Genomic DNA, 72,089 nt, shown 5'->3' on the forward strand with positions numbered 1-72,089 from the left:
AAAATTGCCTTCCATTTATCCTATGTATCATGGGGATTCGCCCATTTATTATACACATAAATTTAGGGGGGTTCTTAAAATTTTCCCTGACATGTACTTCTACCCAAAATTGCACAGAGCTTGAGGCCACCTCCAAGGCAGTCTGCACTACACAATCCTGGAATCGACTCGACCGACTGTCACCCAGAACAACGCAGAAGTTTCTCAGTAAGCCATCTCAATTTGCGTTGCCCGCAAACAAATCAACCAATCCTCCAGCTGGTCAATCGGAGAGTTGACCGGGCAGTGACCCCGGGCCTCACTCCTCCAAAAAATTGTGCAGAATCTACCAAGCATGCCCGCTTCTGCTTATTGAAGAAAATTGCGCAGGCATGCCAGACAGACACCCGCTTCTTATCACTGCATTGCCCTAAAAAATTGCGCAATTTTTCCAGCGAGTCAACCTATCAGTCGGTTTGCTGCTCATCTTGAAAACTACGCATTTTTCAGGATGAGCAGTCTCTCAGTTGCCCAACATCCCGCTCAGCTCAGAAACTGCGCAAGCATGTCCAGCAGGCCAGCGTTCCATCTCTGCGCAGTTTTTTCCAGCAGCCTTCCGCTGCCAGCTCCCAGGAGAAATTGCGCAGTTTTTGCCAGTAGCCTCCCGCTGCCAGCTCAAAGGATAAATTGCGCAGTTTTCACTGCCAACCTCCCTTTGCTTCCCGCTCTGTCTCCCTGAAAAAATTGTGCAGATTTTCCCTCCAGCCGAGCCAGATCCCGCAAACAGTCATTGCTGACCCGTATTTCCCATCTCAACCTCCCAGTGACCTTTGCGCAGTTTTCATGGATAGTGCCCGGAGCTTGCATATCACCTTGAAATCTGCCTTGCACAGTTTCATAGCCTTGTCCTCTCTCCCGGTCACCTGCATCCGAAAGTGAAAGACAATGCATCATTGTAGACTAGGAGATTTTTGGATTTGATGTCATCTCGTCATGAGTGATTGCAGATACATGTACATGGATGAGACATGGCGCGATGACAAACTGGATGAACAAGGAGCGCATGCAAGGAGACTTGTTCACAAACGAACGAACACATGGAGCATGCCAAAGTACAAGCGAAGGAGAGACATGCACGTGCAACATCAAGCAAACACCAAGACCATCAAGGACTCTACACACCTTGTCATGCGAAGGTGAAGCTATGATACACCAAGAGCACATCCATAACTCAACAACACTGCAACTCAACATGCACACCACCAACAACATGAACATACTAGCTTTGTCGTGTCGAGTCATGTCATGAGTAATCTCAGCCACATCACTATTGTGGGCCATACTATTGTAATTAATGTAATGTAACATGGAAGTCCAAGAGACCCACATGTAAATCTGAAGAGTCATGTAAAGTTGAAGAGTCATGTAAGTCAAACAGTCATGAGGAAAGTCGAACAGTCACAATGGCCAATTTTACCCTTGGTTATAAATACCCCTCATTTGTACATGCAAAGGAATTTTTCACCTTGGCTCGTCCCACATAGCCTTAAGAGTCTGTAGTCTTTTCATTGAGGATAGATCAGTGGATCCAACACCCCGCTATCGGGGTTAGTGATGTATGGTGTACTAATGTGTCTTGGAACTTTCACTTAATTCAGAAGCCTGATAACATGCCAACACGTTTTCACACATGTATTGTATTTGTTTGTAAGACTATTATTTGGACACTTGTAATGCATGTTGCTTTAACTTGTGTTCAAACAGTTGAACTATTTCGTTGTTCAAATAAATATTCTTATGAAAATGTGTTGTATAAGTTGTTAAAGTTGTCTCGCCTATGTGGGCTATCCCGCCGGACATTCGACAAAACCATTCCCATAAACTTGTTATAATGACCGTTGCACTCATGTGGACTACTATGCTAGGTGTTGTACATGTTATCCGTTCACTGTGTGTTTGTGATTGTCGCATCCATGTGGACTACTCTGCCGAAAGTTGCACATGTCTTATTGTGTTTTGTGTCTCTGATAGAGTTGGGACTATTCCCTTTCGACTTGAGACTCACTTCTACCCTCTCCCTCTGCGGTGAAAGAACCTTGACACAAGTAACATTAAGCACTCACCAGGCACGTGAACCTCATTGTTCGAAGAAAAAGAAGACCACTCTCATGTGTTTACAAGCAAAAGCTAAGGCAAACCTTTAAGATAATGGAAACTGGGCCATCATACTAGATGGGACTCCTACACCAAATGTTGTGAGGTCTAGTTGGTATTTCATACCGGGGAGATCCCATGAATGTTGGCGGGTCCAGAACCGTCAACATTTCTGGCGCTAGAAGGAGGGTTGTCAGTTGTTTATGGATGAATGTCCTCTCACCCCCACTCATCAATCATCTGGTCAAGGCAGTAACTCGCACTCCCTCTCACCTACGCACAACTCTGAAGTTGGTTACTCCTCACCTCCTAGACGTGAACACGAAATTTCATATCAGCACCTCTGCTCTGTCCGTCCCATCACCCGTCAGTTCGCAAAATTGATCCCAGGAATACAAGATCTTCCATATGCATCAAGAAAGCCAAAGACCACTCCCACAGGAGTTGTTATAACATCAGTGGAAGAAGTAGTTCTTGCCACACTCAAAGGTCTGGTAGAAGTTATTGAGAACATAGAGGAACCTCCAGTCTTCTGACAGGGAGAACGAGACACCCTCATGATTTTGGGCTCAGATTCCGGTATAGGAGGTGGAGGGGAAGGCAACAGAGGAAAAGACGAACCAACAGACTCAGAGCCAAAACCGTCTGATTCTAAAGAAGAGGAAGAGGATGAAGAAGAAAAAGACATGGCTGATCAAAACTTGGAATGGACGATTTAGGGACCATTTTCTCTCCCGGGTGCTTTGCATAAGATGCCAAAGTGTTTGGAGAGAATGCTCACAAAGTATGACCCTGACAAAGCAGTGAAGGCAAAAGATCACTTGGGCAACTTCTACCTACAACTGCAGACACTCAAGGTACGGTACGATGACGTTGCATGCAAAATGTTCCTGTGTTCCTTGGATGGCCACGCAACAGTATGGTACCACAGCCTTCCTGTCAACTCCATCCATAACAGGGGTATGTTCAAACGCATGTTTCTGGAAAAATTTGTTGATGACAAGACCCCGGCCATGTTGCTCAAAGAATTGGGCAGCCTATAGATGGAGGCGAAAGAAAAGGTAAAAGATTTTAATCATAGGTTTTGCGCATATTGAACAAGTTTGCAGTGGACATGAAATCTCATGACTCCATCACTGTCGATTACTACATGTCCGCACTGCCAACCAGCATTGCACAGTTCATCAAGCGAGCTGCGAAACCAACATTACTAGAAAACTGCAAAGAGGCAATTGTTGTAAGAAGGACCTACGTGTGATTGGAGTCATCAAGGATGATGAACCAGCGAAGGACTCCATAGACATGAGAAGGAAGCCCCAAGCTGTGGCGAGCAAGGTTAAAGACAAGGAAGCAAGTGATATTGAAACACTTACTCATCTTGTCAAGAACTTGACGACAGAATTGTCTGAGCTCAAACAACGAACGGTCGACACATCTGCAAGCAGTCAGCTGCCCAGACAATAGAAAGGAAGCATGTCATCAGGCAGCAATCTCCTCCTGGCTAAAACTACATTGAGCTCCAGTTCAGTGTTCCACTTAGAACCATGTGCGAATAATGAATTTTTCTCTTTCCATGAAGACGATCACCCGGAAGGGTCTTGTTCATAATGGAAACGAGTTGCAAGCTCAGTATGCAACCGCACACTAAATTAAAGAGCAGTACAAAGTGCCACCCGAGAGACATAGACAATGACGAAGATATCGCACCTGATGAGGCACCCAACACTGGGCAGGTAATCAATATGTATCAGTTCTCACAAGCAGCGTAGAAATCAAACACCAAGAAGCATCCCCAAAAGAAAAGTGGTCAATACAATCTCATAAGTCAAGGGGCTCCCCCTACATTTGGGGAAATGCAAGAAAAGCTTGAATTGCTGAGAAAGGTTGATCCACTAGCCGCCCAAAAGCAAAAAACACAAAGCAAGCCCAGGAAGACAGTGACAGACAAGAGTACGTCCATGAGAAGCAAACTGCAAAACACTCCGCCGGACAGTACAAGCACCAGTCTAACTCCAGACATCTCGGTGAGTCTACCCGCTCTTGACTACAACATTGTGGAAGACATGAAGAAAACTCATGCAAACGTCAATTTGTTTGAGTTGGCTAAGATTCAAAGTCAGCGGGACATTCTACTGCGCGCACTGGGGCAAACATCTGCAGACAACGCAGCCTCTACCAGCAAGGGAGTAAGCACATCTCCTGGTTCACTCACAATTGTACTCAACACACTCCAGATGGAAGAAGAAAACTCTGTTTGCTCTCCATTCTTGCTTTCATTCGAAATCTTTAATTGCAAAGTTCACAACTGTTTGGTTGATTTTGGCACATCAACCAACATCATGCCGCTCTCCATTGGTAGGAAGATGAATGCACAATGGAGCAAGACATCTACGCAGATCATCCAACTCGATAGGACATGCGTACCAGCCATTGGTGAACTTCGGGATGTGATCATCTGACTATCTCATGATGGCCAAGTTCACCAGTGCATAAACATTGTTATTGTGGACATACTGGAAGCATATGGCTTACTACTCAGCAAAGACTGGTCTAGCAAGTTGAATGGATACTTTGCTATAGACTGGTCCCACTTGTGGCTTCCGTATCAGGGCAAAAGCAATCAAATATGAGTGTTATCCAAGAGATACATGAGGCATAACATCACTCCCATCAATGGTGAGAACGAAGCGTTGGCCTTCACAGAGCTCATGTTCAGCAACTGCCTCTTGGAAACAACGTTGGGGTGTTATCTCATGCAACCAACTCTAACCCCACCAGACATGCAGTTGGGTCTCTTTCCTTGCCCAACTGGTGGAAATGAAACTTGTACAACACATTGTAACACTAGTAGCAGTAGCAACAATAGCAGTAGTACAAGCGCATCAAACGGTTAGTGTAGAGATGAGTTGTGGACCATGTACTTTGATAGATCAAAGACACAAGATGGCTCTTGAGCTGGGTGTCTCTTGATCGACCCAAAACATAGGAAACATTTGATCTCGAGTCACTTGGAGTTCAAGTGCACAAACAATATTGTTGAATATGAAGCACTCATGTTGGGCTTGCAAAAATCCATTAGCCTCAACATTGTTGCGCTCAAAGTGGTAGGTGATTCGGAAATAGTGGTACGAAAGGTACGTAACACCATACACTATTTATCACCTCATCTCAAAAGTTACCAGCAAGAGGTATGGCGACTGATCTCTAACTTCCAAGCATTTAATATCACTATTGTCCCAAGAACACGTAATGCAACTGCCAATGCTTTAGCAAACACAACTTCTAGGATGTCACCGCTTAGGGATAGATTTACTGTTGAAATTTTATATAAGCCTTCTATCCCTGATAACATAACTAATTTACATGTTTTTGACGATGATCAATAGATACTGCATTTCATGGCCAACAATGATGTCTTCAAAGATGCAACGATTGATGAAGACAAGCATGAGCAGTCTCTGCAAGCTGGGGCTGATGACAAGAAAGGCAACCTCATCCCCAAGGGTGTGGTATCTTTGGAAAATCTCTATGACTTGCAGAACTGCTTTCAGGGGCCAAGGAACAAAAAACCCATAGCTCCACCATGACACATGAACATATAAACTTGGGGACATAACAAGATCTGAAGTTCGTCAATCTCGGTACGTGTTGCACGCAGCAAGAGTGGCAAGCCTTTGTCCGATTGTTCAAACAGTGCAGGGATGTGTTCGCGTGGACATATGATGATTTGAAAACATACAACACGTGAATAATCCAACATGTCATCCCAATTAAAGAAGGGGTCAAGCCATTTCAACAAAAGCTGAGGAAAGTACATCTGTCACTTGAACCCCTCATACAGAAAGAGCTAACCAAGCTGTTGGATGCACAGATCATATACAGAGTTCATCATTCTACTTGGGTTTCCAACCTTATTCTTGTACGTAAGAAGTTCGGGGAAATCCGCTTATGCGTTAATTTCTGAAACTTGAACCATGCCTCGGACAAATACAATTACCTCGTGCCGTCTATGCAGCATATTTTATAGACAGTATCTGGGGCAGAGATGTTTTCCTTACTTGAAGGGTTTTCAGGATATAATCAGGTTGTAGTAGCGGAACCTAATCGACTCAAAACTACCTTTCGTACCAAGTGGGGTACGTTCGCATATAGACGAATGCCATATGGCCTTGTGAATGTAGGCGCAACCTTTTAACGTGCCATGGACATCGCCTTCCACGTACTCGTTGAACAGAGTGTAGTAGTGTACTTTGATGACGTGACTATGTTTTCCAGAAAACAATCAAACCACATATGCCATCTGAAGAAAATATTTGAGCGATGTCAGAAATACAAGATATCCTTGAATCCCAAAAAGAGCATATTTGCAGTGTCTGAGGGGAACCTCCTTGGACACATCATTGCTAGAAGTGGGATCAAGGTGGATCCGAACCGGGTCTTAACCATTACATAGATCCCTCACCCAGCCAACAAGAAAGCAATGCAATCCTTCTTGGGAAAGATAAACTTCCTCCAGAAGTTCATCTCAGACTACACGTAGATAGTGAAACCAATGCAAGATATGATCAAGAAGGATGCAGTCTACAGCTGGGGCAAGAGGGAAAAGAATGCATTCACCCATATCAAGCAGGCTATAGCAGAAGCGCATGCACTTTATAACCCGGATTTCAACAAATATTTCTTGCTATACACCTTCACCTCCGACAACTCGCTTGTTGCAGTACTCACTCAGAAGGATGAGCTAAATGACGAATGTCCCATCTCCTTCATGAGTGAAAGCATGTAGGGACCCGAACTCAACTACCCCGCCATTGAAAACAAGCATATGCAATATACAAGGTGGTGAAACACTTCAAAACCTACTTGCTAAAGAACCATTCCATAGTCTATGTGCCTTAGCCAACAGTCCGCTCATTGCTCATACAACAAGAGCTGGGTGAACGATGTGAAAACTTGATGACAAGCTTGCAAGAGTATGATATTAACATCAAGCCAGTTCACAATGTCAAGTGTCATGGTCTTTGCAGACTCACAGCTGAGGCTACACATGCATAGGAGGAAGAAGAAGAGCTCATTGGTTGGGAGAAAGAAACCAAGATGTATGATGTAGAGCGAGCACCACCCACTGCATGCAAAAAATCTTGGTACGAAGATGTGCGCCAGTACCTTCAGCATGGCACCATACCCTCTCACTTCTCCATGATACATAAGAGGGCACTGCACCTCAAAGCTTTATCCTATCAATTGGTGCACAAAGTGCTTTACAAAAAGCATAGTAACATAATTTTTCTCAGGTGCCTGGAGGCACATGATTCAGAGAAGGTTTTGCATGATCTGCATGACAGACTAGTCGGGGGCCACTTCGCGAGAAATAACACTGTGCACCAAGTTATGTGAGCCGGTTTCTACTAGCCCACACTGTTGAAGGATGCAAGCGCCTACGCCCATAAGTGCCTGGTCTGTCAGCGATGCGCCGACAGAACACGAAGGTCAGCAGCCCCACTGCACCCTGTTGCAGTGACTGAACCGTTCCAACAATGGGACCTGGACATCATTGGGGAAATTTTCCCACATTCATCAAAACAACATCGCTACATTTTGACAACAATTGATTACTTCACGCGATGGACATAAGCAGTTCCGCTCAAGCAAGTGAATGACCAAGAAGTCATCAGATTCCTCCAATAGAACATCATCTCATGCTTTGGCATTCTGGTATCACTTGTGTTTGAAAATTCAACTTACTTTTCATCTTTGAAGCTTTATGATTTTGCATTACAATATGGTATTGTGCTCAAACACTCATCTAACTACTACCTGCAAGGAAATGGTCTCGCAAAATCCAAGAACAAAAATCTTATCCGCATAATCAAGAAGACCATTTACTTTGAGCAACATAACCCGCACTCTACCTTGACGAATGCTCTATGGGCTGACCGCATAACACCCAAACCCTCTCTGAATACTTCACCATACTTCCTGTTTTATGGTAAAGAAGCCATCCTACCCCCAAACATCTAGTTTCCTATGCTTCAGTTGTCTAAAGAATCCCAAGGCAAGCCTTGTCTACTAGTTTAGCATAGGATGGATGCACTTCACAGGCTGCAACAAGAAAGGATGAAAGCAAAAGAAAAATTTATACTCCACCAGAACCGTATCAAGAGATGGTTCGACAAGAAGTCTGCAGGGAATGCTATCTTTGATGTTGGTGACTTAGTCTTGAAATGGGACAAACCCCATGAATACAAAGGCAAGCATATGAATTTATGTTGAAATGTGGCATCAAGAATATTCCAATTTTAATTTGTCCTTGAATTAAAATTGAGAATTAAAATTCGAATTTAGTCTCACCAGCTGCTTGGAAAATAATTAATTAATTCATCTTGAGTTAATTAGTTGGAGAAATTCAAGCTAGAAGTCTTTGTGAAGTCATGCAACAGTTATTCCTTAAGTTAAGGAGATTATCCCTTTATTAAGGAGATAAGGATGAGTTGTATTTGAGTTGTAATTAGTTAGCTTAGTTAACTGAGTTAAGTCCAGTTAAATTAGTTCCAAACTGTTGGAGGAACTAATTGTGAGTTTAGTCAGTTAATGCATGCATGCATGAAACTAGTGTACTCCAGATAACTTAATATTCTCTCATAAATAACTCATGCATGTCAGTTCAGACAAAGACCCAGTTGAGATTAAAGGCAGGGACAATGTACTATCAGTTGCAAGAATTTTCCTATAAGAAAATCTCTTGCATGCAGAAGGAATTCATTCCTTGAGATTTGCGCAATTTTACAGTGTGTTGGATCAGTGTGTGAGAACAGTGTCACGCAAAGTTACAGCAGGAACACCCAAGGAAAATTGTGCAGGGAAATAGGAGGCTTGGAGGGTAGAGGAAATGCATATGAGCTGCCTATTCTATCTATGAGCAGCAGTGAGGGATTGTACTGAGAGCTGGATAGTTGTGAGAGCTAAAGCTTTGTGTAATCCTGAGATATTTCCACTTGTATGATAATACAGATAGCGGGGTTTTTAGCTGAGGCTTTCCCCAGAGTATTCTTCTGTGTTTCATGTGTATTGATTCTTCTTCTCTGTTATATGTTTTCTATTTGATCTTGCTGAAATCGATTAATCTTCCGCAAGTTTGATTGTAGAAGTAGATTAAGTATTTTGCTTTAGTATATTGCATTATCAGGTTAATCTACAATGAGAATTTCTACAATTTCTAGTCCCTGTGGATTGGTCCGTACACTTTCCACGAGAAACTTGGCCCTCATACATACCATCTGTAATCACTTGACGAGAAGATTGATAACCTTCCTGTCAACAACCAAGATCTCAAACATTACTTTCAGTAAGTCGGGGCCAGACCCCGTGCCATGTACATAGTTTGTTTACTGCTTATTGTTTTTTTCGCTTTGCTTAGTATTTTTGTTTCGTTTTGTTTTGTTTGCTTAGTATCATGCTATTTTGGGTTTTGTAAACAAGTATTGCCCTCTACTGAGTTCTGGATTTTGAATGAGTATGTGGTTGAGTTCTAAAGAGTCTTGTGACAATACAACACTTGGATAGTCTGCGTCCTGTGTCCACACTGGGAAACCCCACGCCCATACTCAACCTTCTGCTCTGTGTGTTCGAGCTCATCCAACTAGTAGAAACGGAGAAGGGGAAAATCTAAACGAGCAAACTTATGTTAGAGCTCTTACATGCTTCTCTGAAGGAACAACCTCTTCTGCTCTCAATAAGTTGGGATCCCTCTTCCTCCCCAAAAATAAAGAAGTGCCTATGCACAGTCCTCTTTTAAAATACAAAGGCGAAAGAAGAGAAAGGCTTCTTGCATAGAGAGGTGAAGCATGCAACTCCACTTGGGTACTGACCAGGCTCGCTGGCAGTGGAGTAATGCATGTGTTCCTATGTGACACTGTTAGGGTACTGTCTAGGCCTATTGGAAGTGGAGCAACACCATAGATGAAAACTTATACTCTTAAAATTTTTAACTTGCAAGCTAAACTATCCTTTCCAATTTTGAAACATTGTGATCAAGTGGAAAATTATTGTTGTGTTTGACTGAGTTAGCGAAAGGTGAACCATGTCTATCCATGGGTTACGTGGGGAAGCTGAATTAACCCGCATAAAAATTCAAGACTTTCTGAAAGACCAAGGCCCTGTGTTGTCAATGGACCAAAACAGAGAAGGTGGAGTTCAACTAGTGTGTCGCCAAGTGTTGTAGTGGCTGCAACACCCTCCAAAATTTTGGCCTACATCTAATTTCAGATCCTTCCTTGGATTTTTCCTTGAAGTTTGAAAGCACTTGGGCTCATCCCGTGAGCCCATGTTGAGACATTGCACCCTCCTCGCTTGACTATTCAACGAACATCTTTTTGCATGTTGGTTACAATGTGATGCTTGTAATCATGTTCGGGCCATGCACAAAGTCCACCTTCATGTGTAAAAGTTGTATTCAATGTGTAAACATCCATCACACTCACACATGAAGTTGTATTCACTGTCGGGCAAGTATCGTCATGGTCGTTCAACAATCTATCACAAGTGTCGCGCTTGTCGCTTGCACCGTCGGTCCGTCACACTGAGTGTATGTTGTCTTGATGGTTTGAGGTGTCTTGTCGTCAAGTCATGTTGAGTGTGTATTCATAAGGTCATGCATGTATGAAGTCACTCGCTCACACACTTAGTCATTTTGTTGAACCTATGTCAACTGGACCAACCCCAACAATAGACCTCCGCTAAGCTGCACTGCGTAGTTTTAGCCCTCAGTGAACATGTATTGCTGCCCAAAATTACGCAGAGCTTGAGGCCGCAACCCAGGCAGTTTGCACTGCACATTCCTAGAATTGACATTCTAAGGGGCTTGCATGTACGTTGATAATTAAATACAACTTGGGATTAATAAAATAGTGTGAATTTAAGTAAATATATAAAGTAATTCATAACAATGGAGAGTGATTCGGTCCTTGTTAGCTTGCAACTACACATGTTACAATGCGTTTTTTAATACATAGTAGGTTTTATATACCCTTTTTTTAATACATGGTAGGTTTTATATACCTTGGTAAATGAAATTTCAATGTGAATGTTGAATGTTCAATGATGTGCATGTTTAAATATTTAAAGTTTAAATCATAAATAGTAAAAAAAAATTGGTTTAAAGTTGGAAAATATACAAATTCATATATTTTATGATATATATATATACATACCCCCGAAGAACCCACACACCTTATGTCAAAAGGTGACGTACCTATCGTTGTTCTCGAACCCATGTTTCCTGGCAACATAGGGTTCTTGAAATTAAATGGGCTACAAGAGAAAGTACGCAGGCCCATGTTGCTTGAGAAACAACAATAAGAAAAGTGGACAAGAAGTCTAGTAGAGACACTGCGCACTGTAGCTCAACAAGGATGCAATAGTACCTGTAAAACAAGGAAAATAATAAAATAAAAAATAGCAGGAGGAGGATTCATTCGAGAGAAAAGCTAGAAGTAGACAGGGGAAGACACCCATCTGAACTCAGGTGTGCAAGAGGCAGAAAGAGAAGGCAGAGAAGATTTGGAGCATCAAGTGACAACAATTGCAAGCAGTTCTGAAGAGAAGGGAAGAGAAGAGAAGGGGATTGGTTCTCTGGTTCCTTGGAGGCTGTGGGTTGAGTTGCTAGACTTTGGAGCCTTGTAATAGCTTGGGGTCCCTAGAGGCTGTGGGTTGAGATAGGATCCTTGGAGCCCTGTAACAGCTTGGGTCCCAGTAGGTTGTGAGTTGAGACAGAGGTCTCTGGAGCCTTATAACAACTTGGGTCCCTAGAGTCTGTATGGGTTGGGATGGAATCTCTGGAGCTTTGTAATAGCTGGGGTCCCTTGGATGTTGTGGGTTGAGATAGTAGACTTTGGAGCCTTGTAACAGCTTGGGAAGAGGCCATCCTGAAGCAACATCAAAGGAAGATCTAATTGATGACTTGTGGTTACTGCATTATTGTAACAGTGAATTATGGACTCCCTCGAAAGGGGTGAATCCCTATGTGAGCACTTGGGGGATGAGGTGGAGCACCTTTGGACTCCCTGTGTTGTCGAAGGAAGCATTTTTCAGCTGGTGGGATTGAGGAAGGAGTTCTTTTGGAGTCCTTGTTTTGGTTGGTACCTAGTGTTTTAACCCCTTAAGCAAGCAATCCCCCCCAGACTCTAGAATTTGGCTCGGGGGTGACAACGGCAAGTAAGTGTGGCTGCAATTGTCTATGATTGGTTGGAGATTCCTTGTCCCAAAATCAGTTGCCTTGCAAGTTTAAAGATAAGTATCTGCTAGTACTTGTTTATTTGTTGATGAACCATGATGCATTCTTAATTGTGATAGTTTTGGATTATGGAACTGTATTTGTGTTTTTTATGTATAAATGTGGATGCATTTTGATGTAGATATGATATTGATGGACATGTTGAATATATATATATGTGTGTGTGTGTGTGTGTTTTATTTGGAATGAGTGATATTGTTAAACAAGGTTAGTAAGCATGAGCTTCTGAACTAGAAATAAGATGATGTGCAAATAACTTGTTGGTGTTGATCACAGAACAACAGATGCACAAATGTGTAATAAACCATATGATAATAAGAACCACACTATAATGTTGAGTTGAACCTTAAGCCGAATGAAATGCTTAACTATAACAAGAACAACACATAAATGAATGATAAAGGAACATAAGGCCATGTTGCAGGCCGCAACAAAGCCATAGGAGCTTGGAATAAAACTTGAAATAGTGGGCTCAAAGACCCTTTATTAATATGAAACAGTGACATTGAAGACCGTCTGCTCAGTAGGGTCTGCATTCGCTTACATCCATTTATTTGCCTAAGTTACACACTGCTTTTCCGTGTGGCAGGCGTTGCATGAGCATTGGGGGTTGTTTCCCTTGGGGACAGATGAGCCCATCAACTTTACCTAAATGGCCTTTAGCCTTGCATCCTAAGCAAGCTGAATATCTTTCGTTGGCGCCCTAGTGTTGTTGGTGAGGCATCGGAAGATTCTGCGTAGCGTCATGGAGTTGCTTACAGGCTCGACATGGATTTTGGTATTGTCGGCTGACGAGCAAGGTGGAAACCTCTTAGGAGTCCACACCAAGCATGTGGTAGGTAATGGTCATTGGAGCACCTACGCCAACATGCGTGGGATTCCCTATCCAAGAATGGGGAATGCAAGCGGGCCAAGAACTCCTTGGAGTTGGATTCGCCCAAACTCAGGAGGGGTAGCACCATGGAACGCCTTAATAAACCATTGGCGTCGACATGAAGCCTTGAAGTTGATCTGGAGGCCTGCCAGACTTCTGAGGCAGAGCCATGGTCGAAACATAGTATTAAAAACCAGAACCGGTGACCAGACCGGTCCACCTAATAAACTGGGTTTCAATCCAAGATTGGTTAGATCTGAGGCAGATCCATGGTCGAAACATAGTATTAAAAACCGGAACCGATGACCAGACCGGTCCACCTAATAAACCAGGTTTCAAATTGGAACCAGTCAAACCGAGACTGGTTAAATCTCAATGAATTGGTTTTAAAAAACACATGAAATAATTAATTTTTAATTAAAAGAAAATATTTTTAAGATTTAAAACCATGATTCTTAACCAATAGACACAAAATATGCAAAGTTTGCTCATATATATACCATGTAAAGGTGAATATATCAAAATGGAAGTGCAATACATATCAGCGACAAAATATATAATCAATGAGGCTCTAAATGGCCTCTATAGTTCAAAAACAAAGCCTACAAGCTATGGGGCCATTGGCCTACTACAAGTCTACATATATGATATTAGTGATCAACATTATCATTTGAAAGTTGAAACTTATCATCATGATCAAACTCAGTTGGTTGAGTCTCGACTCCCAAACTTTGCAACTGCTTGAGTCACAAACTTCTCCGTTGGTTCAGTGACTTGAGTCTCAAACTTCAGAAGGTATTCTACCCTAATATGCCCTATTACTTCATTTTGTGCTCCACATGGCTTTACATGGCCTCCTATCCCAGCCAAGTATTGCTTGAACTTTTTAATACCCCCTCCTTCAATAGATTTTTGGCAATATTTGCAAATCATTTTGCCATCAATCATATCACAATGAGCCCATGCAGTATCCATCCGGCTTTTGGAGGCATGGTGGCTACTACTTAGCTCAAACTCTTTGTTGTTCCACTACTCGAGCAAAAACTCAACACTCTCCAAGCTCACAACGAATCTCACAAAAACTCTAAATGAGATGTGTGAGGCAAATGAGAGGGGATAACTCCTTTTATTGGCTTGGAGGGGTTGTTTTTGGAGGGAAACAACCATTATTTTCCCTCCAAACTGTTGAGAAATCTAGGGCATCAAGATTACGTGATTTCTCTATAATGATAACTGCTTGTGAATGCTTTTTACTCCTTTAGATTAGGATCTTCTCTTTGCTTAGATTATTATTATGTTCTTCTTCATCAAACAACTACCAATGCATAAATAATAAAGAGACCAGAGACACATAATGTAGGCGATCAGCCAGGGCCAAAACCTCTCCAACTTGAGAGGAAAACCTCTTCTTATAGAGTCTTCAATTGACGAATACCAAGACCAAGACCCTTGACCTATTTCACCTCTCCAAGACCAAGTCACAAGATCCTTCTTCACTGCTTCTCCTTCTTGCACAAGTTAACACAAGTCACACTGCCTTCATGCACTACTAATCTCGGCTACTCTGAAGTTTCAGCTACCTGAAATCACTACAAAGACACACGTGTGGGCTGAATTATGGTTCTTCTTGGTGTGCTTCTCCTTTGCTTACTTTGAGGACTATTCCTTGTTATTTCAACTAGAAATGATGATTGAGTGGAGACCCTTTGTCTTTTACCAGGACAGATGTAACCCTACTGCAAAAACCCTAGTTTCTATCACACGTGAAGATATTAACCCAAAAACAGTGCCAAATGAGTTCGATCTTTCTCTCCTTCTTGTTGGTTATGAGGTTGCCTTTCTCGAGAACTTCGCACTTCTTCCTCCCTTCTTCTTGACAAAAATTCTATCTTTCAAATGGAGGTCGAGCTGCCTATTTATAGTGGTCAATGCATCCAATTGAATAGGTGCTTAGGTCGACATGTCTTTTCTAGAATCCTTAGGCTGACTTGAAGGTGAGCTTGTGACAAGGTCTTGGAGGGTAATTTACATAATCAAAATAATGTTTTACAATGTGAAACATGTCTTCAATACATGACAATGACTCCCTAGACTTTATGACTTGATGACCATTCCTAAAGGCTCATAATAGAAGCCCTAACTAAAATAAAATTCCTTGCTCATGAAACCTGTTATCACTCAAGAATTTTTTTTTTAAATTGTTCACCTCATTTCGATTGTTTGTCAAAGGGTTGGTGTCAATTTTGGGTCTAGTCTTTGCATCTGGTTTTAGAGTCTAAATAGTTTGAATAGGAGTCTTGTTAAGAGTATTGTTGGTATGTGTAAAGGGGTCAATTCTCTGTCTTAGTCTATCATTGGTCTCACATCTCACATGGATATCATATGTCCAAACTCGTTTCAAAGCTGAAATTGTCTAGGTGATTTCGCAGCACATAAATCCCTTTATCAGATTCGCAGCGCAACATGTTTTAGGTGATTTCGTAGCGCATAATTCATATTGCGCTACGAAATTGGGGATTTGTTTGAATCCATAGCCAATATTTCACAACCGACAAAGCACCATATCAGAAAGTCCACCTAGTAATTCTGTTGGGTTTTTCTTTGGATCAACACCACCAGACAACCATGGGGGAACAATGGCATCCTCAAAGCTTGCATCTTCTCCTCATGGATCATGTCTTGGCAGTGGCAGTTTTGCTGGAAGTAGTTCGCCAGTTGGTTCCATGCCAAAGTCTTTTCCTCCTTTTCAGCATCCAAGTCATGAACTTTTGGAAGATCATGGTTTTAAATAATACATCACTGTCTGTGTCTCAATCTCAAGCAACTTTGTTCATCGAGGATGCCTTGGCTAATCTGAGCGTAGGGCAAGATTACGATGGAGAACTAGGAAAAGAGGCCTATGAACTAAGCTGGCTGCGACAAGGTGGGAATTTATCTCAGTCGCCATTCAAGGATGGACTGGATCGACCTGCATATCCACCAGAAAATTTGCGTGCAGCTGTTGATCTCCTTTTTCTAGAAGGAAGTTCTGGTCTCATCCTTGCAAAAAGAGCAATTTTTCTTTATTACTTATTTGATCGCCATTGGAATGTTCCTAACACGGACTGGAGAAATATAGTGGATGATTATGCTGGAACCTTTGGCATCACCAGAAATTTAGTTGTTGAATCATTAGTCTTTTATCTGTTGGATGATAATACAGAGGAGGCCTGTCGTCTTCTTCCAGAAATTGTCAGTCCGACTACACATCCGAAAGTGGCACGTGTTTTACTTGAAAGGCAAAATCCAGATGCAGCTTTGATGGTCTTACGTTGCTCTGGACATGATGGCCAGTTTGGAATCACAGATTCAGGCTTCCAGAGGGCAGGTGTAGTTGCTCTTCCTGAGGCTGTGACGGCTGTCAGAGTCAGGCTTGAGTGTGGACTTCTAACTGAGGCTTATCTTTATCAGAAAACACACTGCCAACGAGTCAGAGCAGAGCAAACAAAACATCGTCAAATGACAGCTGGAGTACGTGGAGCAGAAGATATGATTGGGTGTCGGGATTGGCTTACAGAAATGGAGATTCTAGTGGGTGAGATATGCTGGTTATGTATTAGAAGAAAATTAGTGGATAGGATGATTGAGTTACCTTGGAACAGCAATGAGGAAAAGTTCTTGCAAAAGTGCCTTTTAGATAGAACTGTTCAAGATCCTTCATCTTCTGCTGGAAATCTTCTAGTTGTGTTTTTCATCCAGCGATGTCGCTACCCTGAAGCATATCAAATTCATAAAAGGCTTTGCGACTTGGAACAACAATCTATATCCCAAAGTATTGATAAGAAAATGGTCGAGAGAATTGAAATTGCGTGTGAATGGAGAACGCGGTTGATTGAAAAATGTATTGAGTTGCTACCAGAAATACAGCGTCGAGATCTAAGAAGTGGAAATATTTCTGAATGTCCTGTTTCTCCTTTAACAGGAGAGCAGTACCAACCTTTTGATATGGAAATAGAGCAAACAATATTTTCCGCTGTTTCCAATCCATCTGCTGAGCAAATCTTGTTGATATTTGAGCCATCAGTTGCATATCTTATCATATATCAGGAATTTTGCTGTGTTATTCAGTGTTCCAGTCTCATTTTCAAGGGCTTCTCCAGGCGTATGTCTTGTCAAGAGAAACTCCATTAACCTCAATGTAATTGAAGAATTACCATCACTACATTGACATTTGCTGTTCTGTCTCTTGAAAGGTCGATAATTGGAGCACAAATTTTTGAGATATATGGGCTAGGTAAAGAAGTGGTTGTATTATGGCTAGGATCTGCCACACGAACAATTGTCCTATTGGTGTTGCTAGCCAGAGAGAGGAATTGCGGGCATGGTTTCCTGGTGTACCTGGAGATTTGGTCAACTTTTCCTTGTATGTTGCAGAAGAGGTTAGAGGTATTCTTGCACAGCTGGGTTGGCGATGCACATCAGGATGTGCACGATAGAGCATTATTTTACTATAGACTTTTGCAACATGATGTGAGCATAGCAGAGCGTCTAATTAATCCACCTAAAAAAGCAGTTTCTGTATTTGCTGATACTCAGAGCAGTGAAGTCAAGGACCGTATATTTGATGAGTTCAACAGTCTTTCTGTTATTTATCGTGAGCCTTCATATATGTTTATTGATAAGGAACACCGGGGACCATTTGAATTTTCAGAAGATATGGGCTCTTTGGCTACTACCACAGGATCTACTGACAATGTCCTCCCAAGTCAAAGAGTCGAAGCAACTGACAATGATCTGTTATTAAGTGCATCAGAAAAGGAGGAAAGTCGGGGTCATGCTACAAATGGATCTTTATCATATAATGCTCCTGACTACACTGGCAGTTCTACTTTATTTGTCTCCCATTCTCCATCTCCTACAACTGTTCCACCTGGATCTGAAATTGCAGTGTCAAATGCAACACCTCCTGCATCGATTCAACAGGCAGGTTATGTCATTGATGATTTGCTCGGGTTAGGCCCTGTCATGAGTGCACCACAGATTCCTGCATTAAAACTTAGTCCTAAAACAACACTTGATCCTGCCACCTTGCAGCGTAAATGGGGTCAGCTTCCACTTGCTCCAACACTGAAGACCAGTCAAACAGGGGTATTTTCCTATGTTTCAGGACAATGGAAAACGTGTGACATTGAAGACCAACATGGAGCCTTGAAGATCCATCACAGCCACCGCCAAAGGGAACCAGATGTCAGAGAACGAAAATGATTGTAGACCAAGGCTGTCACGGTGTTAGAATCCTACTTGATTTAGATCTCTAAAAACTCCAATCAACACTTTGTTGTATTTATTAGTTAGTTAAAGGGTTAATAGGTGTCATTAGAAGTAGTTTTCGAATTCCCCTCATGCTTGAGGAGGAATCTCGATCAGTTAGAATAAAAGTTCTATATATAGCTGAAACAACAATGTAATCAGGGTTGGAAAATTTTATGACACAGCTTGTATTTGGCTCATGTAAAGACTCATTTCAGTAATATAATTTTGATTTTACTTCTCAGGATTCATGAAGGATTTCTTATATTCAGAATGTGTGATGATGTCCTTTCCTTAGTTTTGTTTACAGTGGTATGGATGTATAATCACTCAGAATTCACTGAATGTGCTCTGATTTCCTGTATGCATCTATAAACTGTGTGGTTCTATATGAGTGTATGTTCTGAATATTCAAATGCTGAATGCCCTGACTTCCATGTAAGGTCAAGATCTTTGTTATGTTGAGGTGTTGTTGACTCCATAGGCCCAATGGATAGTTGTTTAATATGTTTCCAGCATTCATATTTGTTACAGTTGTTTCACAAGAGTTAGCCATCTTATCTTAATCAAAATCATTAACCCATCTAGAGAGAGCCCTCTCAGGTTGAGGAGGCTAAGCCTCAGCCTAAAGTAGGTTTGAAATAGTTACTTAGAGTCAACCTGACCAGCAGCCTATCAGGGTCTGATTTTGAGATAACAAAACCCATGAGACAAGCATTACAAAAATAATTTTATTTTTCTTCTTTACATCAATTACATAAAATCACAATTACACGTGTCATTATGAAAACTAAACCTAGTTACACTTTTCTACACAAACCACCTCACAAGCCTCCAAGAATGCCTCTAGTGGGTCTGCATGGTCTGGCAATGAATTGGCCGGTTTATGCCGAGTTTGTCTAAAAAAATGGCAAATGAGGGTAGTTGATAGAGTTTTTTGTCCCATTCGATTTGACCGATTTCCAGTTCAAACAAACTGATTTTTAATACTATGGGTCGAAAAGATTGGCTCGAGGAAGTCTGTGAAGTAGTAGAGTTTGTTCTTTGGGTGATCGTGGAGATCCCCATCTGAGACGTCGCTTGAGGCAGGGCTAAAGTCTCTTAGTCGAGCCATGGCGAAGAATGAAAAGAAAAACTTGTTGCAGCACAGAGGGATCAAGCCCTGAAATTATAAGAAAGATTGGGCAACCTCATCCTTTCGCAGATCAAGCCCTAGCCGTGGAAACCTCCAATTGGCGTGGATCTCCCTCTAACGCGATTGGTCGCGAGAGTGTTGACATGGCCCGGAGGTGAAACCTGGAAGGAATACCCTGGAAGATTGTTGCAGGAGGCAAAAGGGGCTAACCGGGATGGTGACAATCGAGACATGCTGGTGGCCATGCAACCTCGACTGTTATGTTATTGGTCAGGGAGGGACCTGCTTGATAGGTCATCACATTAGGTTTCCCCGAAGCACTCGCATAAGGTGCAAGCGGAAGGGAGTGGGATGAGGTGGCGATGCCACTAAGTGTCCCAATTGGGAGCAAGGGTCGTTAAGGGGTGTGGCCCACCAAACCGACGTGGCCAAAAGATAGAACCCAGAGGTCTTACCCCAAAACATTTCTAAGGGCATGAGCAAAGAAAAGTTGAGTGAAAAGAAGTGGGATGATGTATCCCATAAAGGGGATACGTGGTTGGGCCTGCACTGTCGTTGTGGTGCTATTGGGTTAGGGACTGGCCACTTGCTAAGTCAGCCCGACGAAGTTCACCCGGAAATTTAAAGCAGGAGTCAAATGTAAAGCGTCAGGAGGTAAGCTAGCGGGATGACGTAAGTCACTCCACACAATGGTACGCACCATCCTATTGGTGGAGAAGGGTCCCACCAACCATGTTGGCTCGATGCCATGACCCCATAAGAGATTAAGAGGGTCGGCAATTTGCAAGCGTCGGGATGAAGGCAAACGAGATGATGTGGGAGTGGTTGTGGTGGCAGCGAGGAGTTGGTTGTGGCGGACCAATGGGGAAGAGGCCATACAACCCCACCATTCAGTAAGCCTGGTAAGTGAAACCCGGTGGGAAGTAAAAGGGGCGCTTTTGGCAGTGCGCCAGAAGGGACCGAACGGTGTGACTTCGGTCAGCTGCATGGCCATACACACAAGCCCGACAGAGCTCTCATTGGCGAGAGGAAGGGCCCAGAGCCAGGTCATCCCGACGTTGTGCTGGGATAATTGCAAGCTTCGGGAGAGGGTGAGCGGGGTAATGTGTCCAGTAGGACCCACCCGGAAGGTGTGACTTTGGTCGGCTGTGTGGCCATACACACAAGCCCGACAGAGCTCTCATTGGCGGAGGAAGGACCCAAAGCCAGGTCAGCCTGACTTTGTGCTAGGATAATTGCAAGCTCCGAGAGAGGGTGAGCGGGGTGATGTGTCCAGTAGGACCCACCCTAATGCAGGGAGTGGAAGTCATTTGATTTTGGCGGGCATAGTTAGTATCAGTGTTTTTAAACCCGGCCGGCTCGGAACCGACTCGGTCGAGTTGGTCAGAGTCGGCCAAAAAAATTTGAACTCGGTGGTTGAACCAGTTCGGCCGGCCGAGTCCATATCAACCCGACCAGGTCAAGGAAGCGGCCAGTGAACCCCCAAAAACGCAATTTTTTTGATTTTTTATGTTTTTTCTGAGTGTGGGGGACTCCAAATGGTTTTATTAATTGGTTTGTTGGTCTTTGGGGTCCATTCCCCTCTCCTAGTATTGATATGCTATTCATGGTAAAGTTAAATTCTTAAAGTAAAAGTGACATTCTCCTTAATCTTCATTTTCATCCTTTTACTTAAATTTTTAACATTACCATGAAATGACTCAGGATGTTTGAGAGTGGTTCCAGCCTCATTTGATTTCATATGGAGAAAGTAGAATTTTAGATTTCATTCGAAATCCAGCAGACTTATCAGTTTTTCAGGATTTCACGATTGGGGGATTGCAATGTTTCCATTGAATTTTGTCATGTATTAGGGTATGGAACTCGTATTTAATCAAGAGCACCAATCCCTCTATGTACCTTGATGTTAGTGACATTGGTTTTCGAACTCCTCTGGGATTCGCTCCCAAACCGGGAGCTTCTGAGAATGTCGCTCCTGATCCCGTTTTCGCTCTTGCTCCCCACTTTCGCTCCCGCTCCCAAGTAACACTAAGCCAGATGATGTTGGCAACTCTAGCAGTAGCCAGTAGTACTGGTCACAAACTTTTGTTGTAGAGGCCATTTATAGCCTCCTTGATTATGTGTTTTTGTTTTGATCTCTATATCATCATTGTGTATGTATTGGACAATGCATTGGGTGCCATTTTGATATAATGGATATATTCATGAGCCTACTTTGATCATATGTTGTCTTCTATCTATATTCTAATGTTGTGTGTTTGGAAACATGAATGAAAATCTTTAAAATTATGTGTTTTTATAGAAAATAAATATTTAATGTATTTTTTACAGCAACCGAGGCATTGAAATCGAGCCGGCCGAGTCGATACCGAGTCGGAGTCGGAGTTGGAGGCGACACTCGGCCGAGTTAGAGTCGGAATCGGAGTTTTAAAACATTGGTTAGTACATATATGGAAATGGATAACACCAACATCCTAACAACAATTGATGTTGAGGGTAGTCCGGTAAGAAGTTATTTTTGGAGATGAGGATGGTTTATTTTTAGAGTTTCAAAACATTATTTTAATTTTTCTTGATCACATCTCAATGTATAATCTTGCTTTATTTCCAAAAAGCTCCAGGCTAGTCCCCGCCTTCGTTTCAGCGAAGATGGTTCCCTATTGGCAGTCACAATGAATGACAATGGCATAAAGAACTTACCCAACGCAGAGGGATTTCGCTTAATTTGCATGCTGGAGAGTAGATCCTTTGAAGGAACAAGGTGCCACCAGAGACAATGGCAACAAAGGTAAATTGTTTCGTCCATGCACATTTACTGTTACTGTGTACATGCACTGCTAATTAATGTTAAATTTTAAACTCTAACTAGATCATTTTTACGATGCAGACTCCAATTGTGAATGCCATGCCTCCTGCAGTCACTGAGGATGGTTTAATTTTAGAGTTTCAAAACATTATTTTAATTTTTTTTATCACATCTCAATGTATAATCTTGCTTTATCTCCAAAAAGGTCCAGGCTAGTCCCCGCCTTTATTTCACAATGAATGACAATGGCATAAAGAACTTACCCAACGCAAAAGGATTTAGCTTAATTTGCAAGCTGGAAAGTAGATCCTTTGAAGGAACGAGGGCCAATGGCAACAAAGGTAAATTGTTTCATCCATGCACATTTACTGCACTGCTAATTAATGTTAAAGTTTAAACTCTAACTAGATCATTTTTACGATGCAGACTCCAATGTGAATGCCATGCCTCATGGCATAAAGAACTTACCCAACGCAGAAGGATTTAGCTTAATTTGCATGCTGGAGAGTAGATCCTTTGAAGGAACGAGGGTGCCACCAAAGACAATGGCAACAAAGGTAAATTGTTTCATCCATGCACATTTACTGTGTACATGCACTGCTAATTAATGTTAAAGTTTAAACTCTAACTAGGTCATTTTTACGATGCAGACTCCAATTGTGAATGCCATGCCTCCTACAGTCACTGCTCCTGGTTCCCTTCATAGTGCTATAGAACGTTCCGGAAACGTTCGGAAAGACTTCCACCTGCATTGTCAATGACCAATTTTGTAAGAGCTTTCTCCTAGAATGATTTCTTTAGGATCTAGACCAATTTTGTAAGAGCTTTCTCCTAGAATGATTTCTTTAGGATCTAGAATATTGGTCCAACATTATTCAGTTTAGTTTGTTACATATATCTTATCATTTTCTAAACTTTCACTCAAGTGTCCAGATATTGTTGCTTTATATCTTATCATTTTCTAAACTTTCACTCAAGAGTTCAGATATTGTTGCTTTCAAGTTTCCATATGGCATAGGATTTGTCAATGACCAATTTTGTAAGAGCTTTCTCCTAGAATGATTTCATTAGGATCTAGAATATTGGTCCAGCATTATTCAGTTTAGTTTGTTACATATATCTTATCATTTTCTAAACTTTCACTCAAGAGTCCAGATATTGTTGCTTTATATCTTATCATTTTCTAAACTTTCACTCAAGAGTTCAGATATTGTTGCTTTCAAGTTTCCATATGGCATAGGATTTTGTTCTTTTCCCATTTCACATGCTCTATTAGCCATTATTTTGGCATATTTAACATGCTCTATTAGCCATTATTTTGGCATATCTTGTATAGGAATAGGATGATATGATCAATGAATTCTAACAATTATCTGACACTCGAGACAACATGTGTGCAGAGTAGTATAGACAGACAGTCGAACCCCAGATTTTAAACGAAGGCTTTTAGATGAGCTCACAGACAAGAGCAAGAACTGGAAATTGACTGAGATCATTGATTCGGGTCAGTGTAGGTCTCTCAGGTTGCCTGACAGAATGCAAGCGAGCAAGGTATGCAATCATCCCTCTATTACAGAAAACACTAAAGTTTGACATACTTACAGTTTTATGTTCTACAAATTCTGTCGATATTGATCCAAACAAGTAATGTGCTATTTCTTGCGGGTGGTAAAACTGATATACACCAATTCCGGTGCTGTTGTCTTAGCACTGACATCCAATGCTCTCCATAAGCTATGGAAATGGCCGCAGAGTGACGGGAATCCATCCGGAAATGTGGGGTTCTTTAGTAGTTGTTGTTTGCTTCTTTTTTATTCACCCGAAAGGTCGACCTGACCTGGTAAAAACAACGCGGAAAGACATTTTGTTTTGTTTTAGTACAATTACTAGATTTAGATATATCCTTCTGTGGAGAGATCCTTAGGTACTGCCTGTCACTTTTGGACTGTAAAGCCGTAGTTATCGAAATTGGGAGAACAGAATAAATAGAGAAAACACTTTTGAATAGGCATCCAAACTGGGCAGCCTGCCTTTCTAATCTTGTTGTTAATTCTATTTTACCTAGCTTCTTCTGCTGCTAGGTCATGACAACTTTTATGCCACCTCCTCCTGCAGCCACTTTTCTGGCTTTCCACCATCAGGACAATAACATCATTGCAATTGGCATCAAGGATTCATCAATTCAAATATACAATGTTCGAGTTGATGAGGTGCTGCCTGTGTATATCTCTTTCCATCCTTATCATTTTTCTTCATTGTGCCCTTTTACCAAAACTCACCTTTAAGTGGCTTGCTCTGAACTTGCTGCAATTTTTACAGGTAAAAGCAAAGCTCAAGGGCCACCAAAAGCAACTCACAGGCCTGTCTTTTTCACCTGGGCCTTTTCACATGTTTTTGAATGTGTTGGTATCTTCTGGAGCTGATGCCCAGAGTAGAAATATTCATGTACTCACAACCACGTCTTTTGGCAATTATACCCGTGGGGCATAGATGGGTGACACAAGCGAAAGTCAAAAGCTGTACAACCAGGAAGATCGTCACCACCAGTGGGGGATACAAGAGTACAGTTTCATAATGATCGATATCACTTGTTGGTTGTGCAAGAGAGTCGGCTTTTCCATATATGATGCTTCCAAGTTGGAAAGTTGGAGCGCTTGTGCTATGTAAGTACTTGTAAGCAGTGTTGAAATTAAACATAGACAATAATATAATCACTTACCTTCTTTATCTGATTGGATGACCTTGTTACATGTTTGCATTTGCAGTGGTCTCCTCATGATCCCCTATCTACTCCTATTTCAAGTGCCATATATATACTCGTGACAGCGTCCTAGTTTATGCGAGCTTCTGAGTTTCTGTGATAGTGCAGTTGGAGTGTTTGATGCAGAATATCCGCTCCTATTTCAAGTGACATATACTCATGTGACAGCGTCCTAGTTTAAACTTTATGCGAGCTTCTGAGCTTCTGTGATGGTGCAGTTGGAGTGTTTGATGCAGAATATCTGCTCCTATTTCAAGTGCCTTATACTCATGCGACAACGTCCTAGTTTATGCGAGCAATAAATTTTGATTCTGAACTCCACTTAGATGTTATTATGTCGGTCCTGACTTTAGTTTCAAAACTTGGATTCTTTTGATTCGGAGCTAGTTAAACGAGTTGAGTTGATAGCACCGAGTTAATTTGACTTGAAATTTTGATTCTGAACTCCACTTAGATGTTATTATGTCGGTCCTGACTTTAGTTTCAAAACTTGGATTCTTTTGATTCGGAGCTAGTTAAACGAGTTGAGTTGATAGCACCGAGTTAATTTGACTTGAGGTTTTGTTGGGTACATAACCAGTTCAACTTGGTTTGAGTGCTTGTTTGGTACCAAACCAGTTCAAATTAACTAGAATGATTTGAGTTGAAAGTTGAAACTTGAGTTATTGAATCCTAGTTGTTTTGAGTTAAAGCGGAGTAATTGAATCCAAGAGATTGAGTTGAAGTTCGAGTCCGAGTCTTAGAACTACGCCCTTACCAATGTTAGAGCTCCAGTATGATTTTTCTACATAGCAATTGCTCTATGTGCACAAGTCAAGGTAGAAGAGAAAATGTTCTAGGATGAGATCTTTAAATAGAGTTCCCAGTGGAGATCCAAACTTCATTTGAAGGAAACATGAGTGTTCCATGCATCTTCCTTAGAGGAGAATGGAATGAGAAGAGCACCGATAGTCATATGGTACTATGTGCATTAATGGCATCTAAGGATTAATGCAATGAATATCTGCTCCTATTTCAAGTGCCTTATACTCATGCGACAACGTCCTAGTTTATGCGAGCTTCTGAGCTTCTGTTAAAGTGCAGTTGGAGTGTTTGATGCAGAAAGCTTGAGGCCTCACTGCCCCATTGCACCTTCTGCATATTTACCATCGGGAATGAACAGGTAAATGGCCTCTTTCATTCTGTCATGGTCGATACATCTATTTTTTAGATTTGGATTTTGACAAGGCATATTATGATTTAATTTATTGTTTGGTTATTTATTTCGATACATCTATTTTTTAGATTTGGATTTTGACAAGGCATATTATGATTTAATTTATTGTTTGGTTATTTATTTCGATACATCTATTTTTTAGATTTGGATTTTGACAAGGCATATTATGATTTAATTTATTGTTTGGTTATTTATTCAGCGGTAGTGCCTATTCGTTTGCATCACATCCGTCCGAACCGAATCAATTTGCTCTTGGAAAAACAGAGTTCATGTTTTGGAGCCTTCAGAGTAAGAAGGGAAATGGGGTGTTGGACCTCCCCCAAATAATGGTACTGTCGGATTAAATCCATTATTAAGTAACCAAGGTTCGGCACCACCCTCAAGGTAATTCAATGGAAACATAAGAACAATTTGAAGTGCACTCTTAATTTACAAGAATACCATGAATAATGGCAGCGTCTTGTCAGTGAAATGCCTCACTTGTGTTCCAGTTGTTGAGACATTCTATCAAGATTGTAATTTTCATCAGATATTGTTCAGCAAACGTAAATGAAATGTAAATAAAAATGCAATCCTGGTCCCAATTTTTTCTGGGTCAAGTAAAAATTGAAACAAGATTGTAATTTTCATCAGATATTGTTCAGCAAACGTAAATGAAATGTAAATAAAAATGCAATCCTGGTCCCAATTTTTTCTGGGTCAAGTAAAAATTGAAAGTCTGTCATTGGAACATAGGTCGTGTAAAAATTGAAAGTCTGTCATTGGAGCATAATTTATGAATGTTCTTTCTGAGGTTTCTCAGTTTCTATTTTTGAAACCCTTCTTTGTACCACACGAGTTTTTTTCCTGAGTTTTTTGTCATATGTATGTGCATTCAGACAAACCTGGTTGAATATTATTGGAGTTGAGATTGAAGTGATTAAATTGAGAAAACATTAATGTTGAATATTATTGGAGTTGAGATTGAAGTAATTAAATTGAGAAAACATTAATTATGCAGATTTCTGCAGTTGATTCAACGTTGGCTGTGCTTTAATTTTCGTGGCTTAAGTCATCACTTTTTATGGTAAACATATTATTTTCGCAATTGACTCAAGGAACTTTCTTGTTTAATGACACTATTGCTTAAACATATTGATACAGATATTTACAGGAAGAAAAAAAAAAAAAAAACTTTCAATTGATATTTACATAATATTTACATATTTACAGGAAAAAAACTTTCAATTGATGCAATAATGCTCGTATAGTGAAAAAAAAAAAAAAAAACTTTCAATTGATGCAATAATGGTCATATAATGAAAAAAAAAACAACTTTCAATTGATAATATTTACAGAATTACAGGAAAAAAAAAACTTTCAACTGATGCAATAATGCTTATATATTGATACAGATATTTACAGTATTTACGCAACAACAACAAAAAATAAAATAAAAAAAATTAACTGATGCTCATATAATGCTTATATTATATATTGATACAGATATTTACACGGATATTAATGTATTTACGAAAAAAATTCAACTGATGCAATAATGCTCATATAATGCTTATATATTGATACAGATATTTATACGGATATTAATTCTCAAAAAGAAAAAACTTTCAATTGATGCGATAATGCTCATATAATGCTTATATATTGATAGAGATATTTACACGGATATTAATGCTCATATTGCTATTTACACGGATACTAATGCTTATAAATGCTCATATTGCTGTAGCCTTTCAATTGATGCAATAATGCTCATGATATTTAATTGATGCAATAATGCTCATATAATGGTCATGATATCTACAGAAAAAACTTTCAATTGATGTGATAATGCTCATATTGCTGCAGCGTTTTAATTGATGCAATAATGTTTATATAATGCTCATATATTGATATAGATATTTACAGAAAAATCATTCAATTATGTGATAATGCTCATATTCATATAATGCTCATATATTGATATAGATATTTACAAAAAAAACATTCAATTATGTGATAATGCTCATATTGCTGCAGCCTTTCAATTGATGCAATAATGTTCATATAATGCTCATATATCATATATTGATATAGATATTTACAGGAAAAACTTTCAATTGATGTGATAATGTTCATATTGTTGCAATTACTACAATAATGTTCATATTGTTGCAGCCTTTGTGTTTTGTTTTTGATGGACTTGTGGAAGGGATTGATGAGACCCTTACCTTGTGAAGATAATGCTCATGTGATAATGTTCATATTGTTGCAATTACTGCAATAATGTTCATATTATTGCAATTGTTGCAATAATGTTCATATTGCTGCAGCCTTTGTGTTTTGTTTTTGATGGACTTGTGGAAGGGATTGATGAGACCCTTACCTTGTGAAGATAATTCTCATATTGTTGCAGCCTTTCGATTGATGCAATAATGTTCATATTGCTCATATTGCTGCAGTTTTTCAATTGATGCAATAATGTTCATATTGCTGCAGCCTTTGTGTTTTGTTTTTGATGGACTTGTGGAAGGGATTGATGAGACCCTTACCTTGTGAAGTTGTAATAACACATTTTGGATATCAACCTAATAGGAGGCTTCAACGGCATGCCATTGGTAGTTGCATAGGTTTTATGCATTTTGGATATCAGGCTTCCTTTTTACCATTGGTAGTTGCAGAGGTTTTATGCTATTTACACCACTCGTGCTTATATCAACTTAAATGCTATTTACAAGACTTGCATGCTTATATCAACGTTGCAGAGGTTTTATGCTATTTACAAGACTCATGCTTATATCAACTTAAATGCTATTTACAAGACTCGCATGCTTATATCAATGTTGCAGAGGTTTTATGCTATTTACAAGACTAATGCTTATATCAACTTAAATGCTATTTACAAGACTCGCATGCTTATATCAACTTAATAGGAGATGTTTTATGCTATTTTATATCAACTTAATAGGAGGCTTCTTTATGCTATTGGTAGTTGAACAAGTTTTATGCTATTAGATGTTTTATGCTATTTACAAGACTCGCACACTTAGAGGCTTCTTTATGCTATTGGTAGTTGAACAAGTTTTATGCTATTAGATGTTTTATGCTATTTACAAGACTCACACACTTAGAGGCTTCTTTATGCTCTTGGTAGTTGCACATGTTTTATGTTATTTACCAGAACTACCAAGTTTATCTTATTTACAAGACTCGTATGCTTATAGCGGTTGTAACTATTTACGAACTCATGAATATGAGTGGATATCCTATTGTAAATTGGTAGACTGTCATCATTGTTTCGCTATAAAGCAATCGGATAAGGTCCTTGTTAGAATATGATTAGCAGTGAAACTAGTGAAATTAAAAAACTATTCAATTGGAAGTTTTGATACCATCTATATGTCTGATAAGGTCCTTGTTAGAATATGATTAGCAATCAAACTAGTGAAATTAAAAAATTGTTCAATTGGAAGTTTTGATGCCATTACATGTTTGCTAGGGAACATTTTGATTTAACTATCTACGAATGCATGAATATGAGTGGATATCTTATTGTAAATTGGCAGATTGTCATCATTGTTTTGCTAAGAAGCAATCGGATAAGGTCCTTGTTAGAATATGATTAGCAATCAAACTAGTGAAATTAAAAAATTCTTCAATTGGAAGTTTTGATACCATCTACATGTCTGCTAGGGAACATTTTGATTTATTACATTGTTTCCTCTTCTCCATTTGTTAAGTCTTGTTTTATAGCATACACAACTTTATTCGACACACTCCAAATGGAAATAATGTTGAAAGTTTGAAAACCGGGAAGCTTTTGATACCATCTACATGTCCGCAATGAGATATTTTGATTTACTACATTGTTTTCAAAAGGAAATAACGTCCTTGCAATGAGACATTTTGATTTACTACATTGTTTTCAAATGGAAATAACGTCTTGTGCTCAGTGACCTTTTAGTCGATGTTCTTATAGGTTGACACATAATTTTAATTGATGAAACATTGATTACTTATTGATAGGGTTTAACAAGATTTTTTATTGATCATGAAATTCTTCTAAATATATGGAAAAACAGAGCTAAATTTCATAATCATGAATCAATGCTTTCACTGGCATTGATTTTCATTTCCGTCTTCATTTTTCAAAAATTCATATAAAACAAATTATGAGAGGTATGAATTCATTTTTCAAAAAATCATATAATTTGGTATAACTTTTATTACTTATTACTTATGATAGGATTGTTAATCTCTTGTTTTATATATATATATATATATTCTCTTTAGAAAATGTCATTCATTCATGAGATTCAATGGAAAATTACCATATGTTTCGCCTAGTAAGATCAAAAGGTTGGTGCGGTGGCACATCGGGGTAAGTGAGCACTTACCCCTACGGGAGTGGGAGATCCATGCAAGGATATCATGTTATGAAACCAGCTCAAGAAAAGATAGAAAAGATAGATCAACGCCTTAGAATTCAGCCTCTTCGAGGGGGCAACCTCCTTTACATTACATAAATGAACAATTCTTGGATGATACAAATGACAAAACCTCCTTTCTATATATAGGAGTCTAAGGAGTCACAATATAATCCAGCCGACCTAACAATAATAATATAAAGCCACAAAAATAATAATAGAGGGATTCTATGGGGCACAGAAATAACAATATGTGGGTAATAGGGGCACAACAATATAAATAAGGGGTATAACTACAATAGTAATGGGGTAATCACTAGTATTATAGGGACCCAACATGCCCCTCTCCTTCAAAAAAGTGTTGTCCTCAACGCTTGAGCAATTCTGGATACTTCTGCATAAAATTCTCATCCTCCCATGTGGAATCTTTAGCGGATAAGTTCTTCCACTTGATAAGATACTCTGAAATTGATCGATTTCGTAGCTGTCGAGTTCTTGTTTCTGTGACTGCTTCCGGTTCCAATATAATTTTTCCTTCCTCGTCAAGTTCTGGCAATATTGTTTGAACTGGGAGCTTGTCGCCTATAACCTTCTTTAAACATGCACTACAACAAAACAGGCAATTTGTGCCAGATTTAGCACCAGATTCTAGTGCATTTTTTTCTCAATTGGGATGAGCAACCTGGCGCTAAATCTGGCTCTATTGTACAATTTTTAAAGCGTCCTTTTTTGCACCAAATTTTGCATCTTTTTTACGCCAAATTTTGCATCATTTTCTGCATCATATTTTGCACCAAGATTTTCATTTGGTTTTACAACAGGTTTTGCTTCTAGTTTTGTGCCTTTTTTTGCATCTATTTTTGCATCATTTTTTGCTTCCTCTTTTGTGGAATTCTTTGCTTCTATTTTTGTGTCATAATTTGCATCGATTTTTACACCATCTTTGACATCTTATTTAGCGCTTTTTTTTACATCCAATTTGTGCCAATTTTTGCATCTGGTCTTATGCCATCTTTTGCTTCTAATTTTGTACTTATTTTTACATCTATTTTTGTGCCAATTTTTCTGTCTTTTTTTACACCATCTTTTCCATCCAATTTTGCACCATATGTTGAATCTGATTTAGTGCCAAATTTTGCATGCATTTTTGCACCATTTTTTGCATCCACTTTTGCATTTTATTTATCTCCCTTTTTTGCATCCTATTTTGCACCATATTTTGCATTTAATTTTGCATCATTTGTTGCATCCAATTTAGCATCATTTTTAACACCATTTCTTGCATCCAATTTTTCATCCTTTTGAGCATCTAAATTTGCATCCTATGTTAAACAATATATTGCATCCACCTTTGCATCCCATTTTGTGTCTATTGTTACGTTCACTTTTGAGCCATTTTTTCGTCTACTTTTGCATTTGTTTTTGCACCAAGTTTTGAATGATTTGTTGCATCATTTTACATCCAATGTTGCATCTCAATTTGCATCCAAAATTGAGCCATTTTTATGCCCATTTTTGCACCATTTTTTATTTTTTTGTGTCCAAATTTGCACCATTTTTTATGTCCAAATTTGCATCATTTTTGGTATCTAGTTTTTCATCCTTTTTGGCTTCCAAATTTGCATCCTTTTTTCTGCCACATTTTGTGTCCACATTTGCATCTCATTTTGCACCTAGATTTTAGTTGGAATTTTCATCTAGTTATGCATCATCTTTGACATCCTTGGTTTCACCATTTTTTAGCCCCATTTTGCATCTTGTTTTGTGTCTTTTCTTACATCCTTTTTGCATCCTAATTTTACACCATTCTTTGCATCCTCATTTTGGTGTCCATTTTTGCATCCTTGTTTGCACCCAATTCGGTATCCTTTCATATGCCCTATTTTGTTCCCTTCTTTGTGTCTAGTGTTGCACCCTTTTTTAATTTTACTTTAAAAACCTTTTTGTGTCATTGTTTGCATATTGTTTTGATGGCTAGTTTAACATCCAATTCTACTCCCAATTTTTCATCCATGGTTAAATCCACTTTTGGCTTCTTGCTTAGAGTTTTACTTTTATTTCCATTTATGACCACCTCTATGGGTTCATTTTACTAAGTTCATTTACATAGTGAAATATATTAAATTTTCTAAATATCATTTTGCTGTAGGATTTAATGCATGGTTAGATGAAAACAAAACCCTCTCAGTTTATCTCAGAAACCTAGGACAAACCAATTAAGAGAAAGGTTGTTCTAAGGCTTAGGATTCTTAGTAGATCAAGATGTAGAGTATAGATTAAGAAAAAGAGAATGAATTCTTGTGAGTCCTCGCATGCAGGTCTTCTTGGAGTTTTTCGTATAGCCAAGAAGCGCTCCTAGCTAGCTCCAAAGCTTGGTCCTACACACAAGAGAGAGAATAAAGCAACCTTCACAACATAATATCTTAATAATCAAAACTATAAAAAACATATAAATATTATTGAATAAATAAATATAAACCAAAAACCCATGCATACATTAGTTAAATAGAAGAAGTAAAGAATGGATAGAAACATATGGAAGGAAGAACAACTGATCTATATGAATAAAGGAGTTGGAGGAAAGTTACAACAATCAGATATAGTTGCAACATCACCTCCCCCAACTCATAGCTCCAAAACTCTCCCTCTCAAGACAGATCTCAAGAGCGTGACAATACAAAATTCCCATCATTTTTTCAATGGCCAAGCCTCTAATATATAGGAAAGTGGAGGCTATCAAGATTTCCAAAATTCCTCATTAGTTCAATTTGGGAAAAATCTTTTGGGTGAATAATGTTTCCTCATATAAAAAAGGAATTTTCCACTTTTTAGATGCTTGTGTGCTTAAGAAAAAGCTTCCCCATGCTTTATGGCTCTTTCCCACTTTTGTATGCTTTTATTTTTTAGGAAAAAGCTAAAGATGAGGATAAAGAGATTACATTCCACCATATGTTTCCGAAAGTGACCAAGAATGTCAAATTCAAATTCTAGTTTGCTTATGTTTCAATTTTTTTTTTTTAAATATATATTTAGTTTTAGTATTTTTTTTTTCTAGAAAAATATATTTAGTTTTTGGTATATTTTTCTATAAGAAAAACTATATTTTGTTTTTATAAAAATGGATTTTAAACATTCCATTCATGCTAAATTTGTGATTTTATGATAGGAGTTTAAATTATATATAGTAAAGTAACTTAATGTCATGTGTCGTGTTGCTGAGATGGGTGTTATACATCTCTTTCTTGCTAAGTTATAGAATGTGCTTGGGTTTTCTTAATGCAATAAAACTAATTATGTTCTTCATGATATCTTGAAATGTTCATCTTGAACCAGGCTAATAAAACAATAAAGTTAAAATAGGTTTTCCTTTGTCCTTTATAGATCTTTGTCCCCATTAATCTTGGTCTTAATAGATTAATTGTCTTGTGGTGGCCTTGAGTGGTCACTTCCATTAGTTGCATGCTTTGTAGTTTTCAGTTAGTGACATTTTTTAGGCTTGATAATATGTTATTTAATTTATCAAAATGTGTTATTGTCCATATTATTGTTAAATATTAATATTAAATATGCTGATTTTTAAGCATGTTTTAGCAAAACTTTCCCAAAATGTTTATAGATTGTATTTTATAATGCAATGATTCTTTGCTTGATGAAATTGTTTTGGATATTTTTTTTAATGATTCATTGATTGATGAAAATGTTATGGATATTTTTTTTAGTATATTAAATTGTATGTGATAAATTCAAAAATCACCTATTTTTTAGATTTTCATTGATCAATTTCCCTTAAGGCCATCAAGTTCACCATTTGGTCCCAGGTTAAGGAAATATAGGAGTCATGAAGTGGAATTGTCCAAGCACTTAAATCTTGAGACATGTTTCTTTTTAGTCACTTTATACTTTCTTTCTATGTAAATTTTTGATGAAAATAGTCTTGGAACATGAGGAGCGTCAATAGTAAGCGAAAACAAACTCCTAAAAGAAAAATGGTATGCAAAGCACCCATAAATAATGTTGATATAAGAAGCAAAAATATTAAGTGAGGTTCAACCTCATATAATTAGAAAATGGGGGAGGAATTTCCAAGTAGTAGTGATTGATGCTTAGAGATACTTGGGTGGAATGGTTATTATTTGAAATGATTAAGACATCAAGGTTACCAATATGTTTACCTCTTTTCGCATTATGACAATACAATTTTAGTTAATTGACATTGAGGACTACTACCATGTATCCAATGTCTATGACTCCAATATCGCAAATGGAAAACCTCTATTTCTCAATTCTATTTCTAGCACAAGTAATTTATACTCCCCATCCCCATGGATTGTTGGGAGTGACTTCAATATTATAAGTGTCTCGAGGAAAAGAAAGAATGAATCGAAATGTTTAACAAGATATTTTGTAAGCTATACCATTAAAGCCACAAAGTAGTCTCCATTAAAGTTGTCAAGAAATGAGTCTCCAACCCACACATGTGGATCAATGAGATGTAATACATGTGTGTGTGGTTACGAACTCAATACACCTCTATAATAACTCCACAAACTTATGTATTTCACTCTGTCACATAAATTGACAGTAGTGTGACATAAGTAAACCAAGAGTAGACATGAAAGCCTTAGGAAACAAACATTCCTTAGATCCTCAATTAGGTGCTTAAATGATGAAGTGAAAATGCAAGGAGAAAAGAAGAATTCATGATTTAACCATCACATACATGTGATCAAGTGTGACTAGGAGTGTATATATTCATATATTTTCCAAAGAGGGAGTGAATACATGAGTTACCATTTATTGGCCCTTATTTTTCTTTCTTTTTCATTTTCTTATATATATGACTTAGGGAATAAGGTTTTCATAAGTTTGGCACAACTCATAGATATAAGATTTACATGAATTTTCACTTCAACCTTAGAGTTTAGACTTAGATAAATCAATATAGTGTATGTTTAATGATTTTGGCTTTCACTTTTTTATTGTATTTCATCACAAATACAAAAGGGGAAATATTTTGCCACAAATCTATGAATGCTTAATCATAAAGTCGTCATGTGATGAAAACAAATTAATGATGTTATTCTCTACGAAAATGATGGGTATTCTTGAGAAAATCTTATGCTTGTGGATGTTTCCTCCCTGGTTGAGAGGGAGTGAGGGTAGACACCATGTTATCCATGTGTCATGTACTATGGCTAGGATTAACAATCGTAAGCCTAGTAAAGGCACTAGTAGGGATAATGGTGGATTGGATAAACATCTGGGACCAATATTCTTTGAGAATTTGGACATTGACTAGGACTAATCGCCATAAGTCAAGTACATTAATCCAAGATAAGAATAGTCATGAGGATTGACATTTTCTGGTGTCAAATATTATGATAGTGGATTAGGAAATGATCGTGTGAGGACATACCTGGTAAACATCTTGGTGGGGTAAGTGCCTTGAAAGGCAGTGGTGTCCAAATTTATGCCTCCCAACATTGTGCTCTGATCTAATGGAGAGATAAACTTGTTAGTCAAGGCCTTACTATTTTGAAAATTTTGGCTATGATGATGTAAATCATCATTGATGCTTATCAATCTAGATCCCTTCTTATATGAATATTTCAACTTGAGAGTACTTTTTTGTCTCATTATGAGTACCTCGCTAGTTTAGAGGGAGGGTCATCATCTTCATTATTGCCATCATCACCACCATCAATGTGATCATTATTGTCATCATTTCATTATCATCATAATCACCATTCATGTCTTCTTCATGATCATCATCATCATCATGATTTTTTATATTGTCGTCAATTGTTCATAATTATAGGTATCATAAGAAATATCACCAACCTTAGGACACATGATATATGAAAGAAAAATAACCACTTTATTTTTTAGAAATGATTGATGATCATCAACATCACTACCATTATCATCGTCATTATAATTGTCATCATCCCCATCATCATAACTAATATAAGTTTTATCATAATTTTTGTCATCTTCATCATGAACATCATAATCATCATTCATGCCATTAATTTTCTTGATTATGACCAAGATGAAAATAATGATAATGATGATCAGATGATGATGACTTGGAAGATGACGCCAAAGATAATTATTATGATTTTTACCATGATAACATTTAAAAATTGGGAGGAATGGCCAAGGTCATTAGCATCATCATCATTGTCATTGTAACTCCCATCGTCTTTATCATCATTGTCATTATCATAACAATCACAATTCATGTCATCGTCATCATCTTCATTATCATCATCATTATAATTATTGACATTGTCATCAGTTGTTCATAATTTTCAATGTCATAAGAAATATAATCAATGCAAAATATATGATGTGTGTTGGAAAATGGATGCAAAAGTAAACAAAAAATGGGGGTAAAAATAGACGTAAATTTGGATGAAGAGTGGACACAACATAAGTAGATGCAGAACAAGACAGAAAAATTGAACAAAAGTGGATGAAAAAGTAGATGCAATAGTTCATACAAACTTGAACACAAAATAGGACTCAAACATGGATGAAAAAGTGGAAGAAAACATGGGCACAATAGTAGGCATAAAACTTAGCATGAATTGTGGTGAAACAAATGTGGATACTCCAATGAATGTAAAAAAAAAGGGACACAAACTTGAATGCAAAAAGGAGGAAAACTTGGATGAAAAAAGGGATGTAAACATGGGCCAAACATGGGTGCAATAGTGAACATAAAATTAGTTGCAAAACTAGACAAATCAAAAGTGGATGTAAAAGTAAATTCGAAATGGGATGCAAAAAACATAAACAATATTTGATGCAAACTTGGACACAAAAGAGGATGCAAATATGGATGCAATAGTGGAAGAAAATGTGGGTTGCAATGATAAGCATAAGATATGGCACAAATAATAGCACAAAAAAGGTGGATGTAATAATAGACACAAAAAATATGCAAACTTAGATGCAAGACAAGATGCTATAAGGGATGTAAAAGTGGATGCAAACATGGGTGCAACATGAGAAACAAAATTGGATGCAAAATATGGATGAAATGGAAGTACATGCAAAAGAAGGTACAAAATGAGATGCAAAACCCAACACAAAAGTGGATGCAAAAACAGATGAAATATTTTATGCAAAAGAGGATGTGAAGATGGATGCAAAATTGGAAGCAAACGTGGGTACAACAGTATGTGCAAAACATGGAACAAATTTTGTCACAACAAAAGTAGATGTAATGATAGATGCAAAAAAAGAAGCAAATGAAGATGAAAAATAGGATGCAAAAAGGGATGTAAAAGTGGGTGTAAACATGGGTGCAACAATGGATGTAAAATAGCTTTTGCAACTTATTTGAAAGAGCAATTTTGTCCCAACAATTAGACTTGTAGCATAAAGAACATGGTTAATACATATGATTCGACCAAAAACTAGTTACTACCAAAATTCAACCAAAAAAAATATTACTGCATAGAAATAGAATTAAAAACAAAAAAAAATAAAAACAAAAATTTCCCAAATTAAAAATAAATAAATGATAAACTTTTTTTTACCAAAATTTAGTGATTTTTTTAGTGCTAATACTGACATCACCATTACAACAAGATATTTTTTTAGTGCTAATACTGCCATTACAACAAGATATAAGAGGGATATAGTGCAAAAAGTTTAATAATAATATGTATGTAGAAGATGGTCTTCAGACTGGTGAATTCATGATAATCAATGGGACTGCAGTCAAAATAATTGGATGTTATTTACTTTTTTACATAGATTGTCAAAATAATTGCATAAATAGATTTTTTTTAACCAAAATTTAACAAAAACTTTGCTAGTGCTAACATTAGAACCACCATTACAACAAGATATCTTTCTAGTGTTGACAACACCATTATAGTAAGATACCTCAAGAGAGACAGAAAATTTAAAAAGTATGATAGTAATATGTATCCAGAAGATGGTAGTGAAACTAGTAATTGTTCATTCTCATTATCATAATCATTGTCATCATCATCACCATCATCCTTGTCATCGTTATTACCATCATTACATTATCATCATAATCACCATTCATGCCATCATCATCAGCTCCATCATCATCATCATTATGGACATTGTTTGCAATTGTTTATAATTATAGACGTTGTAAGAAATATCATCAACCCAAAAAATGTGATCAGTGCTAGAAAAGGGTTGTTTAGGACACATTGATATACGTAAGAGAAATAACAACTCTATTTTTGAGAGATGATCGATGATCATCATCATCACCACCATTATCATCGTCATTGTCATTTTTATCATCCCCATCATCATCATTAATGTAATTTATATCAACATTGTTGTAATCATCATCATCATTCATGCCATTATTGTTTTTGATGATGACCTAGATGAAAATGATGATGATGACACCAAAGATAATGCTTATGATTATGACAATGACAACATCTAAAATTGGGAAGATTCGCCAAGGTCATTAGCGTCGTCATCATCATAATCATTGCCATCATCATCATTAATGTCATTGTAACCACTATCGTCTTTATCATCATAATCACAATTCATGTCATCGCCATCATCTTCATTTTCATCATTGTCAATATTATTGACATTGTCATCAATTGTTCATAATTGTCAATGCCATAAGGAATATCATCAATGCAGAAAATATGATGAGTGTTGGAAAAGGGATGCAAAAGCGAACATAGAAATGGGGGCAACAATAGAAGTAAAATTGGATGAAAAGTGGATACAACATAAGTAGATGCACAACAACATGAAAAACCTAACACAAAAGTGGATGCAAAAGTAGATGCAGTTGTCAATGCAAACTTGGATGCAAACATGAAGGCAAAAGTGGAAGCAAACATGGGTCCAATGGTAGGTGTAAAACTTGGCACAAACTGTGGTGAAACAAATGTGGATGCAACAACGGACACAAAAGTAGATGCAAAAATGGATGAAACAAAAGTGGATACAATAGGGGATGCAAAAACATACACAATATCTGATGCAAACTTGAACACAAAAGAGGATGCATATGTGGATGCAAACGTGGAAGCAAATGTGGTTGCAATGGTAGGCGCAAGATATGGTGCAAAAAAAGTGGATGTAACAATAGACAAAAAATTTGCAAAATAAGATGCAAAAATGGATGTAAAAGTGGAAGCAAACATTGATGCAACAGGCAAAACAAAATTGGATGAAAAAAATGGATACAATGGAAGTAGATGCAAAAGTAGATACAAAACGATATGCATAACCCAATGCATAAACCTGACACAAAAGTGGATGCAAAAATAGATGCAAAAGAGGATGTGAACATGGATGCAAAATTGGAAGCAAACGTGGATACAATAGTGAGTGCAAAACATGGTGCAAATTATGGCATAACAAAAGTGGATGTAATGATAGATGAAAAAAAAGAATCAAAGTATGATGCAAATGAAGATGTAAAAAGGGATGCAAAAAGTGAAATTTAAAATGGGTGTAACAGTGGATGAAAAATTGTATGCAAAAGTGGATGCAATAGAAGTCGATGCAATAGAAGTCGATGCAAAAGTAGATGCAAAACGAGACACAAAACCCGATGCAAATCCTGGTCCAAAATTGGATACAAAAAGGGATGCAAAAATAGATGTAGTAGTTGATGAAAACCTAGATGCAAATGAGGATGCAAACGTGGATGCAAAATTATAATCAAAAGTGGGTGCAAAAGGACGTGCCAAACTAGGCGCCAATTGTGGCACAAAAATATTAGATGCAATAGTGGGTACAATAATAGATGCAAAAGAGGATGTAAATATGGATGCCAAACAAGATGGAAAAGTGGATGCAACAAAAGTAGATGCAAAATTATATGCAAAACTAGACACAAAACTCGATGTAAAATGTGGCGCAAAAGTGATGCACAAATGGATGAAAAAATGGATGCAAAAAATGATTTAAAAAAGGATTCAAAAAAGGATGCAAAAGTCGATGCAAAAGTTGATGCAAGTGTAGGTGCAAAAAGTGGATGCAAATGAGGATGCAAAAGTATGTCAAACAAAAATAGATGCCAAAATTGATGCAAAACCTGGAACAAAACCTGGTGCAAAGGATGACACAAAACCTGGCATAAAATTTGGTGCAAAACGTGGTGCAAAACCTATTGCAATACCTGGTGCTAAACTTGGTGTAAGATTTGGTGCAAAACTTGATGCAAATTTTGTGTCAAGTTTTGCACCATATTTGATAAATGGATGCAAATAGCACCAAAAATGGCTCTAGATGCAAAAAAAGAAGTAAAAAGGGACGCTAATCGCTGGTTTTGTTGTAGTGATGAAACATGGAAAATTGGGTGCAATCGAGAAGCTGCAGGAAGCTCCAAGTTGTATGCCATAGTACCAATCTTTTCCAACACCTTGTACGGACCATAATACTTTGGTGATAATTTATTAACCTTCTTAGCTTGCTTTAGGGACATTTTCTTATATGGTTGTAGCCGTAGGAATACCCAATCACCTACATCAAAACTTCTTTCACTGCGATGTTGATCTGCCTGTTGTTTCATTCTATTTTGTGCCAACACGAGGTTATCCTTTAAGAGTTGGAGGACTTGTTGTTGATGTTCGATGTGATGTTCCACTGCCTGAACCTTAGAATTTTTTCTTAAATATGATGTGATTGATGGTGGTTGATACCCATAAAGTGCCATAAATGGGGTCATTTTTGTTGCTGTATGGAAGGAAGTGTTATACCACCATTCAGCCAGAGGCAACCATTTGACCCATTGTGTCTGTTTATCAGATACAAAGCAACGAAGATATCCTTCCAAACATTTGTTTACTATCTCAGTTTTCCCATCAGATTGAGGATGATAAGATGAGCTATGAGCTAACTGAGTACCAAGACAAGAAAATAATTCTGTCCAAAAATTTCCAGTGAAAATGGGATCTCTGTCACTTACAATAATCTTTGGGTTTCCATGTAGCTTTTGAACTGTTTCCATAAATGCAGTAGAAACTGTACTGGCTTTAAATGGATGTGATAATGCACAAAAGTGTGCATACTTGGTAAGTCTGTCAACTACCACCATGATGACACTCTTTCCCTCAGACTTGGGTAAACCTGTGATAAAATCCATTGAAACCTCCTCCCAACGTTGGCTTGGAATGGATAAAGGTTGTAATAGACCCGGTGTCTTAATTGTTTCAACTTTATTTTGTTGGCAAACCAAACATTCCGCCACAAACTTTTGAATATCTGATTTAAGGCCATCCCAAAAAAATTCCTTCTTAACCCTGTGGTAAGTTTTTAAAAATCCTGAGTGCCCTCCTAAGGGAGAAGTGTGCAATTCCATAAGAATCTTTTGTTTTAGCTGGGAATTCTTACAGAGGTATAAGCGATCTTTGTACCATAACGAATCATTTTGCCAGCTAAATGTATCAGAAGTACTGGAATCTTGTTGTAGCTTTCGAATAAGTGCCCACACTTCTTCGTCATTCTTCCATTCCTCCTTTGCTTCGTTTATCCAATCTGGTTGGATAATAGAAATGGCACACAACAATGCTTCCACATCCTCATCCTTTCTTGAGAGTGCATCTGCCACCACATTTTGCTTCCCTTTTTTGTAGATGATTTCAAAGTCATAACCCAACATCTTTGTGACCCACTTTTGTTGCTCTTCAGAGGATAATCTTTGTTCTAAAAAGTATTTAAGGCTATCATGATCCGTTTTTACCTTGAAGTGTCTTCCCATTAGGTAGGGTCGCCATTTCTTAAGTGCATGGAGTATTGCCAACATTTCCTTCTCATAAATAGCTTTGCTTAAAAACTTTCCCTTGATTGGACGACTTTCAAAAGCAATGGGTCTTTCATCTTGCATTAGAACAGCACCAATTCCATTTCCTGAAGCATCACATTCCACAATAAAGGTTTTTGTGAAGTCCGGTGTAGCTAAGACCGGTGCTTGGCACATTGCCTCTTTAAGATGTTCAAAGGCCTTTGTTGCTTCCGGAGTCCATGAAAATGAATCTTTCTTCAATAATGTTGTTAGAGGTGCTGCTATTCTCCCATAATTCTTAACAAACTTGCGATAATACCCTGTCAACCCAAGAAATCCTCGCAGATGCTTTATGGATGTGGGGATTTTCCATTCCTTAATGGCTTTAATTTTGCTAGGGTCTACCTTAACTCCTTCATGAGATACAATATGACCCAAATATTCCACCTCCTGGACTCCAAAGAAACATTTGGATCTTTTTGCATATAATTGTTTCTCCTCCAATAGTTGTAGCACCTTGTCAACATGTTCAACATGATCCTTCCAAGACTTGCTGTAGATTAGTATATCATCAAAAAATACTAACACAAATTTTCTAAGGAATGGTTTGAAAATTGAATTCATCAAACCTTGAAATGTTGAAGGTGCATTGGTAAGGCCAAAAGGCATGACCAAAAATTCATAATGACCCTCATGAGTTCTAAATGCCGTTTTCGGAATGTCTTCAATCTTCATTCTGATTTGATGATATCCCGAACGAAGATCCAACTTGGTGAAGTAAATTGATCCATGCAATTCATCCAGTAATTCATCAATGACAGGAATGGGGAACTTATCTTTAATAGTGAGCTTGTTGAGCTCCCTATAATCTGGACACATGCGCCATGATCCATCCTTCTTGTGCACCAATACTACTGGAGCTGAGAAAGAACTTTGACTCGGTTGAATTATACCAGCCTCTAGCATTTCTGCAACCATACGTTCAATTTCACTTTTTTGGACATATGGATATCTGTACGGCCTGATGTTTGGAGGAACACTTCCTGGAATCAGATGAATAGCATGATCATGATCACGCATAGGTGGGAGACCTTTGGGAGTCTCAAATACCTTGGAATGATTGTCCAGGACTTTTTGGAGATCTGGAGAAATAGATGATTCCAATGTGGAAACATCTAGCGAACATAATTGTGCAATTACACCTCTTTGCTCCTTTTTTAGAAGCTTTGTCATGCCATTAGAGCTGATTATCTTTCCTGGTTTCCCTGCAATACCCCTTAATTCAACTTCCTTTCCTTCCACAGAAAATTTCATGAAAAGTTCTTGAAAATTAAAAGCTATTGTACCCAAGGATTGTAGCCATTGGACTCCTAGTACAACATCAGCACCTCCCATTGGAATGGAAAGCATTGGGCTAGTCAATACATATTCTCCCATGGATAGCTTGATATTATGGCACTTTCCAGAACAATTTATTGTTCCTCCATTTGCAATCATCACTTGACACTCTGGTGCTGGATATAGGAAGCAATTCAATTCTTTTGCTACCCTACAATGAATAAAATTGTGGGTGCTTCCTGAATCAATCAACACTATTACCTTTTTCTTCTTGATTTGTCCTTCTATCTTGATGGTTTGAGGAGTGGTAATTCCCGCCAATGCATTACAAGATATGGTCGGATTTATTTGTTCTTCATCTAGGCTTTGTTCCTGGAATATATCCTCTTCTTTTGACCTTTCTTGCTCCTTTTCTTCTTCCTCTTCACAATCTATGTAGAATAATTTCTTCTCAGCACACTTATGACCTTTTGTGTATTTGCTATCACAATTGTAACAAAGCCCTTTTGCTCTTTTTTCTTCCAATTGTTGTGGTGTCAACCTTGTAGGTTGTGGAAGACTATGGGCAACAACACTTCCGTCTTTATAGTTGTGAATGGTATGCTTCCTAGTTGCCATAATTTTGCTTTCCATTTTTCTTGCTAACCTGAATGCCTTCTCTAATGAATCAGGTTCCCAAAGGCGCACATCATGTTGGATATTATCCTTTAAAGACCCTATGAACACATCAATCCTATGCTCCTCTGGAATATCTTTTACCCTTATGTTCAATTTTTGGAACTCCTCAATGTGCTCCATTATTGAACCCTTTTGTTTGAGACTTATCAATTGGCTAAAAAAAGTGTTGCTTTTTGTATCCTCATAATGTGCTATCAATTCTTCCGTAAAAATTGCCCAAGTGATAAATTGTTTACGAGAACAAAGCCATTGATACCATACAAACTGATTTGGTTCCAAATATAAAGTTGCCATACGTACCTTTTGTGTGTTTTGCACATTATTGAGATCGAAGAATTGCTCCATCTGTAATATCCATGTGGCGGGATCCTTGCCATCAAACTTCCTCATATCGATTTTTGGAACATGGTGAGTCTTCGATCCAACATTAGAGTCTATGGAATCATGATTAACATTTCTTTTGTTCTCATCATGAGTTTCCTTTAGTACTCTTTCACCATTAGTGACCATTTCTTGTAGCAACTTATCCATCTTATCATCCATGCCATCAATTTTAGCGTCCATGCCATTCACCTTAGCTTCCATGCCATCCATCTTAGCTTCTACACCTTTCTTTAAACCGTCCATCTTAGCTTCTACATCTTTCCTTAAACCATCCATTTTAGATTCTGTTGCTTTTTGTGCAAGTGACATTTGTTGCACTTGTTCTTGTAATTTTGATATATCATGTAGCATTTCTTCCTCTTCTTCATGAGTCATGCTAGAGCTTTCAGGTTCCTTACTAGGTGTTTGCATTTTCTTTCCTCAGGGCATCAGTTACCGATAATAATTCTTTACTATGCCCTTTGAATTCCTTCAAAATAAATTTTCAAACCAAGCTTAAGCAAAAATTAAAGAAAATCTACACACCTTTTTTCACTTTGTAGGAGCTCGATATTGCCTCCGATGTATCTATGTACTTCTAATTATCTAGTTCTAAATTTGTGACCTGTAGTAGCCCTCTGTGTCCTCTTTCCAATGCCACAAGTCTGACTCAAATTGGATTCTCCAAGGAAGAGTTATGCGAAATCTCCCACAGTGACTTGATTATAGACTAGTTCAGTAGAGCGAACTTGTACGACGTGCCACGTGTCACTGTTTCACCCTTTGACTCTGAAAAATATATAAAAGAAAACTACAGTCCGTCCTCTTTCTGTAACTTCTTACGAAATTTCAATCCGATGCTCAGAAAGAAAGTTATGACGATTTTCCCCAGGTCACCTGTTTTGAATGTAATTCAGGAGTCTGCAAAAAGACCAACTTCCTCAGATCATATCTCCGAAAATATCACGCTAGAAACTCTGAAATTCAGACCCAAGGTTCAGCGCAATTTCTTCTCAAATGGGTTTTTTTTGCAACTTCTGAAACGTCACAGAAAAAATGTTATAGTGAAAATGCCACGATGACCTGTTTGGAGCAGCGAAACCCTAGAATCCAAAGCTCTGATACCAAATGTTATGAAACCAGCTCAAGAAAAGATAGAAAAGATAGATCAACGCCTTAGAATTCAGCCTCTTCGAGGGGGCAACCTCCTTTACATTACATAAATGAACAATTCTTGGATGATACAAATGACAAAACCTCCTTTCTATATATAGGAGTCTAAGGAGTCACAATATAATCCAGCCGACCTAACAATAATAATATAAAGCCACAAAAATAATAATAGAGGGATTCTATGGGGCACAGAAATAACAATATGTGGGTAATAGGGGCACAACAATATAAATAAGGGGTATAACTACAATAGTAATGGGGTAATCACTAGTATTATAGGGACCCAACATATCATCTCTCCCTCTACCTTCAAATTTGTCATCATTATCATAAACGGTGGCATCTACCATTCTGCAAGCTAGGCATTTTTCAAAAGCATCAGATACACCAATGATTGCAGGGATCATCGGTGTTCAAAAGCATCAGATACACCAATGATTGCAAGGATCATCGGTGTTCAAAAGCATCCAATATACCAATGATTGCAAGGATCATGTTAGCTTTGACATGCTCAAAAAGCTTTTGTATAATAACAAATGCTCCTCATGGAATGTAAGGCATAACATATCTAAGGTTCACTGATGAAAATTGGTCATGCCAAAACATTGAAGGACTTCCCCTTCCTTTTTTCATGATTAGCAAGTTCATTCATGTCATAAAAATGCAAATTCAAAGGCGATGTATTCTATTCATTTACAAGAAAAGTGGAGTTTGGATGGTTAGTTTTTTTCCCCTGTGCCAATGGTAAGAAGCAATTGGGAAAGTCCAAATAGGGTTGTAAGATGAAAAAACAATTTTATTAGTCTTCAAAGAAGGGCAAACCATAAGTGGGTTATGCATATCGTTTTGTATCTACTTTTGCATCTACTTCCATTGTATCCATTTTTTTCATCCAATTTTGTTTTGCCTGTTGCATCAATGTTTGCTTCCACTTTTACATCCATTTTTGCATCTTATTTTGCAAATTTTTTGTCTATTGTAGAATAATAATATTTCATTATATTCTCATTATAATTATAATTATTATTCTCTAATTTGAGCTACTTATTAATTTCTCTTGAAATTATGTAGAGGAAATAGAATCTATTTATTCTTTAAAAAGAAATCACTACTCAACTATTAGCAATGTTAAAAGCTTGCATGATTGCCAATAGCATTTGGATGTCTTAATTATTGCAACTAGTTATTATTATTGAATATTATTTGTAATTTTATTATATAATATTAACTATGTAGTGGAAACATTTTAGCTTTATATCTAATGTTTATCTTTCTATGAATTTTATGTTTTGAATTTGAATTTTGTTAAGTGAGCCATTTAAGAGATGCATCACAACAATTTTATATTAGATTTTTACAATTATTTTGAGTTGCGTGGTCCATAATAATATTGTATTTTGCAATGGATTAGAATGTTTGTTGAATTGATCTATCAAGTCAACATTGTACCTTATAATAGACATTTCATTTCTTCAAAAACTAAAGTTAATATTTTAATATTGTACCTTATAATGGACATTCCATTTCTTCAAAAACTAAAGTTAATATTTTAATATTGTACCTTATAATGGACATTCCATTTCTTCAAAAACTAAAGTTAATATTTTAATAGTAAGTATGCATATTAATGTTTTGTAATCAACCTATTAAATTTATAAATGCATTTCAAAAATGTCATTTCAACTTTAATCATAAATTGAACAACTAAAATTTATTGATAATTGAAAAATGTTTGATATAACCAAATGAAAAGTATTTATTAATAACACATTAAAATGACATTAATAGATAAATATCAAAATTATGATGTTTTGAATAGATGAATACCAAAATTATGATTGCAAATGTTCCATGTGCATGAATTTCATTTCTTCTAGTATTGGCTTATCCCCAGATCCATAACCATTATTTGTTTTAAATAAGTTTAGTCTTTAATACCACTACCACAATGTCCCTTTAGGGAAACCTTTTCTAAAATTATTGTTTCATTCACCATGCTTGGTCACATTATTGCATTGTACACTATTTTCAAAATGATTATGTTTAGCCAACCACAACCTATCAATTTGTTTATTGGGTCACTATTGTAATGCCTTACCATGTTGCAATTGATAACATGCATATATTTTTGTCATATAAGTAATAGCCTGAACATCATTTGAAAATGAGATTGTTTATTAAGAATGACTAACACAAACCTTCTTTAGCACAAAACAACAAGATGATGTAGCAATATGACATAAACCTTGTGAAATATTCGGAAACATGCTCTTCTTGAGTGTCATGGTTAGACCATTAACCAACTAAATTTTCTAGATGAATGTGGATTAAATGAAGATAGTGACAAACTTAGTGCTTTATTGGTACAAAAAAATATGGTTAGATGATGGATCCACAACACTTAATTCGTCTATTGTAAGATTGCCCTTCAAGGTTGTGACCATATGATGTGATAAAATTGATAAGCATCCATGTGATCCATAGTGTGTGAATAGTATGTTTATGTTAGCGTTAGTCTTGCCGAGACACATTTTGAAGAGCTTAGAATATTCATTTTTCTACTTTGTTTGGTTTTTATAAATCACTTTAGCAGGCAAAGCTAAATTGCAACTTGTCGTAAAATGAAAACTAAAACCCAAACATTGTATGCATCTCGCATATCCAATTTAGCATTAAGCATTTCAACTATCTGAAAACTATAGTCAATCAAATGAAAACTCCAATACGGACAAACTTCTTTAGACTTTTGGTCTCCTCCTTACATTGGCTTTACGATTTTTTTTTTATTTTTTTTTCTCAGTAGCTTATCCAATTTAACAATAGGGATCAAGGAGTACAACTATCTAAAAAATATATAGTCAACCAAATGGAAACTCCAATAGGGATAAAAAATTTTGAACTTTTCAGTTTTATATGTTTCAACTCTCTCCATTTGAGAGAGATCCATGAAAATGGAATGTTAATATAAAAAGAAAACTAAAACCCAAACATTTTGAAGAGCTTAGAATATTCATTTTTCTACTTTGTTTGGTTTTTATAAATCACGTTAGCAAGCAAAGCTAAATTGCAACTTGTCGTAAAATGAAAACTAAAACCCAAACATTGTATGCAACTCGCATATCCAATTTAACATTAGGCATTAAGCAGTACAACTATCTGAAAAATATAGTCAATCAAATGAAAACTCCAATACAGACAAACTTCTTTAGACATTTGGTCTCCTCCTTACATTGGCTTTAGGATTTTGTTATTTTTTTTAATTTCAATAGTTTATCCAATTTAACAATAGGGATTAAGGAGTACAACTATCTAAAAAAATATATTGTCAACCAAATGGAAACTCCAATAGGGATAAACTTTTTTGGACTTTTCAGTTTTATATGTTTCAACTCTCTCCATTTGAGATCCATGAAAATGGAATGTTAATATTAAAATGAAAACTAAAACACAAACATTTTGAAGAGCTTAGAATATTCATTTTTCTACTTCGTTTGGTTTTTATAAATCACTTTAGCAAACAAAGCTAAATTGCAACTTGTCGTAAAATGAAAACTAAAACCCAAACATTGTATGCAACTCGCATATCCAATTTAACATTAGGCATTAAGCAATACAACTATCTGAAAAATATAGGCAATCAAATGAAAATTCCAATACAAACAAACTTCTTTAGACTTTTGGTCTCCTCCTTACATTGGCTTTAAGATTTTGTTAATTTTTTTTAATTTCAGTAGCTTATCCAATTTGACAATAGGGATTAAGGATTACAACTATCTAAAAAAATATAGTCAACCAAATGGCTTATCCAATTTAACAATAGGGATTAAGGATTACAACTATCTAAAAAAAATATAGTCAACCAAATGGAAACTCCAATAGGGATAAACTTTTTTGGACTTTTCAGTTTTATATGTTTCAACTCTAGAGCTTAGAATATTCATTTTCCTACTTTGTTTGGTTTTTATAAATCACTTTAGCATGCAAAGCTAAATTGCAACTTGTCGTAAAATGAAAACTAAAACCCAAACATTTTGAAGAGCTTAGAATATTCTTTTTTCTACTTTGTTTGGTTTTTATAAATCACTTTAGCAAGAAAAGCTAAATTGCAACTTGTCGTAAAATGAAAACAAAAACCCAAACATTGTATGCAAATCCCATATCCAATTTAACATTAGGCATTAAGCAGTACAACTATCTGAAAAATATAGTCAATCAAATGAAAACTCCAATATAGACAAACTTCGTCTCCTCCTTACATTGGCTTTAGGATTTGTTATTTTTTTTAATTTCAGTACAACTATCTGAAAAATATAGTCAATCGGATGAAAACTCCAATACAAACAAACTTATTTAGACTTTCGGTAAGAATATATAATGATTTCCAGAGAACTATTGAAAACTCCAATACAGACAAACTTATTTAGACTTTTGGTAAGAATATATAATGATTTCTAGAGAACTATTGAACCATCCCAAGTGGGAAGAAGATGAATGATATTCTTGAACCATCCCAAGTGGGAAGAAGATGAATGATATTCTTAAAAGGGAATTTCCACAATGCATTATATAAATATAAAGAATGAATGGAACCAAAGAACACTAATCAGTCTTCAATATTCATTGAATGATGCATCCAATGAGCTTTACAAAATGAACTTAGAATTTTTTTATGGAAACAATATCCACATGTAGACTGTTGACCAGAAGATGATGGAAATAGCTGCCAGAAGATAAGTCCATAAGAAAAGCACAGAGCACTCTTGTTCCCCCACATTGAATAATTGTGACATTGTTCCTGCATTAACACAAATTCACCTCCTCTTAGCCAGAAAGAACTCATATGCTTAAAGACTAGAAAATTAGAAATATATATTGACCAAACTAGAATTGTTTGCATGAGATAAGTTGCTTGATTTTGGTGTAACCTGATAGTTCTTAATTTCTATAATTTTCAGTCTTTGATCAAATAATAAAACAACAATGACTAGTTGCTTGATTTTGGTGTAACCTGATAGTTCTTAATTTCTATAATTTTCAGTCTTTGATCAAATAATAAAACAACAATGACTAGAACATGTCCCATTGTTGGGACTTCCTAAAATTAACAAAAAAAATTGAGCTGTCAAAGTAACTATTAGGATAGTTGAAATGAAAATATTATGATGAATTGGAAAAATCATGTGATTAAAATTGGATGTACAGTTGAGATATGTGAACCATGCTACTCACCAATATTCATAGCTGGTGGGACTGCGTATTGGATCATCAGAACAAAGTGATACAATGGATCTTCTGGCAATAACCCAAGATCGGATGCTCCTTTAACTACGAATATTCCAATCAATGGAAGTAATACGAGCTTCACACAGATAACCAGTACAATAATCACAGGTCTTAGCTTTGAAGAGCTTAAACCTGTAAAGATAGCCATGCGTTGGATTATACATCATTTAGCAATGAAAAGGAAAAGGAAATATATTACCGTTCATCATAATGCATTATTACGATCAACAAAATCAAAAGCTTTCACATCCAGCCTAAACAGCAATGCTACATTCTGACTATAAATATTTTCAAGACAAATATAGAGTACATTTGACTAAATTTCCTCCCAATACAAGGGTGATGCCTGGGATGGTTCCATCTCTACACCAAAGATAGACAATCAGAAATTCAGTTGTGTAAATTCCTGATTCTAGCATTTCATATTGGTTCCCAACAACCGAATATCAATCAATTCTGAAATGGTCAGAAACAAATATACTTGACGAAAAAGCTAAGAAAAAGGAAAGTAAGCTGATTCAAGAACTGAATGCTTATGTTTTTCAACGATACATTCAACCATGACCTATCGGAGGTAGCAACTATAATGTTCACTTATTATTATAAAATAAAATTCAACATTACACAAGATGTACTAAAGATTGATCATAGAGATGCATACCCCAGTAAAGAAATGGAGTCTTGGATTACTCGAAGAGGAGAAGATACACCAACAAGTAAAGCCTTTGCTTGTTTGCTTGTGCGATTGCTCCAACGATAAATCCTGCAACCTGCAATAACCAATAGAATATCAGACTAGAACACAAAAACATGAATCAACTTTTACTTGAAACATATATATCTAGATTCCCAAACAAACTTATTTAGACTTTTGGTCTCCTCGTATCAGACTAGAACACAAATACATGAATCAACTTTTATTTGAAACATATATATCTAAATTCCCAAACAAACTTATTTAGACTTTTGGTCTCCTCCTTACATTGGCTTTAGGATTTTTTTTATTTTTTATTTTTTTAGTAGCTTATCCAATTTAACAATAGGGATAAGGAGTATAGCTATCTAAAATATATATATAGTCAACCAAATGGAAACTCCAATATTAGCTTTAGGATTTTTTACTTTTTCTTTTTTTTTAACCAAATGGAAACTCCAAAATAGTCAACCAAATGGAAACTCCAATATTGGCTTCAGGATTTTGTTTGTTTTAATTTCAGTAGCTTGTCCAATTTAACAATAGGGATAAGAAGTACAACTATCTAAAATATATATAGTCAACCAAATGGAAACTCCAAACTTTTTTGGACTTTTCAGTTTTATATGTTTCAACTCTCTCCATTTGAAATCCATGAAAATGGAATGTTAATATAAAATGAAAACTAAAACCAAACATTGTAACTTCACTATGAGTAATCTCATTATTTCTCTAAACTTCATCTTAATCTCATTATTTCTCTAAACTTCATCTTAATCTCATTATATCGCTAAACTTCATCTTAAGTAGTATAAAAAGGTTGCCATGAAGTAAACCATCTCCCTATATAAATTTTTGAAATACAATGAACACTAAGTTTCTTTCATTCTTCTGACAGTCTATCAAAATATTTCTCGGACCCCTCAACCAATATCCACCAATGCTCAGCAGAACCATGCAATCGATCCTTCCAGATAAATTCTGGAAATATTACCAGTTCAACCTGTGACACAGTTCGTGTGATTGGACTTCTATTTGCAGACAAATGAATAAATGGAAAGCTTTTCAGACACTACTTAATCATTTTTCCCCTAGGAAAATAGCTGATCAAAGCACCAATTTCCCCATTTTCTAGAGACGATCTAACCGAGGATATCTCTGGAGAGAGATCCTTCTACAATTGATGAGGCCAAACCTGCCGATCCACAACTTTGCAAAATCCTAATAAAAGAGCAGTCATTGTACACCACTAATCATCTGTCTCGTCATCTCAGGCGTCCATTCGTAAGGAATTCCAACAAAATTAAGGCACGCCTCAATTTGTTGTATTACCAGAAGTCTATTGGACCTATAAGTAAGCTATAAGCTATGAGCTATGCGGCAGATAAGGAAATTTATTTTTCCGCAGATAAGTTGTCGCACTGAGAAGTTATCGGGCATATAAGCGCGACTCTCCCTGTGCCTCGTGAGGATTCGCCTCTGTTACCAAGTTCAGCACAGGCGGGGAAGTCGGGGTCCCCTTTCATCAGTATATAAATCTTTCAGCAATATCTCGATCGCCATTGTTGGAACAGGTGTCTGAGATCACATATTAGCGCACGATGCTGCTGGTCTGGACCGAGAGGAAGCGCTTCGTCCTTGCTAACACATGCAAGCACCTCACAGTCCGCTCTGGGCCAATCTAGGAAAATATGCACCGTCAGATCACGAAAATTTGGGCCGTCGGATCTCGGCCAATCTGCGCCGTTGGATCTGGAAAATATGGGCCGTCCAATCTTGCCAAATCTGGGCCGTCCAATGTCAGGCGATATGGGCCGTCGGATCCGGAAAATCTGAGCCGTAGATCTTGCAGATCTAGGCCGTTCAATATGCACAGATCTGGGCCGTTAGATCTTGCAGATCTAGGCCATCCAATATACACAGATCTGGGCCGTTGGATCTAAAAACTGTGTGTCGTCCGATTTGGTCGATCTGGACCATCGGATTTTGGCAGATCTGGACCATCCAATATCGTCAAATTTGGGCCGTCAGATCTTGGCAGATCAGGGCCGTCAGATATCGGTCGATCTGGTCCGTCCAATATCAAGTGGTATGGGTCGTCGGATCCGAAAAATCTGAGCCGTAGATCTTGCAGATCTAGACCATTCAATATGCACAAATCTAGGCCGTCAGATCTTATAGATCTAGGTCGTCCAATATACACAGATCTGGACCGTCAGATGTCGATAGATTTGAGTCATCCGAATGAGTAGATTTGGACTGTTGGATCTAAAAATGTGTGTCGTCCGATTTGGCCGATCTGGACCGTCAGATTTTGGTAGATCTGGGCCGTCCGATTTTGGCAGATCTTGACCATCCAATATCGTCAAATCTGGGCCGTCATATTTGGCAGATATGAGCCGTCAGATCTGGGTTGATCTGGGCCATTGATCTACGCATATCTGGACCGTCAAATATCGACAGATCTGATCCGTCGGCTCAGGAAGATCTGGGCCGTCAGATAATGGCAGATCTGGACCCTCGGATCTCGGGCAATATGGACCATCGGATCTTCAAAATCTGGCCGCTTATCTCAAGCATATAAGCAGTGTTTCCTTTCAGTGGAGAAGTTATCAGAGTAAAAGTAGATTATCACCGATAGGTTATCCAATAAATATTATATGTTATCACTGATAGGCTATCCAATACAGATCGGGTATCAGCAATAGGTTATCCAATACAAATAGGCTATCATTAATAGCTTATCTAATACCGATAGGATATCAAATACCGATACGGTATCAACAATAGGCTATCAAATACCGATACGGTATCAGCAATAGGCTATCAAATACCGATACGGTATCAGTATAATCTGAAAGGGTATCAACGATAGGCTATCAAATACCGATAGGGTATCAGCATAATCTGATAGGGTCTCGACGATAGGCTATCAAATACCGATAGGGTATCAACATAATCTGATAGGGTATCAACGATAGGCTATCAGCATAATCTGATAGGGTCTCAACGATAGGCTATCAAATACCGATAGGGTATCAAATACCTATAAGGTATCAAATACCGATAGCGTATCAGCATTATTCGATAGGGTATCTGATCTGAAAATCAGTCTTGAGTGATCTCAGTTAAATAATTAATGAATGAATGAAGGTATTACAGACTCATGTGCTGGTGTGTGTCTATGTTATTTTAGGCAACAGATCGATCACATTGCAAAATACACAGATACTGAAAGAATGGAAAACAGTAAGAGAAACACAGTAAGCAAATGCAAGAACACAACAGATTTAATAAGGAGTTCACCCTATTCTCAAGGCTACATTTCCGGTCCAACTTTCAATGGTGGCCTTCTTTTATTGTGTCTTTAAAGCAGAGATTTACAATGAGGAGCTCAATTTGAGTCTCCTGAAATAGATAATGCTTGGTAGGGTGGTTTTTGGATTCCCTATGCCACTAGAGTGCACAAACTCTTTTCCTTTCCAAGTCTTGACCTCTCTAGTCTTTAATGGGAGGAGCCCAATGTGGTGCTCAATTCCCAACAGATCCTCTCAAGGATTGCTTGAACCTTTCAAGCTTTCTGTCTGCTCGATGTTGCCTTAGGTCAGCTCGGCTCTCTATATTTCTGCTTCTTGCTTCACTATCTCTTCTTTACTCTTGCTCTCTCTGTCTTCGTTCCTTTCTCCGTCTTCTCTGTTCTCTGTCTGTTCATGGCTTAAAGCCAATTTGTCCCTGACTGTTCACTTTCCCTTCCTCCGTCGTCGGATCACCTGCTATTGTTCGCTTGGAGTTCCCTGCCTCTGCATCATCGTCAACGGCTCACAGGGAGTGGCCACTTGTCCTCTCGCGAACTGCGCCAGCGCTTCCTCGTCGGTTTAGTTTTCCAGTTACATTGTGGTATGACTCATCCGCCATCTCAGCGGTCAGATTGGACTTCCAAATTCTTTATTTCGTGGCTTAATCCCCTGTCAAATCCAGTTCCTCCATTGGGCATGATCTCTGCCGTCAGATCTGGAGCCCCCAGATCCTACGACATTTGCTCATTTCGCGCGGTTGACTTGCTCAACCGTTAGCATGCGATGAGTGGTGGTTTTCTCTCTCATCCGCTTGCCACGTGTCGAGCACTGAATGGAATCGCTCGTTTTTCTCCAAATCCGCTTACTGCCCAAGGGTGCCTCCGATATACTGCCAGTTTTTGGAGCGTGGGACCCGCCTTTCGCCTTAGCGCTTTCCCCACAGTTTCCCGGCTTCCATGTGACCAAGCGCTTCAGGGCTTTTCCTTCTCGAGGGGTTTTTCCCAGCGATGCGCGATTAATCGTGCATCAGAAATGCGCTCTGTTTCCCGATCCGGGCATCCCAACGGCTAGTATAGCCTCTTGCGCGGTCTCCATGGGTCTCGGTCAGCACGCTTCGACCGAGATCCTCGTCATTCCTCGCTGGCTGCAAACTACCATTGTCATAGGTCTTCTTGATCGCTCTTTGTTCACAAATTCGAAGTCTGTCCTGTTTTGATACAATCATGGCATCTAGATTATTTTTCATAGATCCAATTCGGATCACGGCCTTCCCACTGAAAAAATGCTTTTGGACCACCAAAAGTTGGTTTTCAAGCATCGACTAAGTGAGGGTACAATTGTCTCACTTGTCCAATCTCTATCCACTTTGCACTGCTCGGCTTTGAACCCTTAAGTCCAATTCTGAGGTACTCAACATCTCCTCTGCGCATCGTCCTCACCTTCCTATCCAGAACTGTGTCCTCCTGCAATTCATTAAGATATTCAGGTAGCAGGTCATTAATAGAAGGAAATTGACTCTGCTCTTTGGGATCCTCAATTAGTAAGGGTTCAAACAATCTCAAGCAATCTGCATTTACGACTGAGTAGATGTGCATGTAAGCTAGTAGATCAAGGCGAAAAGCATTTTCACCAATCTTCTCAAGTATTTTGAAGGGTCCATACCTGATAGGCCTTAGCTTTTTACCTTCACCTTGCATCCTTTCCTTGCTGATATATAGCCAGACTTGGTCACCAACTTGGAAACTATGCTCCATCCGATGCTTGTCATGCCTTGCCTTGTATTTGGCTTCGCTCTTCTCCAGTTGTTCCTGTACTGCCTGGTGGATCTCTTGGATTTGTTCAATGAACCTAGTTGCCTTGTCCACATCACTGTGTCCCTCAACTGTGGTATCTTTACCAAAAACAAAATCCAAAGGAGACCTTGGTGTGAAACCAAAACAGGTGTCAAAAGGAGATCTCTATGTAGAAGAATGTTTTGCTCTGTTGTAAGCATGCTGCACATAACACAAGTGTTCATCCCAAAGCTTAGGATGTTTGCTGCAATATCCTCTGAGTAACTGGATCACTGTCCTATTAACTACTTCTGTCTGGCCATCAATTTGTGGATGAAAAGCTGTGCTTTTCTTCAGTTTGGTGTCCATCAATTCCCACAAACTTGACCAAAACTTCCCCACAAATTAGGTGTCTCGATCAGATACAATGGAAGTGGGTAATCCAAAATGAACCCATACATGTTCAAAGAACAGTTTTGCAGTTTGTTTAGCTGTAATCTGTCTATTACAAGGTATCAAAATACACATTTTGCTGAACCTATCTACAACAACATATAGATAATCATGACCTTTCCTAGATTTAGGCAGTCCTCCAACAAAATCCATGGAAACACTTTCCTAAGGGTGAGAAGGAACTGGTAATGGAGTCTACAAGCCTAGTTTCTATTGCTGGGCTTGCTTTTAGCACACATAGTACACCATCTTACATATCTAGAAACTATCTCATTCATTTTTGGCCAATAACAAAATCTTTGCAGCTGTGCAACTGTTTTACTTACCCCAAAGTGACTTGATATCAAAGAAATGTGTGCTTCTCTAATTATCTTTACTCTCTCAGTTTGTGGAATGCATAGCTTCCCACAATGGTATAAGAGTCGGTCCTTTACATGATAATCCAATTCTTCTACTCGTTTTCCTTGACTTAAAGTTGCATATACATCTTTAAAGTCTATATCTTGAGCATATTATTCAATGTAGCTTTCATATAGCACAAAATTATGCTTAAGTATAGTAGATGCATTTATAATGGGTCTAGATAACATATCTGCAACTTTATTACGTATGCCCTTTTTATATCTGATGACTAAATGAAATTGTTGTAGAAAACCCATCCATCTGCAATGTCTTGATTGCTGCAACTTAGTTTGGGAGTGTAGATATTGAAGTGGTTGATGATCAGTATGTATTACTATCTCTTTGCCCTTTAAGTAATGTTTCCACTTTTTCACACTCTGTACTAATGCATACAATTCTTTATCATATGTTAGATAGTTAACTATTAAAAGTCTCAGAATGATAACATATGGGTTTACCGTGCTGTGTCAACACTGCTCCCATGGCATAGTCACTGGCATCTGTTTGGATCTCAAATGGTCTTCGAAGATCAGGCAGTTCTAGTACATGTGTTGTACTAATCTTTTCTTTCAAGGTGTCGAAGGCTTTCTAATGTTTGCCTCCCCACTGAAACACCTTGTTCAATCTTGTTAAAGCATGTAAGGGAGATGCAATTGGGGAAAAGTTAGAAATGAACTTCCTCCAATATTGTGCTGCTCCTAAGAAGCTTCTAACTTCTGTAGAAGATTTGGGTTTAGGCCAGTTTACAATGACTGCCACCTTAGAGGGATCTATCTTCTATTCACCACCCCCTACTATATGACCCAAATAATTAAGAGATGTTTTACCAAATTCACATTTTGAGAGTTTAACATGAAGTTTTTCTCTTTTCAAAACATCTAATGTTTGCTTAACATGCTTTAAGTGTTCTTCCCACGTTTTACTAAATATCAGAATGTCATCCAAATACACAATAACAAAATCATCAAGAAAAGGTCTGAGTACATCATTCATTAATCTCATGAAAGTAGCAGGAGCATTAGTTAAGCCAAAAGGCATAACCAGCCACTTATACAATCCTTGCTTTGTTTTGAAAGTAGTCTTCCATGCATCTTGTTCTACAACTCTGACCTAATGGTATCCACTATGCAAGTCTAGCTTGGTGAAATAAACAACTTCTTTCAATTGATCTAAAAGATCATCTATACGAGGAAGGGGATAACTATTTTTTATTGTTATCTTATTCAATGCTCAGTAGTCAATGCACATTCTCCACGAGCCATCCTTCTTTCTCACCAAAACGATTGTTGACCCACATGGTGATGTGTTAGGCCTGATGAACTCCTTCTCGAGCAACTCCTGCACCTGCTTCTTGATTTCAACATTCTCTAAAGCAGACAACCTATACATTCCAATGTTAGGCAATGGAGCATGTTGCTACAAAATAATATCATGTACTATTTCCTTTTTGGATGGTAGACCTTTAGGTTCTTCAAACAAGATATCATACTCTGAAACAACCTTTTCTAAATCAGCTTGTTGTTTAGCATTACAACCCTCAAATACATTGGTTTTTTCAGGTTTCTTTTCCTTTACAACCATCAATAAGAATAGTTTGCATGAATTTATCATTCTTTTCATCTGCCCTAAGTTTATGAGAGTATAATTATTCCTGAGCTTATGAGCTCTTACAAAGTATTTGATTCCATCTTTAACAATTAGATACTTGTTCTCAGCTTTATAGAAAATAGCTTTTCTATCATACAAGTAAGGACTTCCTAAAACAATTCCACATATATCCAAAGGAATTATGTCTAACTCAACCTCATCTACAGATGTTGACCCAAAAGAAAACTTGAGTTTGCACTGTCTAATCACTTGTAGTTGTGCTTTATCATTCAACCATCCTAATGGGTATGGTTTCTTGTGAGGTGTAGTTGCTAATCCCAATTTCTTTACAATTGCTTCAGAAATTAAATTTACTTGTGAGCCACTATCAAACAAAGTATCAATCTTTTGATGTTTGGAAATAACTCGAATATGGAAGAGCTCATGTCTTTTTCTCTCATTTTCTTCATCCATAATAGAGTGTGCAGAATTACTAGTAGATGCTTCAGAATTCTTACCTTTTATACCTATGGCTGCAATGGTTGTTTCATCTCCCGAGTCTGACCCCAAATATTTCTGAATAGCTATAGCAGTCTTCTTCTTCTTGCCCTCGAACTTCTTAGGTCTCAGCTCTGGATGCAGAATCCAACAATGCTCATCATCATGCCCATCCTTTTTACAGTGAGTGCATGAAGCTTTGCTTTTTTGTGGAATGTTATCCTTCCTTGCTTTCCACTTCTGCTTTCTTTTCTCCTTGCTCTTGCTTGCAGTGGGTTGGGATGGTCCCTCAACTTCTGGATTTTCATTCTTTCCTCTAGCCTCTAGATGAGTAGCTTGTACAGATACCTCATCCATACTAGTGGGATTAAACATGAGGATGGTATGCCTCATGTAGCTATGTATACCACCAATGTACTTCAACAGAGTCTCTGGTGAGTCTAATGAGATTCTTAGAATCAATGCTCTCTTTCTAAATTCTTGAGTGTACCCTTGCACACTTTGCCCTTTCAACTGTCGAAGAGTTTGCCAACTCATCATGGCTTGCTGCATGTAGGCCAATGGATAGAACTGCTTTTTGATTGCAGAAACAAATTCACTCCAGACAGAGATAGTCTTACCATGTCTTTTCATGTCAGCTTGGGTTCTGCCTTCCCACCAAACCAAAGCAGTGCCTCCAAGGGACAGGCTTGCCAACTGAATCTTGCTCTTGTTTGAGTCGATATTCTGCACTCTGCAATACACATCAATTTGTCTAATCCAATTGTCCAACTTTTCTGCATTCAACTCTCCATCATATATAGGTAAATCAAATTTGACATCTAGTTTGATCAAAGATGCTTTCTTTTTGTTTTCAGGGCTATTAGGAGGTGTGAGAAAGCTTTCCTCTTTCCCTTTTCCTTTGGAGTGGTCATGGAAGTGAGACTCATCTTCTCCTTTGTCTTGCTTAGAGCCTGATGAATCTTCATCCTTATGTTTTCTAAAGTCATATATTTCTTCCACCATGGACTTTATAGCTAGGAAACTTTCTATGAATTGAGGGTCTGGCCCCATAGAACCTTCCTCTGACATTGTCTTCTGAGGATAGACTCTCCCAATTTCAGGATTAGTTTTGATCAACTCTCCTTCTCCTAATTTGAGCTTTGATCTAGCGAGCATTCAACAGTTAAACCAACACAAGCTTGTCTAACCTTACAGCCTAGAGCTCTGATACCACTTGATCTGAAAATCACTCTTGAGTGATCTCAATTAAATAATTAATGAATGAATGAAGGCACTACAAACTCATGTGTTGGTGTGTGTCTATGTTATTTTAGGCAACAGATCGATCAGATTGCAAAATACACAGGCACTGGAAGAATGGAAAACAGTAAGAGAAACATTGTAAGCAAATGCAAGAACACAACAGATTTAATAAGGAGTTCACTCTATTCTCCAGGGCTACGTCTCCGGTCCAGCTTTCATTGGTGGCCTTCTTTTATTGTGTCTTTAAAACAAAGATTTACAATGAGGAGCTCAATTTGAGTCTCCTAAAATAGATAATGCTTGGTGTTATAGACATTTTTGTGCCTTACATCTCTAAGCATGAAATGTCCATAAACCAAGGGATCCTAAGTCCCTAAAAGTGTTGTTCCGACCCCTAAAGGAACAAGGTCAACAAATTACAGCTTCTCCCAGAAGTTCTCCACCACAAACTGCTCAGAATCAGTCAAATCAGGATCATTTCAGCTGCTCCACTAGCTAGCTGCGTTGCATAGCACCCAAGTACACTAGCTAGGTGCGTTGCAACGCACCTAAATGCACTACCAGGGTGCGTTGAGCGGGAAATGACAAATGGCAGTGCCATTCCGCGAGGTGGAAAGACAATGGAAGCTTCCAGAATCTTCCCTAATGACACTTGCCTCACTGAGTTCGACCAAGGATGAGTAAGAGGCTCTTAGTCTCCAAGTGGAAGCAAGAACTGACAGAGAGAAGCCACTAATCAAATCATAAGCTGACTCATCTTCCTTGCATACATCTATATATGGATCCCTCATCCCAGAGATCCAGGGGCTGGAATTTTGTACATTGCAGAGAATTGCTGTTGGTTTTGAGATAGATATCAGAGTATTGGGTGATTTATGCTTTGTTGGAGGTGAAGAGGGGATTCTTTGCTGGGAGGTTGATGCTGGATCAGGAATCATCGGTTGTAACTCCTCCTGGATCTTCTTGTTATATCAATAAAACTATTTGAGTTTCTCCTACATGCTTGTGTATCATTGATGTTTGTTACATTTGTATGTTTAGCTTAAATCTGATCCTAAGCTATTTATGAATATAAATCCATGTCTTTGTGTAGTTTTCTTCTTCTGTGATCTTACAGGAACTTGGTGAAGCTGGGCAAGTAAGGGAGCAGGTAGCTGGAAGCTGTCAAAGAGGAGAGAGATTGGATCAAAGGACTAGCGCAAGACACAGGTTGGTTCATCCTATTCCTCTTCGTTTATAGTTCATAAAGAAGAATACGAAAGTAGTTTTCTCTGTTTGTTTCTAAGGTCACTGTCACACCTTAGTGGGATAGGGTCGTTTGAATAGACACTTTTCCCGTTAACAAAATGGCGACTCCACTGGGGATCGTGTCTAATTAGTTTGTTTGTGTTTCTCTTGTTGTTTGTTTCATAAACATAGAAGTAGAAATCGAACTGCATTTGCCATTAACAAATGCAAAGTAGACATCTGCTACTTCAATCCATTCACTGGATCTGTTTATGATTTGAATAGCTGATTCACAAATGATCTGATTGCCCTTTGTGATAGCTCTTAGACCTCCTTTAAATCTACCCTCTGATTGTGCATTACTGATTGCTTTTACTCGGCCAAAAACCATAGATTAAAATGCAAACCGTGACCCAGAACCCGGATATAATTCTCGTTTCTGCCCCAGCGCAGGCTCTGTGAAGAGGTTCTGCATTTCAACGCACTTCCCGAGAGGGCTACCTGCGCTGAAATGCAGTTTCTCTGTGTAACAGGTGCGCTGATCAGCCTAGCCTTGTGCAGCTGAGGTTCTTTGCTTCATTTTTCAGTTTTGTCTCTGATTTTTGCAGCCTGTGATCAGTGTGTGTGTCTTTTTAAAAACCCCTTTTCTTTGCCGTAATTCCGCCTCCTTTGTACAAAAAGACTGTAGATGTTTTTGTGTGTTTGTGGCATCATTTACAGTTTTCCATTGCAAAAGTAGAATAGTCATACTGTCATCCTTTGATTTAGATCTGTCGTAACTGTCGATTTTGATCTTAGGAGAAAGTTTATTTGTTGTTGACAGTCGATTATGCTTTTACTTTTGCCTTTGGTTTGAATTTGTGACTTTCCAGTGTCGAAACAAGTATTTATTTCAAAATCATAAAGTGTCGTAATCATCTCTACCTTTTGATTTCGAAAAGAAGCTTGTTTGTGTTTGTCACTTGAAAGCAAATTCAGATTTGTACATCAACTTTCTTTTTAGCATCAATATTAAGAAAGTGAAAAACAAATACATGCACATGTGCATTTGCATATTGACAGTTTGTTTGGCTTGATTTAGGAAAGTGCATTTACAGTGTGCTCTTTGCTCTTTGTGAAAAGATTGTGTCTTTCTTTTCCCCTTGTAGCTAGGATTTTCATTGCTGAAAAGAGATAAAAGTTTGCTTATCATCTTTAGATTGCATTTTAGGAATTACATCTACATCTCGTGGTGAACCCAAAAGGAAAACTTCATAAGAAAGATCAACTTAAAATAAATTGAATGAATCTAACAACGCTTTGGAACTTAACGCACAACATTTAGAGGTCTAGGCTAGAGACGTATTCCAGCGTCGTAAAGCCTGGTAACTGTTGTCCTCACTGATGGTTGGGTGATTCCTCCACTTTGAGACGATAAGTGCCAGTACGGACTTGTGCTCCCACGTACCGTCGAGTATATATTGGGAGACCCCTATAGGCTTAAAACCTTTTATCCATAGGAAGCCGTGTCGGCCGCCCTACTGATCGCAATGCACCGAACACAGCATTCGGGAAGATTGACTGCCGTACCGTAAAAAGTATTCTGCAGTTTTGCGATTGGTTTGGTACTCCCTCTACCTAGATCTCCAGAGCAGTCCCTTTCGTTCCTTTTCAGACTCCTTAACGGAAAAGGTCCATCTGAGCACTTGTCACTTCAGGCTCATTAAAAATCGAAGGAGACTAGAGTCATCTTTTGTTTTTTCTCGACTCTTAAAAACTGAAAAAACAAGTTGTGTCAAAGCGTCTAAAATTTATTTTAAACGGAATATTCATTACCCTTTTCCTACGTTGATCTTAGGTTGAGAAAATGGAGTCCACCAACCAAGGAATTCCCCTTGGTGGAAATCCTAGTCCCTTCTCCTCTTGGGGAGATGTTGGTGCACCCCATATGGCCACATTGTCGCTTCCAGGACTGACAATTGGCTTGCCGGTATGGCTCTTCTCAACCAATGTCGTTCAGAACACCACTATTCCTGAACAATCGAATCAGCAATTAGACGAGTCCAGAGTGACCCACCAACCTTCTACTTCCTCTAATTCTTCCTCTCCTCCTTCCTCTTCGCTTGATGGGGCTGGCAAAGCCAAAAGTCAAGTTCCTAAGGAGAAGAAGGAAAAGAAGAAGAAGAAGGAGCCAAAGGAAAATGGGGGAAAACAAGTGTCGTCTAACGAAAATCCACACACTGCACCGACCAGGCCTAAATCGCCTTGTGTCATTTGCAAGGGAGACCACTTTCACAGAGATTGTCCTTGCATCCCCAGATACTAAGGGACTGGTCTCCTCGTTTGCACAATCCGGTGTCATCAACCTCTGATGATCATGTTGAAAGCACACCGTCAACTAGCGAAAGTGAAGCCCCAGGACAAAAAGGGAAAGCTAGATTTCCTTGTAAATTGTGCGAAGGCAATCATGCCGTCCACCGTTGTCCCTTCTTAGACGAAGCTAAAAGAGTTTTGGATGATCGTCCGGTTTCACCGTTACGACTTCCTCCTGGATATAAAAAACTCTTGCCGAGTCCGTCGCTAGTTGAGAATCCAGTTGCCCGCTCAAGTGGTCGGCTGAAGCGCCTATCATTGAAGATAAACCAACTGAATCCATACCAGACGAAAGTCAAAAGGTCGAGGCGGCAGTTGACCCGGTCTTGCCTTCAGAGGTTTTATCTTCGAATGATACAGTCACTGAAGAGAACAAAGATGACACCATCCAAATTCTCTTCATCAACACAGACTCCGACGAACATGGGGGCAATCTACCCATTCCCTTACCACAGGAGGGAAGTTCGTCAGAGCCGTACCCGGCCGTCTACTCGGTCCCACCTCCAAGCAACCTAGTTGTCTCCTTCGACTGGAATCAACTAGGCAGACCCCGTTTACCAGCAAGTGTACCATTCCGAATTATCGTTCAAATATATAGAATGATCATGGCTGGTACCATCATAGATGAGGGGGCTTCTGTGAGTATCCTTTCCTCTATTGCTTGGAAAGCGCTTGGTTCGCCATCGCTTTTGCCTGAGATGAGAAATCTGACAGGCTTTGATAAAGGAACCAGTCGACCTTTAGGGATCCTTCCCGATGTGCCCATAACATTGAGAGGGAAGACAGTTCGCATGAACGTCATGGTAGTTCAAGGACCCTTGGATTATAACCTACTCCTTGGACGAGACTATATTTATTGCATGGGAGCCATCGTCTCCTCACTCTTTAGAGTAATGTGTTTTCCGCACGAAGGAAGAGTGGTCAAGCTCGTGGACCAACTTTCATTTCCCGGATCACGCATAGCAAATAGTCATATACCGTCCCTAAATGGTCTCTTCACGCAAGAAATGTCTCCATCCCCAGTCCGTCCTCCCGATGAGCGCGAGTAATTCGGAGGGATATGACTGAAACCCAGGGGGCATGCATCCTGGTCTGCTTCGGCAGGAAAACTTCGGGTATAGGGTAGGTTTCCGCGGGAGAATATGACTAGTCTGTACCCCGTCCGTCAGTGGAAGAGGGGTTATTCTAGAATAAGATTCTCTTGTCAAAGTTATGTGAGTTGGCGGACGTCGTCACTCACCTTTGTTTATCTCGGTAGACATCGTCGAAGAAGTGTTTTGTTTGCACCGCGAATAGAACAATCTTTGGGTAACCTGTAAGAGGTAGGCCTCTCCTGATAGAACAAATGTTTTGTCTGCAAATTGAGGGGTAACCTTGAAACCATATTTTATACCTGGGGGCATGCAAACCTTTTGGAGTGCAAGCGAAGGGCGACTATTTATTTTTTAAATTTTTAGGTCCTCCCTTTAAACCCGTAGGCTAACCCTTTAAACTCGTAGGATTAGTCGTCACCTAACTTGCATGAAGAAAGGATGTGGGGCAAAAATCTAAAAGTTGTCGTTTTATATGAGACATTCTTATCATATGACTGGATTAATCGAGCAGTTTTAGCACATAGTTCAAGCTCGTTAAAAAATAAACATAAGACATGAGCAAATGTTTCCACCCGCGTTTAAGCTCGTTAAAAAATGAACTATTCCCCGGTAAATAACCACCGTGAATGTAACATTTCAGCCATTAAAGCCTTGGTCGTGTTTGCACCGTCACCTCCACTTTTCCATTGGCCGATCATTCACCTCCATTTGATTGTTTACCCATTTTGAGGAACAGCTGCGAAGAGTGATTTCACTAGCCATCCTTGTGACACTGTCGTGATTGGAAAATTCCAAACCTTACCTGGAATCAGCTGCTACCCATTTTATCACTCGTTCCTCAAAAGACGAGTCTTCTTTAAGCTCTTTTCAACTGACTCGTAAAATATGAAAAGATTGCCGAGTTTTGGCCTTCCAGCTCGTTAAAGCGACAGGAAGTACTATCCCTCCTCTAGATTTTAATCTTTTTGGACCTGAGGGATTATTGCACAAAAAGATCGAGCGCTTGTTTTTTTGGCTCGTTAAAACTATCGAAAATTCATCCCTTCTGTATTGTTTTATACTTTTTCGGACTTAAGGGATTAGATGACGAAAAAGGAATTTTGGAGTTACCTTTACGTACCTTTTCAGACTCTCTAAAAATGAAAAGGACCGAGTTATCTTTGTCGTTAAACTCGTTAAAAAGATTAATAGCGACAAACTTGTCTTTAGACGAGAACGAGTTTCACTATCGCTAGGCTCGTTAAAACATAGCGATGGGTTTGCCCGAAGGGCAAATTATAGAACAAGCATATGTTATCCTCCTCAAGCTTGACAAAAATAAAGAGGTACTGGTCAGCAATGACTGGGGAAAAATTGGGAAGAAAACTCAAAGAATCTTTATTGGTAGCAAGTCGCTCTTGAACATGACACTTCCACTCCGTGCCTGAGTCGGGTTGGGTTGTTTCATTCACCGGTCACATCACCATGGTCACGCCATACCATCCACATTTGGGGTAAATGCTACCAATCCATCACATAAGTGTCGCCAACATGTTCAAGAGAAGTCATCCAGAGAAGTCACCTGTGTCCCATCCACTACCATACATTATACTTCATTCTTTCATGACCGCCATCCTGAACCATATATCATCAGATCGTTTTCACCTCCATCAAAATCATTTGCTCCGTTCCGTGTCATTGATGTGGGATTCATTAAGGCCCTCCTTTGATGGATCGCTTCTTGTCGACATCAGCTCATTATCCAAGAAGTTGATCTAGGAACACCCCATTCAGTACTTTGAAGCTTGCATGCCTCAATGGCAAGTTTCTCACTTCCGGCGACAGGTATACATCAATGACCTTCGACCGAAAGATTTTGCGTGGTGTTCGACGCCAAGTCCTTTATTCACACCACGTGAATTGTACTGCAGTACCTTGAGGGTCATCATCATTATCGGTGATTCCTCTCGCGCTTGTTAACAGTTTACATCATTGACTGGTAATCAAGCGATGTCTTTCCATGTTCGACTTCAAAACATTTCTCACATGGATCGACTTGTACTTCGAGTGAAGATCGGACGAGATTGAAGACCCCGGATCTAGTTTCATCCATCCGGGCTGCGATATATATTCAGGAAAATAAAGACATTGAAATGTACAGCATTGCAGCACAGATAATCATCCTACCAAAAGGATGATGGCTCTATCAGAATCATCAGTCTACCATCAGACGATTGTCTGTCCTATGTACATGAAAATGAATTTATAAAGCTGAGCATGGGAATGCCCGCCTCAGCTAGATCATGAAAACAGTATGAAGATAATGTATTGTATTGTATCTTATTACAGGTCTCCTCCCAGCATTGAAAGAACTTCGGATCCTCCTAATAAAGCATTTCACCCGATAAACGGCCTCATACTTTAGGGGGCAACTGTTATAGACATTTTTGTGCCTTACAGCTCTAAGCATGAAATGTCCATAAACCAAGGGATCCTAAGTCCCTAAAAGTGTTGTTCCGACCCCTAAAGGAACAAGGTCAACAAATTACAGCTTCTCCCAGAAGTTCTCCACCAGAAACTGCTCAAAATCAGTCAAATCATGATCATTTCAGCTGCTCCACTAGCTAGCTGCGTTGCATAGCACCCAAGTACACTAGCTAGGTGCGTTGCAACGCACCTAAATGCACTACCAGGGTGCGTTGAGTGGAAATGACAAATGGCAGTGCCATTCCGCGAGGTGGAAAGACAATGGAAGCTTCCAGAATCTTCCCCAATGACACTTGCCTCACTGAGTTCGACCAAGGATGAGTAAGAGGCTCTCAGTCTCCAAGTGGAAGCAAGAACTGACAGAGAGAAGCCACTAATCAAATCATAAGCTGACTCATCTTCCTTGCATACATCTATATATGGATCCCTCATCCCAGAGATCCAGGGGCTGGAATTTTGTACATTGCAGAGAATTGCTGTTGGTTTTGAGATAGATATCAGAGTATTGGGTGATTTATGCTTTGTTGGAGGTGAAGAGGGGATTCTTTGCTGGGAGGTTGATGCTGGATCAGGAATCATCGGTTGTAACTCCTCCTGGATCTTCTTGTTATATCAATAAAACTATTTGAGTTTCTCCTACATGCTTGTGTATCATTGATGTTTGTTACATTTGTATGTTTAGCTTAAATCTGATCCTAAGCTATTTATGAATATAAATCCATGTCTTTGTGTAGTTTTCTTCTTCTGTGATCTTACAGGAACTTGGTGAAGCTGGGCAAGTAAGGGAGCAGGTAGCTGGAAGCTGTCAAAGAGGAGAGAGATTGGATCAAAGGACTAGCGCAAGACACAGGTTGGTTCATCCTATTCCTCTTCGTTTATAGTTCATAAAGAAGAATACGAAAGTAGTTTTCTCTGTTTGTTTCTAAGGTCACTGTCACACCTTAGTGGGATAGGGTCGTTCTGAATAGACACTTTTCCCATTAACACTTGGTAGGGTGGTTCTTGGATTCCCCAAGCCACTACAGTGCACAGACTCTTTTCCTTTCCAAGTCTTGACCTCTCTGGTCTTTAATGGGGGGAGCCCAATGTGGTGCTCAATTCCCGACAGATCCTCTCAGGGATTGCTTGAACCTCTCAAGCTTTCTGTCTGTTCGATGTTGCCTTAGGTCAGCTCGGCTCTCTGTCTTTTTGCTTCTTGCTTCACTGTCTCTTCTTTACTCTTGCTCTCTTTGTCTTTGTTCCTTTCTCCATCTTCTTTATTCTCTGTCTGTTCATGGATTAAAGCCAATTTGTCCCTAATTGTTCACTTCCTCTTCCGCCCCCATCGGATCGCCTACTGCTGCTCGCTTGGAGTTCCCTGCCTTTGCGTCATCGTCAACGGCTCACAGGAAGTGGCCACTTGTCCTCTCGCAAACTACGCCAGCTCTTCCTCGTCGGTTCGGTTTTCTAGTTACATTGTGGTATGACTCATCCGCAATCTCAGTGGTCAGATCGGACTTCAGAATTCTTTATGTCACGGCTTAATCCCCTGTCAAATCCGGTTCCTCCATCGGGCGTGATCTCCGCCGTCAGATCTGGAACCCCCAGATCCTACGACATTCGCTCATTTCACGCGGTTGACTTGCTCAACCGTTGGCGTGCGATGAGTGGTGGTTTTCTCTCGCATCACCGGCCACGCGTCGAACGCTGAATGGAATTGCTCGTTTTTCTCCAAATCCGCTTACCACCCAAGGGTGCCTCAGATATACTACGGGTTTTTGGAGCATGGGACCCGCCTTTCGCCTTAGTGCTTTCCCCATGGTTTCCTGGCTTCCATGCGATCGAGCGCTTTAGGGATTTTCCTTCTCAAGGGGTTTTGCCCAGTGATGCGCACCAAAAATGGCCTCTGTTTCCCGATCCGGGCTTTCCAACGACCAGTTTTGTCTCGTAAGTGGTCTCCATGGGCCTCGGTCAACGCGCTTCGACCGAGGTCCTCGTCATTCCTCGCTGGCTGCAAACTACCACTGTCAGAGGTCTTCCTGATCACTCTTTGTTCACAAATTCGAAGTCTGTCCTATTTTGATATAGTCATGGCATCTGGATTATTTTTCATGGATCCAATTTAGATCAGTATCAATGATAGGCTATCAAATACGGATAGCGTATCAACATTATCCGATAGGGTATCAACGATATGCTATCAAATACCGATAGGGTATCAACATTACCCAATAGGGTATCAACAATAGGCTATCAAATACCGATAGCGTATCAGCATTACCCAATAGGGTATCAACAATAGGCTATCAAATACCGATAGCGTATCAGCATTATCCAATAGGGTATCAAATACCCTGATAGATTATCATCATAATCCGATAAGCTATCAGCAATAAGTTATCACCATAATCCGATAAGATATCAGCAATAAATTATCACCGTAATCCGATAATCTATCATATAATCGATATGCTGTCAGAGATAAGCTATCATATAATCGATAGGCTATCAGAGATAAACTATCAAATACCGATAAGCTATCACATAATTGATAGGCTTTCAAAGATAAACTATCAAATATCGATAAGCTATCACATAATCGATAGGCTTTCAAAGATAAACTATCAAATACCGATAAGTTATCCCATAATCCGATAGGATATCATCAATAGGCTATCAAATCCTGATAAGGTATAAGGCTATCAAATAGCTCGATAACCTATCAACTACAGATAGAGTATCATCATAAACTATCAAATACAGACAGGGTATCAGCGATAGATTATATAATAAGCTATCAAATACAGAGAGGGTATCAACGATAGGCTATGAACGATGGGTTCAACTTAGCCGCTAAATAATTTATCCGCCGAAATGACCAAACTTCCATCGGGCGCCGAAATGACCAAACTTCCATTGGGAACAAGTTGCATATACATTTCTGCCTCTGCATTTGTAATTTATTCTGGGTGTGGCTATCAGTGGAGAGTTATCTCATTCGAGTTCCTTTTCTTCTGCAAAACGCCATGAAGCTCTGGAAACCCTAGCTCTGACCAATCTTAGCTCAGATTTTTCCCTACCTTTGTGAAGCCCTTGCTCTGTGATGATGATCCCAAACTCAGCGATGGTGAATCATTTGTTCCGAGCCGGTGATCCCTAGTTCTGTTGGCATGTTGGTGCCAGAGTTTTTTGGATTTTGGTGGATGCAGGCTTGTGAGAATCCTACCTCAAATCAGCGACCGGTTTGTGAGAAGCCTAGCTCAGTCTTTTGGCATGGAGAGCTTCGTCGAAAACCAAAGTGATGGCTGCTGAAAACCCTAGCTCTGAGTTTCCCTTCCTCTGCGAAACCCTTGCTCTGTGATGGTACTCACTGGACGTTTTCCCTTTACAGGGGTAATCCCTTCTCCACTTATGTAATCTCAGGTTATAACCAAATCGTGCTTCCATGACCAACACATATGCTATGTTCAACGCATAATTTTTGGCATTTTGTCGAAAATATCCTACAAACTAC

At 38.5% G+C, this 72,089-nt stretch overlaps 1 protein-coding gene, 1 long non-coding RNA gene and 1 pseudogene across 2 annotated transcripts; 2 read left to right on the top strand and 1 right to left on the bottom strand.

Moving 5' to 3' along the window:
• The first annotated feature begins 15,923 nt into the window (after positions 1–15,923).
• LOC149255169 (uncharacterized) lies at positions 15,924–22,744 on the top strand. The gene is made up of 3 exons (XM_089454968.1): positions 15,924–17,439; positions 17,599–18,425; positions 22,610–22,744. The coding sequence occupies exons 1-3, from the start codon at positions 15,924–15,926 to the stop codon at positions 22,742–22,744; spliced, it is 2,478 nt and encodes an 825-aa protein (XP_089311094.1).
• A 746-nt stretch (positions 22,745–23,490) lies between these two features.
• Positions 23,491–25,719, top strand: LOC149255170 (uncharacterized). The gene is made up of 3 exons (XR_016266340.1): positions 23,491–24,079; positions 24,644–24,738; positions 24,848–25,719. It is a non-coding gene; the product is annotated as an uncharacterized LOC149255170 (long non-coding RNA).
• Positions 25,720–50,784: 25,065 nt separating this feature from the next.
• Positions 50,785–53,444, bottom strand: LOC149255171 (protein PIN-LIKES 7-like; annotated as a pseudogene).
• Positions 53,445–72,089: the final 18,645 nt, after the last annotated feature.

This window comes from Pinus tabuliformis, chromosome 7 (genome assembly GCF_031772625.1).
Source record: "Pinus tabuliformis cultivar Carrire ecotype Pingquan chromosome 7, CPIR1, whole genome shotgun sequence".
Lineage (NCBI taxonomy): Eukaryota > Viridiplantae > Streptophyta > Pinopsida > Pinales > Pinaceae > Pinus > Pinus tabuliformis.

Bases quoted from the DNA above. Each gene is read 5' to 3' on its own strand.
- LOC149255169 (XM_089454968.1), top strand. From the start codon at position 15,924: ATGGGGGAACAATGGCATCCTCAAAGCTTGCATCTTCTCCTCATGGAT. The intron at 17,440-17,598 runs GTATGTCTTGTC...TATTATGGCTAG, and splicing joins TTTCAAGGGCTTCTCCAGGC to GATCTGCCACACGAACAATT. The intron at 18,426-22,609 runs GTATTTTCCTAT...TTTACGATGCAG, and splicing joins TGAAGACCAGTCAAACAGGG to ACTCCAATTGTGAATGCCAT.